We start from the raw sequence: 72089 nt of genomic DNA on the forward strand, positions 1-72089 counted from the left end.
TTTATAGTTTGAGAATCTTAGTCTTAATGTTTTACTCATTGCACTGGTATCTCAAAACCAAATTTGTGTATAGCAATTTCATTTGCCCTAGTTTATAGAACTACACTGAAGTTATCTCAAGAGATTTTTGGTGGGTTACAGACCATAGGCACCAGACCAAATTGTTCTAAGTTGCTGTTAATTTCTGATTTCAGATTCTCAGTGTTCCCTCAGACGACACAAATCTCCAATGAATGACTGTCAAAAACTAAGTCCAGATATAACAGATACCACCTGTCCAGATAATCTTTGCTGCACTGTTGGCGCCACAAATATTTTGGACGTTGAAAGATAATTATTTTGTTAACCAAGAACTAAACAATAAGTTTTGTTTCTGTCTATATTTCAAAAATTCCAAGAGGCAGACATCTTAATATATTTGTTTTGTGTTTATTACATAAAGTATCATGAGCACAATTGTAATTATACACTAATATGCATATTCACCTTCACTTAAAAAGTAATGGAAAGCTAGTAAGCAGTAACCAGAGATGCATGTTAAACAGTTAATAAATGACAAATTCATATATGTAGATTCATTTTTAAAAATAATTTTAAGTTTGATAGATTTTTAACTGCTTGAAATGTCTAAAATATGGTTACTCAAGTTGAAAAAAGATCGAACACTCTGAATACTTCTTTCTACACTATATATGTTTTTTAAACTAAAAATATGTCTGCTTAGGATGATAATCATAATATTGAGTTGTGTTAACTACAAAATAGCCGATTCAGTCAATTCGTAAGATGTATGAGCATTTTTACAGAGACTTCATCCCCCTAAAAATATACATTTTTACGATTAAGCAAATTTTTATTGATCAGAAAGCACAGAATTCTCATTTAAAAACTGACAAAATTGAGGTCCATGGATGGGATTCCAGTTTTCCATCTCCATTTTATTCTCCTTCCTGACATGTATTTCCTTATAGCATATATTTTTCCATACATGCAGATCAAAAGTATTTATTGAAAATCATTTTTGTCTAGTCCAAGATTCTAAACATATAGGGAACATCAAAATAAGCAGAGTAGTTGCCCCTTTAGAGTTTTATAGGGAAAAAAAGGTTATAAGTATTTGTAATGATAAGCTGTATTAAGCAGTATAAAGGAAAAGAATGAACTATGAGATCACAGTTTAGATTTGAAAGCTGAGTGAATAGAAGTCAAATAGAAAAATAGAGAGGAGAGAGGTGGAAAAACTTCTGGGAAAAGCCTGAAGTAGGAATGAGCATAATGCATTTGGAGGAACTAAAAGAAAATCATAATGGCTGGAAAATACAGACTAATCAGAAGAGTGGTATGAGATTATGTATAATCTTGGTCTTTTCCTAAAAGACATAAATCAACAAAGGTTTTAAAAGAGTGAAACTGTAAAATCAGATTTACATTATATCAAGTATAGGGAACAGACCTGAGATAGGGAGAAGTGGCTGTACAGGAGATGAGCTCGGGGACTATTGAATATTCTGGGGAAAAGGTGTCAGTAGGTTGTAGACCTACCAAAAGAGACAGAGGAGATATAAATAATAATAAAAAAAATCTTCTAATATGTAGGAGAGTAAATCATAGGTCTTAGTAATTAGTATTTAGGAATGAGTTGGGGGAACATATCAAAAAAGAATCCAATGGTCTCTTCTTGTGCCACCAGACAGATATTACCTTTCATACATCGAGCATCAGAACCTGGAACAATATGCTTAGTAGGGAAAAACCATAAAATTCTGTTTTTAGGAAGTTAAATTTGAGTTCTATTTGTGACATCCTAGTAGAAATATGAAAAATGCAGTTTCACATGCATGTCTACATACCAAAGGAGAAGCATCGACAAGAGATACAAATCTGGGTATCATTGACACAGTGATGCTTGAAAACATGGGAATACATGAGATCACCTAGGGGGGGAATATTGGGTAAGAGGATAATGTAAGTCCCCACATTGAACAGTTAGGAAAATGAGCAAGAATCAGCAAAGAGATTCAACAGAGTAGCCAGACAAAGTGGAAGAAAACAGAAGCGTGTCATAAAAGGTAAGTGGAATTCAGTATTTCAAAAAAGAGGAAGCGATTAACTTTGCCAAATTTTCCTAAGAGAAAAAGTAATTGAGTTTAAAAACTGTTCATCAAACTTGAAGACATGGAAGTCTAGGAAAAAGCATGAGAGTGTTTTTACAGAAAAAGTGATAGAATATTTTAAGAGGGCAGAATTGTAGTTCAGGAATAGAAATGGAGAAATGGACACATAGTGCATGCAATGCCTTTTCATTTTCAAAGAAAGATAAAGTGGTAGGTGGAGAAATGAGTTGACTGTATAAACATGTTCAATTTTGTTCTTGATTTTTAACCTGTACAAAGACTGCAGAATGCATAAATGCCAATTCAAATAACTAAGTGGAAAAATGAAGATACAGAAAAATAAAGTAATAGTTAATAGTATCAGACCCCTGACAGGTGGAAGGGATTATCAGACATCCCCGGAGACGGACAGAGCTCTAACCCTTCCTCCTCTACACAGTCTTTTCCGTCTTCTCAGCTCTCAAGCAATGTCTTTGTCTTAGAAAAGACAAAGTTATTTAAAAGACTTATTACCTCCATTAGCAGTTCTCAAACATTTTTGTTTCAGGATCCCTTTTAACTCTTAAAAATCATTGAGGACCTAAACGAGCTTTTGTTTATAGGTATTATATCTATCAATACTTACCATATTAGTATCTAAGACTGAGAAATGTTAAAAATATTATTTATGAACTTATTTATAAATAACAATATACATTGTATGTTAACGTATTTACTGTATTTTAATGAAAAATAACTACATTTTCAAAAAATCATTTAGTGACAATAGTGGCATTGTTGTACATTTTTATGAAATTCTAACCTCTGGCTTACAAAAACACAGCTGTTTTCTCATATCTAATTCTGCATTGATTTTATCAATAAGTGGTTTAGGTTAAAGTATGTGAAGGAAATCTGGCCTCACACAGGTAACTATAGATATTGTTTGATACTATACCTAACTACAAGCAGTAGTTTCTTAACAGTTAGTTGCAATGTGGAATCTTAAAGCATTTAATGAACTTTTCATTCTCTGATACCTTAAAATCCATTGCTCTGTCTTGCAATTTGCATAAACTTTTTTACCCATGCATGATTTTGTAATATCATGTACTGGTTATCTGAAAATTTTGGGTCATCAAGTTATAAAATAACTAAAAATTCTCATGTGTTAATAACACCACTGACCTCAATGAAAAATCTTCAAGTAATAAGAACCTGTCAGGTTCATGGTGGTACATACAAGGTTTCTCGTTTTAAATTTCATTTATTTATTTATTTTTCTTTATTTTTATAGCAGTTTTAGTTTTACAGAGAAATTGATCACAAAGCACTGTTAGTTCCCATACCTTCCCAACCCACATGCACAGTTTCTCCTGTTGTTGACATCAGTGTGTGGTACGGTTGTTACAATTATGAATCTATATCAATATATTATTATCAACTTAATTTTACATTAGTGTTTCCTCTTTGTATTGTCTGGTTCTATGGGTAAATTTTAATTTTTACCCAAAAGCTTGAATTTTTTTCATTTTTAAAAACCAGTTTTATATATACCAGATGATTCACCCATTTAAAGTGTACAATGCAATGGCTTTTAGCAAATTCACAGATTTGTGCAACCACCACCACAATCACTTTTAGAACATTGTCATTACCCCCAAATAGATTTTCTTTTAGTGAGAGTCTGCTGGTGACAAAATCCTTGGTTTGGTCCAAAAACATCTTGTGAGATATTTTCTCTGGGCATGACATTCTGAGTTGACAATTTTCTTTCATTGCAGTTAACATTGATACCAGAGGGTGTCATTCCAGTTAATATTAATACCAGAGTGGGCCGTTGCAGTTAACATTGATACCAAAAGTTGCCGTTCCAGTTAACATTAATTATAGTGGAAACATCTGCTACTGTGTTGCTCCTTGAAAGGAAATATGCCTTTTATCTCTAATTTTAAGATTTTTTTCTTGGTCTTCATGTTCTACAGTTGTATTACAATGTAACTAGGTATGTGACAGGTTTATAATATGTCCACAAATTATAATCCTCTCTTCAAGAGGTGGAACCTAATTATTCTCCTTTTGATTGTGAGCTGGACGTAGCGATTTGTTTCTGACAAATAGAATGGGCAGAATATCACTTACAAGACCAGGTCATAAAAAGCTCCCTCCTGCTTTCTCTCTTGAATGGCCACTGGGAAAGCCGGCTACCATGTCATGAGACCACTCAAGCAAGGTCTAGGGAGAGGTCCATGTGGCAAGGAACAGAGGCCTCCAAACAACAGTCCTCTGAGTGAGCTGTCTTGGAGGGTGATCCTCTGGCCCCAGATGGAACTTCAGATGTGTGCAGCCTCACAAGAGAACCCAAGTTAACACTACACAGATAGGCCTGACCCCCAGAAACTGTGAGATAATAAATACTGTTTTAAGTCCCTGAGTTTTGGAGCAATTTGTATGCAGCAATTGATAATTAACATGAGATATGAAAAAATTTTAAGGAAACTTGCTTATTGAGCTAGAAAAAACATACAAAAAGTGCACAAAACATATGTATACAACTCAATGAGTATTCATAAAGTAAAAATACCTAATCACCATCCAGATCAAGAAATGGGACATTTGGATGTAGATGTCTTTCTTTTTATTGCCCTGCTTGAGATTTGTTGGTTTTCTTGAATCCATGGATTGGTGATTTTCAAAAGTTCTGGAAAGTTCTCAGCCATTGTTTTTTAAATATTGCCTGTGCCCCACGTTTGCCTTTTTTTTCCTCCTGGAATTCCAATCACATGTTGTGTTGCATCTTCTCACTCTATCCTCCATGTCCCTCAGCCTCCTGTTTTATATTGTCGATGTGTTTATTTCACTGGCATACATTGTGGAAAACTTCAGATCTGGCTTCGCATTTACTAATTGTCTCTTCAGTTTTTTCTAATTCACAGATACAAGGTTTTAAATTGCTATTATAATATTTTTTATTTCTAGAACATCAGTTTGGTTCTTTTGCAAAACTACTCCTATTTTCTTATCTCTCTTTTAGTTCTTAAATTATTTTTAAACATATTTAAATTCTATGACTTATAATTCTGGTGTCTGAAGTCTTTGCAAGTCTAATTCTACCATGTTGTTTTTTATATCCTTTGATCTTGGTGCTTTGCTGCCTTGCGTATCTGGTGAAGTTTTATTTAAGCTGCTCATGTTTCTTGGAACTTAATCAGTGAGAATTCTTTGAGGACTGAGATGGATAAAAGTTCAACCAAGAAGGATCTGCACTTCCTTCTATCAAGTGTATGACAACACCACCATTCTGGGGCCACTTTAAGTTCTTGGCTGAAGTTTCTTGTGTAAACCTACATGAGGCTGGCTCAGTTCTCAAGGAAGACCTTTATTCACTCCAGTAAGTGGAAAAGTTCAATTTTCCTTGGGACACCAGGATAGCAGATTTATTATTAGTTCACAGAGAGTATCACCCTTTGGCGTTCCAGCTTTATAGAGAGCTGTCTTACTAGGCCCCTGATTTTGCATATATCTGGGTTTGTCCTGACCCCAGGGCTCAAAGACCCCAAAAACCAATGGTCAATTTCACCTGGCTTGCCAAATACCCTCAAGGCAAAGACCAGGCTTTGGCATTCTGCCATTTCTCTTATATTTTTGCTCAAGTATTCCTTCCTTTTTTTTGCGAGCTCATTGCTTCATTTAAAAGTATTTGTTGTCATTATTTATTTACCCAGTATTTTTAGCTGTTTGCAGAGGAAGGATCAGTTCAGGCAACTATTCTATCATGATGCTAGAAACAGAAGTGGTCAGTCATTCTTTCTTCAAGTACCTTCTTTCTCTGGATTTCTATTCCTGGAACTCCTGTCAGCTATAAAACATCTATCAGTATGGCCAGGTTCTCAATCTGCCCTCCATCTCACCCTCTTTAGCTCTCATTGCCACCTTCTAGAAGACCTTCTCAGCTTTATCTTCCAATTTATCAATCCATTCTTTGACTGTAGGTTATTATTTAGCTCTTCTAGTGGATTTCTTATTTTAATAACCATATTCTTTACTTTCAAGTTTTCTAACTGGTTCTTTCTTATGTTTAATCTATGTTTTCGAGTTATGGGACCAGACCCTCTTTCATCTCCCTGATGATAAAACAAATGCTCATTTTAAAGCCTCTTAGGATGTTACTGTTTTAACTTCCTTGGGTATAAACTCTCCCACTTGTTGGGTTGTTGGCCATTCTTTAAGGCATAGGATTTTCTCACGTATTGTAATTTTTATTTGAGTGTCCATCGTGCAGGGTAGTTTGGGTTTTTCTCTTTCCTTTTAGGGCAGTTTTTCTGTCAGGGCACTCAGGGTTGTAAACTCAGGAACACACCTTTCATTAGCTCTTTTGGTTCAGTTCTGTGCAATAACCCTACTCTTGTCCCAGGGCTGGTGCTGAGTAGGAGCTTAGTTGCCAGTCGCTAGGTGTCCAGGTTCTTCCGCTGCCACAGACAAGCATCCTGTTTCCAACTGCAGGAGGTGCAGGGAGTCTTTTCGTTCTTTATTCCTCAGTAAGAGTTACAGGCCTCTTGTTCACTATAGCAGCTAGGTTGTCCTCTTGGCCTTTCAGCCTCTCACAGGTCAGCTCACCAATAGCCCTCTGGGTTGGCTTTTCTAGCTTCTCCAGCTTCCCAACCAGGCTTCCATGGTGCAAGGTTGCTCAGGTTCACTTCCTCAATGACAGCTCTGGCTTGGTGGCCTCCTCTTCACTTCCTTGTCCTCTGGGACATAGTTCACACTGAGTTCCCTGAGCATCTCACTTTCCTTCTCTTCTCTCAGCTGCTTAGTCTTTGGCTCCCCGTTTTCCTGGTCCTGGCTTCTCTTAGCCAATTGCCCCCACCAAGTTTCCTCTGCAGACTCTTCCAACTCCTACTAGAGGTCTTGCAGGGTGAGCCTCAGGGCATCTGAAAGCTTGAATTCTATCACTGGCAATAAACACTGTGGGTTGTTTTCCTTGAGGTGACAGGTTCACCGTGTTCAGGTTGAGAAAACATCCTCTAAATGCCCAAATGTGAACCAAAGTCTGTCAGACATTATTTAAAGTTTAATGATTTTCCATTTAAAAAAATTGTTTTCTTCAGTTTTAAAAGAATTGCACCTGTGCTGTTCCTGCAGACCACCACTTTGCTTCGGGATGTGACAGAGTGTTTCATATATACACCTTACTTTGTTACCCAGAAAATTTTTAAAACCTATATTTAAAATATATATATATATATATATATATATATATATATATATATATATATATATATAATTTGCACTGCCTCACCAAAGCATTCCTAAGTAAGAACTGCATTTATTTTTTCCTGTGAGAGCAGAACATGACAGTGAAGAATGTGATGCCTGCTAGGTCAGTTTGGTGATATTGCCTTGATTCCTGCCAAGGAACCAACACTTTTACCCATCATCACTTTTGCCCCATCGATCCAAGTATTAACACAGAGAAGAAGGCAAGTAGCTTCTTATTTTATTAAGAAAATATTTCTGACCTCTCAGACTCTCTTAAAATTGACCCAGGACCCCTGGATCCTTGGATCACAGAATACTGCTGGTATACATCATTCATTCTGCAGTCGACCACACGATGCCTTTAGATGTATTTAAATGTTTTTTAACCACTCCTAGAAGTTTTTTAAACTAAATTAATCTTTTTGGTATAAATCTGTGTTGTTTTATTAGACTAACCCATTTTTTTATTTTAAAATGTTTCAGTTCTTTCATTATCCTTAGTTATAGCATGCTTCTACTGAAGTATTCAAGAAACCATTGACCAGACATATTTAGCAAATTTTTACATTCCAAAGCGAATCTGCATGACTACAAATTATTCAAAGCCTGATGTGCTGAATAGATACCACTTATATAAGAAATATTTGCTTCATTTAATTCCTTTCTGTCAACTTGCTTCTTTCTACATAGACAGTTCAGTTCCATTTATCTCTGTGAGAGCTCAATTGTCTTTGATGACTCAACATTAAGAAAAGTCCAAAGTGAGAAAATACATGTCATTCATTTTGGCAAATTGTAAGAAATAAAATGTAAGTGATGAAAATGAAGACCATTTCCCAGGGAGACACTTTTCAAGTTCAAAGCGTAAAACTATTGTATTGAGGAAACAGAGACGCCAGTTTGCTGCTTTGCGGGGAGGAGAGTGATTTTTTCCAAAGATGGAACCAATAAGATATTTCTCAGGAGGATTACAAGGGGGCAGTGGCCAGATCTCCTCCTCTGCTCACAACTCAGATCTGTCACTTTCCTTCCAGTATGTGCTAGAAATGGACATAAACATGCTTGCATTACACCTAAAGTAACCAAGTAAGAAAACCTATGTCCTCATTTTAAGATGTTCCATTCAAACTAAAGCAGTCTCTGTAAACTTACCCTGAAAGTTTCCTGGGCTGTTTTGAAATTCCCATTTGTACACATTTATTTAGTTCAACCAATGTTGATTCAATGCTAAATAATTTAATAGGTAGGCCGGAGATGTAAAATTTAATATGTAGTAACTGTGTCCCTCTCTGTAATGTATTTATAATTTAGTAGGAAAAATAGAAATGGTCACAATTTATGATAAATTCAGTAAGGTTTTCGAGGGAGGAAATGGATGAAGTTGACATTTTTAACTAGAGTCGCAGTGGTGGGTAGGATTTCAACAGGTGGTGAAAACTATGAAAGCGTTGCAGGTAAAAACAGCACAAAAGAAAAATAACAAGCGTAATAGTCAAGGCGTGCTTGAAAGTTGGCAACGATCTAATTTAGCTACAACCAATCTACACAGGTAGAGTAGAGTAGGAAAAACTGGATTAACATCAGAGATCTGTAAGGTTATACCACTTACGGTTGCACAAACTGGTCACGTCACTTTACCTTTCCGTGACTCAGTTCTTCCTCTATAGTGTAAGATTATGGGCCCTGCCTTTCCTACTTTACAGGGTCATCATTAGAATCAAACAATACATTCACGTGTTTGCAAGGATATGAAATAATATACTTCACATATTTTGATATAATATAATTTATTTCTATATTCATTTTTATTTGTACATTTATTATATTTTCATTGAGATACTTTATCTAAATGCTACATTTAGATAAATACATATTATATTATATTTTTATTTAAATACTTTATTTCGATATCTGGACAGATGAATAGGATGGAAATGAACATGTGCATGGACCTTATTGCTTTAAACAAAGAGGTAACAGGGGCTTTATCCAAGCAAATACCAGGAGTAACCTGAACAGAAGGCATGTACTTGTGAAGCAAGGAAATAATTTTCCTAAGAAATTACAGTACTACTGATTTGAAGTAAATAATTTAAAATTTTAGCACAATTTACAGAAAATGTAATTCAGAAGCTCTATATTTACCAGTTTTACTTGTGTCAATTTGGGCAAGTTTGTTAACTGCACCATGCAATGAATGTTATATGTCAATTAATAGATTATATCAAAAGTTATATTAACTTAAGATTAATTTTCATTACTAAATAGAACATATTCAATATTTCTATTGGGGTTACATATTATTAAGTAGTTCATAGTTTATATAATAGTTTAATTTCAAATTTACAGCAAAATACAAACAATTCTTAATGGCATTTATTTAACACGTTAAAAAGTAAGTAATAAAGGTAAGTGTTTGAATTCAATTAATTCACTTTATTTTGAGACTTTATTTTTTACATCACTGATTTGACATATAGAAATATGAACATGATTTTTAAAGCAACGTAATAAGAAACAAATAAATAGAGAGTAAATGTATTTTAACTCAAATACCAAAATTACTTAAATCAAGAGGGTTATTTTGAATGCTATTACACCAACATACGTATTTAGAGTTCAGTTTATAGTATTTTATCACATTTGAATTAAGCTGCTCCAGTGATTCTCAGCCCTGGTGGTTTACAAAATTAATTTCAAATATGCAAATAACAAAGTCATCTGGAGTGCTTTTGTATCCAATTTTTAAAATAAAAATAGCAATAATTCTATATATATATATATTTTTTTTTTTTTAAGTTTTATTTTGTCGATATACATTGTGGCTGATTATTGCTCCCCATCACCAAAACCTCCCTCCCTTCTCCCTCCGCCCCTCCCCCCCAACAATGTCCTTTCTGTTTGCTTGTCCTATCAACTTCAAGTAGTTGTGGTTGTTATATCTTCTTCCCCCCCCCCCCGGTTTTTTTTTTGTTTTTTTTTTGTGTGTGTGTGTGTGTGTGTGAATTTATATATTAATTTTTAGCTCCCACCAGTAAGTGAGAACATGCGAGATATATTTTAAATGAATAATTTCCAGGAATTTTATTGACACTTGAATTTAAAATTCCATTTGTAAACTTCATGATCCTCTAACAAGTTCTTGGATTTAATGAGTCACGCATTATGTTAAAAATTACCATTTCAGATTAATACTTGGAGTTGCAAATAACTATCATAAATGAATAAGAATAGTATTTTGGAAAAAATGAAGTTTCAAGACAACATGCAATGTATCTTGACTACATTTAAAATTATCCTCCTTCTTGTAAAAATAATTCTACTGAAAATATTTTGAAACAAATCCAGGAAGTCAATCTGGTACGATGCCAATTAAATGTTAAAATATATTTTTAAGTCAGAGTAATTAAAGAGAATGGCACTAAGGTAGGAATAGACAAAAAAGGGAGTAGAAAAAAATGGGGCATCTAGAAATAGGTTGAAATACCTACATGGGAATTTACTATTTATTAAAAGTGAAAATACAAACCAAGAGAGAAAAAAATAGATTAGCCATTACCTAGTTTAAAACAGCATTAATAAAACGTTCTGGGACGTTGAAAATATTCTATATCTATGCTGACTAATGTGGTAGCCACTTGCCATGTGTGTCTATTTAGCAACTTGAAATATGGTTACTATGACTAAGAAACTTAATACCTAACTTTTCTTAATTTTAATCAACATAAAGTTAGTTAAGTGCCACATGTGCCAACTGGCTACCATGTCAAACAGTGCAGCTTTTGAAGATGGCTAGCTATAAGAAAAATAATGAAATCAGCTACTTAACTCATTATTAACATTTCTAGTGAATCTAAGATTTCAAAATAGAGATTCTAACCACAAGCTTACTAAAAAAATAAAGTGATTATTTTAAATAGCTACTGAGCATGGCAGACCATTTTAAACATAATATTTTTAAAAATCATAAAAAGCAATGACCAATTTTACTTTTAAAAATTAAATTTTTGCATGAAAAATATAGATTACATATAATTAACAAAGATACAGAAGACAAACTGCAAAAATATTTTCAATACATAAAACAAATAGGATGCTAATTGTCTAAAATGCAATGATTTTATCATTCAATGAAAGAAATTAAAAATCTAATAAAAATTTAAAATCTAATCTCATTAGATATAGGACATAAACAGGAAAATAAATATAACTGGGCAGTAAACATATCGAAAAGGTGTTCAGCATGACATTTTAATCACACAAATGAAAACCAAAATACACAAAATAAAACTTTTTACTCTTTAGATAGATAAAAACTTACATTTTGGGGAGTGAATGCTGAAGATGCTCATGAGCGAGGACGCTTCAATATACTTGCGTAGAGCATGTATTTGTGGCCTTTTAACAAAACAATTTTGCTAATCAATTAAATTTTAAAACATATTTTTTTAATTAAGCCAGCAATTTTACTTCTAAAAGTTCATTCTACAAATGTTCTTGCACAAATACACATACAAATGTGTGTAAGATGCTCATTTAATACTGCTTATAATAGTAAAATTGGAAATGACATAAATACATACAAAAATACCATCATATATCTAGGTTATATTGTTAAGTACAGGTTGTATAAATATAAAATTTTATCACAAAAATTATTGCTGTAGCTTTATTTCAAACTTTAGTTGTCAATTTTTTTAAAGTTTGACATGAGAATACAGGCACAATTATTTTCAGCACTGTCTGCTACTAAATTGACCCTTTGTGCTATAATTTTACTCACTTTCAAATGAGATCAATAAAGGAGCAAGGATTTTTATGGGTAATTATTCTTCTATAAAACTTTCTTCTTGTCCTTAATCTCATGTTCTTTATTAAGTCTCATAAAAGGTAATTTATTATATATATTGCACATGATTTTGGAAAGTTTTCCCCCTCACCGAATCCAACATGGGAAAGTTGACATTATATTCTTAATTTGTCCTCACAATTAGTAAAGAATTCCCCAACAAAATTTTTCATTGAAGTTCTCATGGCCTAAGTAAACATTAAATTCAGTTTTTACAAGTTTAATTTGTTTAATGTTATGAAAATAGAATATCCAACAATTCTATGCAAATTTGAATTGTGAAATGACCAAAAGCTTTATTATTACGGTTGCTTAAACTCTCATTTAACATTTATAAACTTTAGCTCAAAAAGGAATGCTGTCCTAAACTTTTCTGGCTTACCCAGTGTCTCTCACTATTGTGAGCTCTCTGTCTCTCTGTCTCTGTTTCTGTCTCTGTCTCTGTCTCTCTCTCTCTCTCTCTCTCTATATATATATATATATGTATAGGTATATAAGTTTATATCTACTTATTTTCTGTCAATCTATTTTTTAGTTTAACTACTTGCAAGTTCATAACTGGTTTTGTATTTAAAATTATCAGCTTCCAATTATCACTATTTCTTGTAACATTTTGCAGTAATAACATTTTTCAATAATAAACATTTGAACTATAATTAACTGATAGAATTTCAAAATCTAAAGGTTATAGGAATATTCTCACTCCTAATTAAATCTAGAAAGTTTAAATAAAATTAAAAGTGGACAGCCCTGCAGCCACTGAGGTGAGGCAAGACCCGTGTGGCATCAGGGGCCCAGTCTAAGGCCCTGGGGGTAAGGGAACTGCCCACAGGTCCCAGCAGCCACCAAGGACAGCAGAGACCTGCACAGCACAGGGGCTCAGTCTACAGCCATGGAAGGCTGGAACAAGAGCCAACGTGGTATAATATAAACACTGCCACACCTTCTATCAGCACAAGGACAATTCATCACCACAGTAGCATTCAAGGCCACCATATAGGCAACCTGCCACTCACTTGACTACATTGATATAGGAAGAGTCACCAGTAGAGCCTACAAATAGAGGAGGAAATTTTTATCCTCATAGCCAACCCCAGAGTAATAGAAGAAGCAAGTCCTCTACCAGATGACCAAACATCAATGAAAAAATACTAGAACTACAAACAAACAAGAAGATATGACACCACCGAAGGAATACAGTAATGCTCAAATTCCAGACCCCATAGAACAGGAAATCCTTGAAAGGTCTGTAAAGGAATTCTGAGCAATCTTCTTAAGAAAACTCAAAGAAATAAAAGAAGACTCAATAAGAGAACACAAAGAAACAAAAAAATATATATCCAGAATATGAAGTAGGAAATTTACAAAGAGATTAATACCTTAAAACAGAGTGTAGCAGAACTCCTAGAAATGAAAGGTTGACTCAGTGAAATAAAAAACACAACAGAGAGCTTGAGCAGCAGGCTAGAGCAAGCAAAAGAAAGAATCTCAGATCTCGAAGATGGTCTTTTCAAAATAACACAGGCAGACAAGAAAAAGGAAAAAAAGAATTAAAAATAATGAGGAAAATCTAAAAGAGAGAGCAGACAACCTCAAGTGCTCTAACATCTGAATTGTGGGTATTCCAGATGGGGAAGAGAAAGAAAAAGGTATTGAAAACCTATTCAAGGAAATAATAATAGAAAACTTCCCAGAGATAGGGAAAGATGCAGACCCTCAGATTCAGGAAGCTCAAAGATCCCCAAGCAGACCCTCTCCAAGACACATTATAGTTAAATTTGCAAAGCTCAAAGACAAAGAGAGAATTCTAAAAGCAGCAAGAGAAAAGCTTCAAGTCATCTGTAAGGGAATCCCCTCAAACTAACAGCAGACTTCTCAACTGAAACCCTACAGGCCAGAAGAAAGTGGAATGATGTATTCAAAACACTAAAAGAAAAAAATTGCCAGCCAAGAATTCTTTACCCAGCAAGGCTCTCCTTCAGGAATGAGGGAGAAATAGTGTATTTCCCAGACAAACAAAAACTGTGGGAGTTCACCACCACACAACCAGCCCTGCAAGATATTCTCAAGGGAATCATCTGGAATCTGAATAATGATGATCACTGCCACGGATACACAAGAAAGAGCAAAACCTGCCATTAAAACAAAATGCCAGTGAGAAAGAGCAAGAAGCTAAATCATGCCACCTCAAATTTCCAACTAACATTGAAGAAGATAAATAAAAGGGGAAGTAATGATCAAAAGATATTTAAAACATCTAAACTAAAAGCAATTAAATGACAGGAATTAAACAATACCTGCCAATAACTACCTTAAATGTGAATGGATTAAACTCCCTATTCAAAAGACACAGACTGACTGATTGGATTAAAAAGCTACTCCCAAGCATGTGCTGTCTTCAAGAGACCCACCTCACCTATACAGACACACACACACTAAAAGTGAAGAGATGGAAAAAGATACACCATGTAAATGGAAACCAAAAATGAGCAGGAGTCACTATTCTTATATCAGACAAAATAGACTTTAAACCAAAATTATAAAAAGAGACAAAGTAGGCCACTATATAGTGAAAAGGGATCTATCCAGATGTAACAATCATAAATATGTATGCATGCAATACTGGAGCACCCTGATATAAAGTAAACACTCTTAGACTTAAAGAAAGAGATAGTCCCTAATACGTTAACACTGGGTGACTGAACACCTGTCTCTCAGTATGGGACAGATCTTCCAGGCAACAAATCAACAAAGAGACAGAGGATTTAAACTAAACCTTAGACCAACTGGACCTGGAAGATATATACAGAACATTTCACCCAATGACTAAAGAATATACTTTCTTCTCATCAGCACATGGAACATTCTCCAGGATAGACCACATATGAGGCTACAAATCTAGTCTCAGCAAATTTAAAGAAATTAAAATCATTACAAGTATCTTTTCAGACCACGATGGACTAAAACTGGAAATTAATAACAAGCAAAACCCTGGAAACTACACAAATACATGGAAACTAAACAATAGGCTCCTGAATGATCTGTGGATCCAAGAAGAAATTAAACAGGACATCAAAAAAATTCTTAAAACTAATAAAAATAAGGATACATCATACCAAAACCTGTGAGATGCTGCAAAAGCAGTACTAAGAGGCAGATTTATTGCAATCAATGCTTATATCAAAAGAATGGAAAGACTTCAAATAAACAAACTAACACTATGCCTCAAAGAACTTGAAAAAGGACAACAATCCAAACCTAAAGTTAGTAGATGGGAAGAAATAATTAAGATCACAGCAGAACTAAATGAAATAGAGACCCAAAACCAATAGAAAGATCAACAAAACAAAAAGGTCTCTTTTTTTGAGAAGATGAAATAGACAAACGATTAGCTAGGTTAACAAAAAAAAAAAAGAAGAAGAATAGAGAAGACCCAAATAACAAAAATCAGAAATAAACAGGGAGACATTACAACCAATACCACAGAAATATGAAGAATCATTACACACTATTATAAACAACTGTCTGACAACAAATATAAAAACCTGTAAGATATGGATAAGTTTCTGGACACATACAAATGACCTAGACTGAATCAAGAAGAGATAGGAAATCTGAGCAAGCAACAAGATTGTTGCGATCTTCCAACAAAGGAAAGCCCAGGTTCAGATGGCTTTACTGCTGAATTCTACCAAACCTTTAAAGAGGAGTTGATACCAATTCTCCTCAAATTATTCCAAAAAATTGAAACAGAAGTCATTCTCACAAACTCATTCTATGAGGCCAACATAACTCTGATACCAAAACCAGATAAAGACACAAAAAAAGAAAATTACAGGCAAATATCCTTGATGAACATAAATGCAAAAATCCTCAAAAAAAAATATTAGCAATCAGAATACAGCAACACATCAAAAAAATTATACACCATGATCAAGTAGGATTCATCCCAGGGATGCAATGGTTCAACATACAAAAATCAATAAATGTGATACACCACATCAATAAAATCAAGGACAAAACCCATATGATTATGTCAATAGACACTAAAAAAGCACTTGACAAAATTCAACATCCCTTCATGATAAAGACTCTCAACAAATTAGGTATAGAAGTAAAGTACCTCAACACAGTAAAAGCCATACATGACAAGCCCACTGCCAGTATCATTCTGAATGGGGAAAAACTGAAGGCTTTTCCATTAAGAATAGGAACAAGACAAGGATGCCCACTCTCATCACTTCTACTTAACATAGTCCTGGAGGTAGTAGCCAGAGCAATCAGGCAAGAGAAAGAAATAAATGGCATCCAGATTGGAAAAGATGAAGTCAAACTGCTCCTATTTGCAAATGACATGGTACTACATATAGAAAAACCTAAAGACTATCAAAAAACTCCTAGAGCTGGATAATAATTTCAGTAATGTTGCAGGATACAAAATAAATGCCCAAAGCCAGTTGCATTTATATTCTCCAATAATAAACTAACAGAAAGAGAAATCCAGAAAGTAAGCCCATTTACAATACTCACACAAAAAAATAAAATACCTAGGAATCAATTTAACCAAGAAGGTGAAAGATCTCTACAATGAGAACTACAAACCACTACTGAAAGAAATTAAAGAAGACACAAAAAAGATGGAAAGACATTCCATGCTCTTGGATTAGAAGAATTAACATTGTGAAAATGTCTATACTACCCAAAGCAATCTACAGACTCAATGCAATCCCTATCAAAATACCAATGACATCTTCAAAGAAATGGAAAAAATAATATCAACATTCATATCGAACAACAAAAGACGCTAAATAGCCACAGCAACCCTGAACAAAAGAAATAAAGCTGGAGGTATTACACTACCTGACTTCAAATTATACTACAAAGCTATAGTAACCCAAACAGCATGGTACTAGCATAAAAATAGACACATGGATCAGTGGAGCAGAATATAGAACCAAGAAATCACCTCTCAGGCTTACAGCAATCTGATATTTGACAAAGGTAACAAAAACATACATTGGGGAGAAGACTGCCTCTTCAATGAGTGGTGCTGGGAAAATTGTTTATCCATATGCAGAAGAATGAAACTAGACATGCACCTCTCACCAATATACTAAAATCAATTCAAAATGGATTAAAGACTTAAGTATAAGACCTGAAACTATAAAATTACTAAGGGAAAATATAGGTGAAACACTTCAGGAACAAGGTCTGGGCACAAACTTTATGAACATGAGCCTGAAAGCACAGGCAACAAAAGAAAAAATAAACAAATGGGACTATAGCAAACTAAAAAGCTTCTGCACAGCAAAGGAAAGAATCCAGAGAGTAAAATGACAACCTACAGAGTAGGAGAAGATTTTTGCTAACTATGCATCTGACAAGGGATTAATATCCATAATATACAAGGAACTCAAGCAATTACACAGTAATAAAACAAAAAACCCAATTAAAAAATAGGCAAAGGAACTGACTAGACATTTTTCAAAGGAAGACATACAAATGGCCAACAGGTACATGAAAAAATGCTCAACATCACTAGTCATCAGAGAAATGCAAATTTAAACCACATTGAGGGCCGAGCCCGTGGCGCACTTGGTAGAGTGCTGCGCTGGGAGTGCGGCAACGCTCCCGCCGCGGGTTCGGATCCTATATAGGACTGACTGGTGCACTCACTGGCTGAGTGCTGGTCACGAAAAAACGACAAAAAAAAAAAAAAAAAAAAAAAAAAAAAAAAAAACCACATTGAGATACCACTTCACTCCAGTTAGACTGGCTATAATCAAAAAGACAGAGAATAACAAATACTGGTGAGTATGTGTTTAGAAGGGAACACTCCTTCACTGTTGTTGGGACTGTAAATTAATACAACCACTATGGAAAACAGTATGGAGGTTTCTCAAACAACTACAGATAGATCTTCCATATAATCCAGGAATCCCACTTCTGGGTATATACCCAAAGGAATGGAAATCATCATGTTGAAGGGATACCTGCACTCCCATGTTCAGCACAGCCCTATTCATAATAGCCAAGATATGAAACCAACCTAAACATCCACTGATGGATGATTGGATTAGGAAAATGTGGTATATATACACCGTGGAATACTACTCTGCCATTCTTAAAAAAGAATGAAATTCTCCCATTTGCAACAACATGGATGAGCCTGGAGAAACTGATGTTGAGTGAAATAAACAAAGCACAGAGGGATAAATACCACATGTGCTCACTCATAAGTGGGAGCTAAGAGAGAAAGAAGGAAGGAAAGAAAGACCACAGCAGTGCACTGGATTTGCAGGGGGAGAGAACATCCTACGGATATAAAGTGGAGTGGGGAAAGTGGGTGGGGAGGAAGGTCAGGGATAACTGGGTGGGGAACACAGGGTATAATCACAATTTGTGGTAATAGGCCTGCTACCAGTATGGATCTGGCCATCACATCTTGGGCACAAGTGGTGACAATTAGCTTTGTACTCCATGAATATTCAGAACAAATAAAAAATTTAAAAAAATAAATCAGAATGGAAATCATCAAGTCGAAGGTATACCTGTTTCCCAATGTTCATCGCAGCCCTCTTTACAATAGCCAAGAGTTGGAACCAGCCCAAATGCCCATCATCGGATGAGTGGATACGGAAAATGTGGTACATCTACACAATGGAATACTACTCAGCTATAAAAACGAATGAAATACTGCCATTTGCAACAACATGGATGGACCTTGAGAGAATTATATTAAGTGAAACAAGTCAGGCACAGAAAGAGAAATACCACATGTTCTCACTTATTGGTGGGAGCTAAAAATTAATATATAAATTCACACACACACACACACACACAGACACACACACACACACACACACGCACACAAACCGGGGGGGGGGGAAGAAGATATAACAACCACAATTATTTGAAGTTGATATGACAAGCAAACAGAAAGGACATTGTTGGGGGGGAGGGCGGGAGGGAGAAGGGAGGGAGGTTTTGGTGATGGGGAGCAATAATCAGCCACAATGTATATCGACAAAATAAAATTTAAAAAAATAAAAATTAAAAAAATAAAAAATAAAAAATAAAGTAAACATGAAAAAAATAAATAAATAAATAAATCAAAAGTAAATATTTAGATATTAGTAGTAAGTCTGAATGGCATGCATCATTAGCATTTGATTAAGCATGATGTTAATCTATATGTTTATTGATCACCAGTAAGATACAAGTTCAAGAATGTCAATGGCACTGAAGTAGTTATTCAAATACTTGTCTTTCCAAAAGCCAAAGATAGTCCAAAGCTTAATAGCAGATTTTTGTTAAATACAAAATTGAAGCCAAATATTGTCACTTGATAACTAGACAGATATGTAGTGAAATAGATATTGGATAAACATGTGATAGCAAACTGATTAGACAGATGATACTGCATGATTAGGAAAACTCTGAATAAATATATAAAAGTATTTCAGCATGACTACAGTTAGCTATGAGGCATAACTGAGTATATGAGAGGAAAGGGTTACTGTTAATTTTCTTTTCACATCCTTCTACACTGTTTGATTTTTAAATAATAAAAATATTTTATATGCAAAGATATGGAAATATGCTATCTGGTAACTCACATTTGGTAATTTCTTTATTAAGAAAATTTTCTTTCTTAATTTTTAAGAAATAATACTTAACTTTAAGATATAATACTTACTGACTTGCAGAGACTGCCAATATGCAGTAAGGTGTATTTTAGAGAGACAAGACTGTATGTGATGATAATATAACAAGACTAAATAAGAGCAACAATCTATGCTTATGTTTAGAATAAGACTATCGAAAAAGATACTGGATCACTGCAAGCTGAGTGAGACTGTGATGATGGTTCATTTTCTTATAACTTCTAAATTGTAACTGGGAGATGATTTTGAGTCAAAGCCTTTCCTTTTTTGTCTCTTCCTTCATCTCTTGAGATGTGATATTACTGACAAAATACTTCTAAGTGATCCTCTTTTGTTACTGTAAAATGTTACTTCACTATGTTCAGACTAACCAGTCAATCTTTTTGGAACCATGATAAACTACAAAAGTCAATATATATAGTTTGGTAGAAATTTCACAATGTTGGCACAACCTCAGGGCTTAAAAATATATTTTGAATAATAGATGACTTTAAGAATTCAATAGCACTAGTATTATTTGGTATTTATTCATTTTACTAGATTATTTTCTCAATTCATAAATCAATTATAACTCAAAGAAATAACTTACAACGATGAATTTCCAGTTGATTTTTTACATGCATTATAATTGGGTTGTTTTATAAAAGAGCTTAAAGTAATGTAGAGGTGAGAAACACATATCAAAGAAAAAGTACGATGTGTTTAATCTCTGTTCTCTACCTTTTCCTGTATGTTTTTTTCCCTTTTGTTTGTTTATCATGTTCTCACTCATGTGGAAGCTACAAAAGGTGATTGCATAGAAGTAGAGAGTAGAATAGTGGTTACTAGAGATTGGTGGGGTAAAGAGGCAGACTGGGGAGAAGGTGATCAGTGGATACAAAATAGTAGAGAAATAGGAAGAATGGGCTCTAGTGTTCTACAGCAATATAGGGAGACTACAGTCAACAACAGATTTTTGTGTATCTTTGAATAGCTGGCTGAGATGAAGTCGAATGTTCCTAACACAAAGAAATGACAAATGTTTGAGGTGATAGAATACATTAAGCACCCTGATATGATCACTGCACACAGTATGAATGTACCCAAACATCATATTGTACTCCATAAATATATACAATTATCATGAGTCAATTAAGAAAAATAAAAAGAGAGAAAAATAGAATAGTGATTAGCAGAGTTCAGGAAAGGGTGAGAGGGGAGGGAGTGAAGGAAGATTGGCAGACTGTTCCAAAGCCACAAAGTTACAGTTAGATAGGAGGAATAAGTTCTGGTGCTCTAGGATGACATTAGATAATAATACTGTATAGCATATTTTAAGATAGTCAGAAAAGAAGATCATGAATGTTAAAACCACAAAGAAATGACAAATGTTTAGGGGATAGATATGCTAACTATTCCGATTAGATCATTGTACAATATATGCATGTATTGAAACAACAAACTGTACCCCGTAAACATATGCAATGTATTCAAGCTCAGAATATATGAGAGGTAATCCTAACCCAAATGAAGGATGCATCATTACTCTCACCTCTTCTTTCTTGTGCTTGCCACCTAAACCTGCTTCTGAACAACAATAAGAGTTAAAGTTAAATTATACTATCTTTTAGTAGAAACAATTTAAAGGTTACTGAATTCAACACTATGCACATTGACAGAATCATTTACTAATAGAACTAATTATTTGGGTATGTGCAATGAATGATTGATATTGCTAGGATTGTCATGTAGACCCTAATAAAAACTACAAAATTACAGGACAGAATTATTCTTCGAAGGTAGAGAGCTCCCAGCAATCCCACTACTGGGTATATCAGTATATCAAAAGGAAGTGAAATCAATGAATTAAAGAAACACCTGAATTCCCATGTTCATTGCAGCACTGTTTACAATAGCCAAGAGATGGAATTAATCTAAATGTCCCTCAATGGATAAATAGATTAAATATGTGGGATATATACATTTGCAGCAACATGACAAAACTGGAGACCATTAAGAAAGTCAAGCACAGAAGGACAAATACTACATGATCTCACTTATATGTGGAATCAGAAGAAAAAAAATTGGTTCTCATAGAAGTAGAGAAAAGAATAATGATTACCAGAGGCCAGAAAGGGAAGGCACAGGGGACGGGAAGACGTGGATTATGGAGTCAAAGTTACAGGCAGATAAGAAGAGTAAGTTCTGGAGTTCTAGGCTGACTCTAGCTAACATTATATTGTGTATTTCTAAATAGCTAGAAAAGACAGTTTTGAATGTAATCACCACAAAGCAAAGATAAATGTTTAGGTGATGCTCTCTACCCTAAGTGAATCATTGTACAAATGTATTGAAACAATGCACTGTACTCCACAAATATATATAATTTAAAATGAAATGTAGAAAGCTGCAAAGAAGTCTCTCATACCTTAATAACACAAAACAGTTGAATAAACTAAAAATATTACAACTTTTTTTGAGCCCATCAGAGGGCTATTATTTCAGGGCAACCAAGTAGCATAAACTCCAAGGAAAAGCAGGACCTGCCACACAGATGCGGCATGAGCATCGGTTCACCTGTGGCAGAAAGAAGAGATGCCATGTACCATATAAACAGGTAGGAGGAATTCAGTTAAAATTTTTGATGCACTGCTAAAGCAGGAGTGTTTAAATAATAGCATGGGAGGTTAGAACCCCTTGAGTAGTGTACACAAGAGGTTCACTCACTCACTGGCTGTTCTCCACAGACCGACTCTGAGTGAGTGTAAGGCAGATTGAGGGCAGGGTAGCTCGCTCTTAAGGCAAAGCTCAAAGGAGTGCAGCAGCAGCTCCTGGGGAAAGCTGACCCAATTCCTCTAATGAGGAGAGAGACAATAAACACTACCGCACAGGTGAAGCCCCCTGCAGCTGGGGGAAGAGTGAAAGAAGTAAAATATCTGCCCCTGGACACAGAGCAGAAAACCGTCCTATTGTTTCCAATCACAGCACATGGAAATTTTGGAAATTTCTATGCCACACAAAATCAACCAAATGCATCAGGTGTGAATATTTGGCTGCCATTGAGAACAGATTCACTGAGATTCATTGAGGGCAGTTTCACCAGATGCAGAGACCTAGAGGCAGAGGATCTGCCTAAGACAAGGCAACAGAAAACTGCCATTCCTCTAATAGGCCAGCAAGCAGCTCATAACAAACAACAGTAGTACATCACTGGAGGAGGAGCAAGACCATGGAAAGAGAACCCCTCTGAAGTGTAAGGACACAGAAAAGCCAAAGCTAAGGTTTGGAAGAAGATAAAAAAAAAAAAAAAAAAAAAAAACCTTCTAGCCAATACCTTAATCAAGAAGCGAGAGTTGGAAGCTGGGGCAATAAAGGCAACCAAAACAACAAAACCAAAACCCAGCTGAACACCTGACTATATTGACTTAAATCCCCCACACTTATGTCCTAGCAGAAAAAGTCACATGTCCATTTCAAGACATAAAAATAATAGAAAGCATGCACACAGGCACACCAACCAAGAAAAAGCAACTCACTTTCTGATGACAAAGCAATGAACAGAACCAAACTCAGGGATGACCCAGATGTTAGAACAATCTTACAGAGAATTGAAAATAATTATTATTTACATATCAAGGGTTCTGGTTAAAAAGTTAGAAAGCAGAGGTGTAAAAAAAAATTTGTGGAGATGGAAACGATAGGAGTCTGTATTATAAAATATGTAGTAACAGAGTTGAAGATTGTCTTTGACAAAAAGATCAAGCAGTTTTGAGTAAGTGGAGGAAAGAATCAGTGAACCTGAAAACTGATTAACAGAAATTAATGAAACTGAAATAAACAAAAAAAAAGTTAAAAAGAAAACATGATTTTTTTTTTTTTAGAAAAAGTACTTTTTAAAAGTATCCAAGACCTGAGAGATTATTTCAAATGTTCTACACGTGTATAGTCAGGATCTCAGAAAGAGGTGAGAAAGAGAACAGGGCAGAAGAAAAATTAAAAGGAGAATAGCTGACAACTTTATTAAGACAATGTAAGCCATCAAACCACTGACCCTAATATTAGAAAAGAAGAAAGGATCCGAATAAATGTTATAAGCACCTATCTTATAAAACCGATAAAATAAAAGCAAATTAAAACAAAAAGAAAAAAAATAATAAACATAAGGAAAACAATACAATGAAAAACAGAAAAACAACGGAGAAAAATCAATGAAAATCAAAAGCTGGTTCTCTGGAAAGGTAAATAAAATTGATTAACCTCTAACCAGAGAGAAAAAGAGAACAAATTGCCAATATCAGAACTTGCTAAATCCTGGGGACGAGTAGAGAGGAGTGACATTATATAATAGTGAAAAGATCAGTCCACAAGGAAGGCAAAATGATCCAAAATATGCATGCCACAGAGCCTCAAAATACATGAAACAAAAATTGATAGAGCTAAGGAGAGAAATAAATGAATTCGCAATCATTGCTGGGGACATAAATGCACCCCCCCCCCCCAGCAACTGGTACAATACAGTGTTTTTCCAATTGCTCATGAACCATTCACTGAGGTGGGGTTTATAAAATAGCTTAGATTCATCTAAATAATAATTTATAATAAATAATGTAGATATTTATAAAATAAACCCCCCAAATTTAAGAGAATTGAAATCAGATTCAATTCTCTTTGGTCAGTGTTTCCTCTGACCAAAATGGAACCAAACTAGAAATTAATAACAAGAAGGACAACAGAAAAAACCTTTAACAGTTGGAATTTAAACAACATATTTCTAAATAACACGTACAACAAAAAGAAAATTTCAAAGGAAGTTTTTTAAAAAAGGAAACATAAAACTAAATGAAAAAGAAAACATAATATATCAAGATATCAAAATACATAGGGTGGAACTAAAACAGTGCTAAGAGGAAAATTTATAATCCTATATTCAAGATTGTTTTAGCTAGTCTAGGATATGCCATTTCACATACATTTTTTAATAAACTTGTCTGTGTCTACCAAAAACCTTGGTGGGATTTTGATAAGAATTGAATTGTCTATCTATTTGACATCTTATGAGACTAACCCTAATAATCCACTTGCAAAAATCTGGCTTCCACATTTCTATTATTTTGTATATTTTTATATATATATATGTTTATATTTTTTAACTGAAAATATGTCACAGTGAAGTTGTGGAACAACTGATTCTCTTATACATTGCTGCCTAGAAGGAAAACTAGTAAAGCCACTTTGGAAAATATTTTGTCAGTTTCTTATACAGTTAAACAAACATATAACATATGAGCAGGCAATCCCAATCTTAGAAATTTATCCATGAGAAATGAAAACTTGTGTTTAAAACAAAAATATATATGTGAATGTTTGTAAACAGTTTTATTATTTTAAGCCACATTATGCATAATTTCCCCGAACAAGAAACAACCCAATAGTCATAAGAAGTGAAAAGATAAACAAACCTGTACATCATAAAATAGAATACTAGTCAACAATAAAAAAGAATGAACTACACATACAAGCAATGATTTAGATGAATCTAGATCCATTATAAGTAAAAAGAATCCAGAGTCAAAAGGCTACATATTCTGGTTCCATTTATATGACATTTTAGAAAAGGCAAAACTATAGGTATTAATAATAGCTTAGTGTTAGCAGGGGGTTGCAGATCCAGGAATTTGTTTATTACAGTGGCCCAGGGGGACATTTTGTGGTGATGGAAACATCTTCATTATGTTGGTGATTACAGGACTATATGTATTTGTTAAAACTCAGTACTGTACACTTGAAAGGGTTAGTGTGTGCATGTAATATACATCACATATTATTATCTATGTTATATATACGTATATAATATGTATTATATATGATTCATTATAATTACATATGTAAATTATATCTTAATAATGCTTACTTTAAAAATTCTACAAGTCAACATGAAACTATTATTAAAAATCTTCTGAGGAGGAGAAATTTAAACAATGTGAGTTATTTTCATATTTCAAAAAGCATGATGTAATGATCAGATTGAAGCCTCAAAATCAGTGGGACTTATCTTTATAAATGAAAAATATCACTTGTGGAAGGCAATCAGAACATGTACCTATCTACCTGTTCTTTCAATGAAATTAGGTTCTTCCAAACGAAAAGGGGTGGAGGATTTCAATAAGTACAGTAGTGCCTCACCCCCTAAAGAAGAAGGTGTAAAAAGAGTAAAGACAGTGTGTTCTGATAGTATTTTTTTCTTAATTATTTCATCTTTCCACAGAGAAAGATGGCATTTGCTAATTATCAATAAATTATTTTATTATGCCCATTTTAGACACTCTCAAAGAAATAAAAATATCCACAGATGGACATATGACTGATAATTGATGCAGCAATTCATTGTTGCTCCTGAAGAAAGTCTCAAGACGATATTTTTCTAGTTTTATTTATTGGTCCCCTCAGTGCACGAATGCTATTTGAAAGGTAATTGTTATTGAGAGACTCTATTTTATTACCTAAGAAAAGTGGAGATTTGGGCATAATGCAGTAGTAATATTTCACTCTATTCCTGGGCACTAAATTAATCAAACTTCTGAACTAGTCCTCTTGGGATTTAGTTTCTATAATATCATTGAACCTCTCTTGCTCCCACGCATCAGTAATTTGCATTAATGCGCATGAAGTGGTTCCAAACTTTTGGCTCCATGTAGTTCTACATTTAGCTCCTTTCTGGAAGTGCTAGGTAAGCAAAATGTTTTAGTTCAAATACCTAAGGTGAGCCAAATAAATGCAACTTTCATCCTAGTGCTTTAGACACACACACGTGCTTTGTCACTGGCACTGTTTAATAAAATTCAAACAGTTTCTTTCATACCCTTTAACAAATTCCAGCAATGCGTACATAAGTGTTTCCAAACACATCAGTTCAATTTGTGATAGAATTTTACTTCTATCACACTGATTATTGGCACTATTCAATAAAATCATATGCACTTGAAAACTATGGCACTTTCCCTGTTCCATTCGAGAGTAGCATTTTCCATTTTCATTTTTTTCCCCATTTTTAAAGACCACTGTAGTGTCTATGATTGAGAGTTCCCAGGTGTACGAAGCAGACACGGGAACCAGAAAGTGCTGGAAGTCATGGAGAGCCAGCATAAATGCCTGCTACCAAAGGCGGATTTTGTAGTTTAGGCTTCACTGCAATAACAGGAGAACTTTAGAAATTGCTATACCATTGAAATCTATGCTAGATATGCCCTTGAAAAAATAGGTAATCAAATAATGTGAAGCGTGTGCATTCAGGTTACAGTTGACCTATGTAGTAAGTGGATAATACAGGTGTCTTAGATCTGCCTCCAGTCTACAGCAACTAGAGCAAATCTAGGCACCTTAGACCATGTAGAATTCTCTTTACCCACTTGTATGAAGTACAATCACAGATCATTTGTGTTAAAATTCTCACCAGAAATTGAAACATTCATCCTTTACTCAGCAGAATTATACTGCAGGTTTTCCTAATAAGTCTCTAAAGGAAGGAAGGCAGCCACAAAGGGGAGCAGGAAGAGGAGGGACACTTGGGAATCAGACACGAGATGATACAGGAGTTGAAAATCCTGGGATGCCACTTTAGCAGCTGTGCATTTTATTTCTGGGACCAGGATATTTTCCAGGATGTCCTTCATTGCAGTAACTGTTGTGCAATCTCTTCCATTTCTTGTCTGTATTTGCTTGTATTTATAATGCTTCCTTTATTATGTCTTAGGTATTTCCCTGGCAGTGATAAAGATAAAGGTAGTCAGGAGAGAACAGAAAAATGGATGGGTTCTTTCAGCTTCCTGTGCCATCTGTCATAGAATGGCAAAGCAGAAACAGCTACAGTGAACTCCGGAAGGGAGAAATAATGTGCTACACATTTGATTCAACATAAATTGAAGTCTAACTGACATAGCTCCATGTGTGGAACATACAACTTCTATCTTCACTCAATCCACATGAGAATGGCTGGAAAAGCTTACAGATTTGCAAAAGGTATGTAATGAAATATAGTGCTTCTTTCCCAAACACAACCGCATTTTGTTTTATTTTGCAAAAGGATGTTCTGTGATCCACACAGCTTTCTCCTCTGAAAAGTTATTTGCCAAACCGTCTCAATGGTTCTAAATGAGTCTTTTTAGATTTAAGAAATAATTGTTTAATTTTTTTTCTTTTTGAATAAACATTTGCCCAACTATCATCATTGAAAAGCTATTTTTTACCTCACTCTGTAGAGAACCCCAATTCTAAGATATGAATATAAAATTTAAATTGTAGTGAACTAAAGGTGATGTCTTAAGAAGCATTTGTGAGCCCAGGTATCAGCTTCTCACCTTCTCCTGCAACATTTTTCCCAGCTTCCTGGTAGTCCTTCAGTCCTTTTCCTTTCTAAACTGATTTTTCTCTCTGCACTCAGACTCTACATTCCTCTTTTGTAACAATTCAGAAAACATCCCCTCATGTGCTATTGTTTCCTTTTTTACTGTTAGACTTCACATATTTAAACATATGAAATATCACATTTAAAAACCACAATTATACATCTGCCCTATCCCCAAACCTTTTTCTCCTCCTCAAATGTGGAGAGTTAATGATGTTCAAGATTTACCTTCTTAAATATCATAAGATAATTTTAAAATTCATGATTTACCTGCATTTCCCTTTCAGTATCCAGTCCAGCTTAATCAGTGTAAGAAGGGACAGGAAGAAAAGGGGGGGGGGAAGATATGAGGGGTCTTCAAAAAGTTCATGGAAAGATTCGTTTTATCTTTTAATTACGTATTTCCAAGAACATTTTGAAGTACCCTCAAACACGGAAGTCATACATCTTCTCACTTTATCCTCTTTACAGTCCAGGAATCTTTCCTTGTCTGAGTCCATTAAATGAGAATTCTCACCTCCTGCAAGCCTCCTCTCCCGTTTAAGCCTCTTACCCTTTTGAATACTGCCTGCTTCTGTCCTATTTCTGTGTGTTTGTGTGAGTGTGTGTGTGTGTGTGTGTGTGTGTGTGTGTGTGTGTGTGTGTGAGAGAGAGAGAGAGAGAGAGAGAGAGAGAGAGAGAGAAAAGCAGGGGGAGGAGGATAAAGAGGAAAAGAGAAAAAAAAAATGCCCATAAGTGAATTTAACCAATCAGGCAGTTTTCCCACCATAGGCAATAGCTGAAACAAAGTGATAAGAGCATAGAGCATGCAGAAGAATTCCTTCCTCTTTGGCCTGGTGACTTGCAGTTTTGGCCCAAGCACTGATGTTATTGCATACAGCTGCAAGGAGAGATGTGCCTGAGTGGTCCCCGGTGGGATTTGCACACTCCCTACTGGCAGAGCAGGATCATGACACTCAAAACAAGAAATACAGTCTAAGGATTTGGTAGTGATGTCATATGTCTTTTCCAGCTGAAAAGTTAATTATCTTTAGCAGCCAAAATTTCTTTTCCTGTAGCATTGGAGGATACAAGAGTCTGTAATAGTTCCTAATTAGCTCTGTATAGAAACCGGTGGTCCGTATGCTGATAGAGGTCATGTGTGTCTCCTCGATAATAGTTTTTCTTGCTCTAACAAATGACCTAGGGAGGGTAAACTGGACTGCTTACTGCAACATTTAAAATCTCCTGGTTGTTCAATTATATTAGCTGCAACACTGACAAGCTTTTTTTTTTTTTTGCCTCTATTATTCATGACAGGAACTACACCAAATATTTTACTAAAATAATTTTGTTCTTCTAGAATTCACAATTATTTTCATAAGTCAAAAATTATTGCATGCTGGTGGATGCATAGTGCTACAATAGGCAACTTAGATATTTATGATTACTAATGAAACGCAGCCCTTGCCTTTTAAAAGCTACCTACTATTTACTAATACACTGTGCTATGTTTGAGTACAGGTGTGTTCCAGGACTACTAAGATATATATATATATATACACACACACACACACACACACACATACATACATAAATACATATACATACTTTTTAATAGTAGAATAACCTCTGTCTTCTTCCAATTTTTCTTCCTAGTTATTCAAGTAACAGTGGAAGAATGAGTCACGATACTATTTCCCTTGCCTTTTCTCTGACCTTTGGAATTATCCCTGGGATGCTAACTAAGCTATCAGTAAGATGCCAGCAGACAGAGGTGAACTTAGCACTTGTGTGTCCTTTCTTTCTTCCAGCAGTCAAGTACAGTTCTTTCTGAAATTGCAGAAGCCTCTCAAGCATATAATTTGTGGCTTCCAATGAGTTTGAACTTCATGCTTGAAGTGATGCACAAGTAAGTGATTTAATTCATGCACCTGTATCTGGACTTTTTCCAGACATAATGAAATGAGTAACTACTTCAGAATTTCCCTGATAAGTGTTGCAGCAAGATATCAGAAAGGCACTGATTGGCATATTTGGGCAAGAAAAGGAACAACCCACTTTCGATAGAGCTGTGATAGGTGTCTGGGTGCAGCCCTTGAAACAAAAACTGAGCACTTCTCAGCTCCCAAGTCCAAGCCCTTTGACTTTAATGATGTACAATTTTCTCATTACAAATACTGTTGTACTCAAAGGAATTCCTGTCAGCTTTCTAATTATTTTCTCAGTTTGAAATAAGACCTTCTCTTTAATAAGAAAGAGGCTTTGTCTTGTGATTGTTTTCTGCATTGACCCAACAGTATAGAGGGGGAGCACACAGGGAAACAACAGGACACAAGAGAAAGAAAAGCAGTTTTGGAAAATAAATGCAAATCATTCCCTCCTGGTGCTTACCAAAACCCAAATAATTATGCTGCAGTCAAGTTCTGTAGTCTTTAACTAGAGAAATTTAAAGGGTAAAAACAAAACAAAACATTGCTTTAGCTCTCTGTCTTTAATGATATTTTCATAGTTACTATTGATGAGGTCACACAATCTCTAGTCAAAATGCTTTGGATTTGAGATCCATAGCCAAAGTATGTATATAATCCAGTTTCTATATAACCTACAGTTTCCATATATTCATAGTCAATATGGTGAATCAACAAATGAATAGCAGACAATGGCTCCATCTGTAAGTGTTTTTCTTTTTAGTGTTCTCTTCTAACCAGTATTTTAACAATGATTTAAGTGTGCTTAGAAAACTTTTTGTTTTGCATTCTGCTGTATTAACGATTATATTTTGTTCACATTTTTTCTTCTCTCAAATGAAGATTATCAGTGGAGTTAATTAAGTCTAGTAATCCTTAAAAAGGACCCAAACTGAAAATAAGATGCCAATAAATAGAAGTTAGAAGGGCATGCTAACATCATCTGAAATATTTAGTTTAACATAGAATTCGTTGCGTAAGTAAATCCAAAAGATAGAAAACATTGAAAATTCTGGAAGTAAAACAAGAAATCCTATGAGCATCTTTATGTTTCTCCCACCACATCCATTCAGAAGTCATGAAACTCCAAGACTACCATTTCCTTCTCAGGAGCAGAGGCAAAAAGAGAAGTTGTCACGTGGCTCCATCAGGTAATAGCATATAACCATGGGGAAATCAGCTGAGCAATCTAGAAAATGAATACTATGACCCAGCAAATTTCTAAGATACATCTCCATCATGTTTTCACTGAACAAAGCAGACTTGCCATCACGGCCAACTATTGAACACTTTTTTAAATAAGTTTTCAAAAATTATGAGAAAGATAAATAGAGAGCATAGAGGAGCATGTGACAAGGAGACCTAACCTAACCAGGGATGTGATCAGGAGAGATCTCCTTGAGAAACTGTCATCTAGGTTGAGACCCGAAGGATGAGTGGGAGCTAGAGGGTGTAGGGGGTAGAGTCTGGGTAAGGGAACAGACTCTTTGAATGCCTTGAGGTGGAAAGGAATATGGTGCTCAAGAGAAACTGGAAGAAAGTGAACATGGGTAAGTGTGACTGTCCTTGAAGGTGATGCTAAGGTTTTGGTTTTTATTGTAGGAGCAATAGGAATCCATTGAAAGGTCTCAAGTCAAAAAAAGAGTGGTGTGATCAAACTGATTTTTTAAAAATAACTTTGGATGAAGTATGGAGAAAGATTGGAAGAGATCAAAAGTAGAAGCTGAAAATCAATTATGCGTCACTGCAATATTTTAAGATTGACACGACTCAGTGATTGCCTAGGCATGGGCATGAGGACAGGACAGTCTGGGTGGAAAGACTGAGGGTAAAACAGTGACTTGAAAGGCACATTTTGAAAACCTTGTAAATAGGAGCAAGAATTAAAGTTGAAACATAACAGGAAGGGCAGAAGAAGGGTAAACTCAGAGCCCCAACAGGATACTACCATGTAATTCAATTCAGTTCCAGTTGCCATTTATTAGGACTTGCTCTTGGCATAGCATAATCCTGAACTTCTTAACAGAACAATGACAACTACTGAAAACAAAGGAAAGAGAGAAGCCAATATCCCTGAGGTTCAAGAGCAATAAGCATATGTTACTTTCCGTTGGACCTAGAATAATCCTGACAAATATAAACCTGAATGTGAACATTAGCCCCCAAAACTCAAGCAACAAAATGCAATGCTATTAAAACACTATTGTAAATTCTGCTTAGTTAATATTTTATAATTAGATACAGTTAGAATTTTTCTTACTAGATAATTCTAGTTCAAGAATGCAGTCTAAAATTATTCAACAAAGTTAAGTAAAGCTTAGAAAAAGCTTCTCCTTCACTTTACACCTGTCCTGGCCCTATTTAAGCTTTCTCTTTCTCTTTTCTTTTTTCTTTTTTTTTTAAGTTAATTCTATTTTTTATCACAGAAATTTAAGACAATTGCATTTTAAAGCTTTGTTTTAACAAAATCATCACTAGATATAACAAACCCACGTACTAAATATTCTAGAAACCAAAAGGAAAGAATATGACATTTTTCTGTCATATCCCCTGAGAACCAAAATATTTAAAACCAATAGCCATCATGAATGTTTTCAAGCACACTCCTAAGTGAATGTCACAAAACTTTTTATTGGTCTATGTATTTTTAATTTCTTCCTTGTTTTCAACCTGATTAATGATGACGAGCATGCTAATAAAATCACTAGCCTGAAGAAATACAGCAATAATTTTGTAAGCTTCAGTGTCAGTATGTATATAATGCAGTGACTTCAGCATGACTTCAGCTTGGGTCACAATCCCACCAGGCCATGATGAAAGGTTTTCTCTTCTGTAAGGACTCTGCTGAGTATGACATTCTGAGCTCAGATCAAAACTACAGCACAAGTATCATGTTAATCCACTTCTTACCTAGGCAAATTTTATAATGGGTATGAAGCTTTCATTGGGAAAAAATGTCTTCACTAATCACAAACATTTTTGGAACCATGCCCACATTTAATTTTTCTAATTAATTATAAACTGATTATTACTCTTTGTAAATTTCCTCATAATTACCACATCCACAGTGTCTTTGTTCGATAATACTTCTCAGTTGGCTGTTTTGGCAAATTAACTCAGAGCTTTCCCATGAAATTTCTTGCTTTAGTAGGTCAGTAATGTTTAATTTGCAAGTTTTTCTCCCTTTTTCTATGAAAATACTGCCCTTCCGTAATGTTTGCCTCCAGAATGTTATGGTAAATTCCTTGTAGGGTTGCAAGATTTAGTGAATAAAAATATTACAAGGAACATACATATACTAAAAAAATTGTTAGTTGTTTATCTGAAATTCAAGCTTAACTAGACATGTGTGTTTTATCTGTCAACCCTAATTATTTTATAATTGTTATGAACAATGTGTTTAGACTTTGATCTTATGACTTCTTAGTGATTTTCATCTAGAATTGCCAAATTATAAACACTGTGCCTTTAAGTTCCTGGGACTTCCCCTGGAAGAGTTACACTGGAGAGATCTCACACATAGAAACCTGAGTAGAAGATTTCTTCATTTTTCAAAGTGGAACAAGTCACATTTTTTTCCTCTAACTTCTCTGTTGAGAGGAGATCTCTTTCTCAAAAATTTGATTGGTTACTTTTCCCCAGTCTTAACAAAAGGGCATCCACTTATTTCTCATGATCTGTAAATATCCTTGAAGATTCCTTATCAAGCTCTCATTCAAATATTCCTTATCAAGCTCTCACATCAGATTTATATAGTTCTACCACATGTCCATTTTCTGCAGACTTCTTTTGAGATCACTCAAGTCAATCCTATTCTTTTGGGGTAGGCGGGTGGGACAGGAAAATCTACGAATGTCTCTACCAAAAAGAGTAAAATTGTAGAGAGAGAGAGAGAAGCAACATAAAATAAATTCTAATAACCTTCACTTTCTAGAAGTACATTTGAAAATATGACGGGTCTTCAAAACGTTCATGGAAATATTATCTTTTAATTCTATTATCTTTTAATTATCTTTTAATTCTATTTTTGTCCATGAACTTTTGAACTTGTATACCCATAGGGAACAAAAGAAAAAGCATGAGAATAAAGGTAGCCAACCCATTAATAATTTATTTAATTATGCTTAGGCAGTGAACATACATAGAACATATATCCATTACTATATAATACATATGCCCATCCAATATCATGTATGTCCATAGCTGTGCACGTGTGTGTGTATTCATTGAACCTACCTGTGGTATATAAATGCTGCCCAAATATGGTGTATAAATGAATAAATATATACACACATACATATATATGCATACATACCTAGATAGCCTCTTTAAAATCCTACTATAATTATTTGTACTGTGAAATTTAATGATTATTTACACATTATTTATACTTTTTAAATTGACTGATGTAAGGCAATTTGAATGCTGAACTCCTTAGTAGTTTTTGTCATAGTCACATGGAAGAATGAGACAACTAAGACTGTCATGGGCCAGCTGGGGACTGGACACCAAAAAAGACTTGGCAGGGTAGGTAGAAGAATCAGTTGCTTGTGACAAACTATGCATGTAAGACTCATGTACAACAATAATAGATGTCAAATGCAAATAGAGGCAAGGGATAGACTGAAAGTTTATGAACAAGTGCGACATCAGCACCAGTCAGAACTACAAAATGATGAGACAGGATGGAGGTAGGAACGTAGTTGATAGACACTGACTCGTGTGAATGGTCACTAATTATCATGGACAAAATCAGAAGGTTTAGTGTCCTGCTTCTGGGAACATTTCCATCAGTTTTAAAGACATACTCTGCACAGCAAATTACTTCTTTAGATTCTACTGCCCCACGCACAATGTTAGTGCATTATGTAAATATTAGCTACAGATAAATTCATGTTGATGTTTGTATTCTCACTATATGCTGTTTCTGTCTTCGATAACTACTACAATTCATATTGCAACAATTTTTCATGTAAAAACTTTAATGGATCATCTCTGGGCTTTGTCTACAATACAAAGGCTAGTTGAAAAATAAGTATATAAAAAACCATGTAAAACGAGCATATATCCATAAGTAATAATAAATTCAAAATAACATATTTTCTTATCTAGTTTGTCTCATCTCTGCATATTAACCTGATAATTGCTGACATAACATGGAAAAAGAAAAAATTACAACCCTCTGTAATGTGTTAAGGGGCAGATAAAAACATCTGTTTACCTAGGCAAAATATAATGTGCATTGAGTAGTTCGGCTATTTTACAGACCTGGGAAAAACAAATAATGTTCATAAATATTCCATTTTATTCAATAAAACTGATGTAATGCTCTCCAGCCTGGAATATATTTCAGCTTGATAATAATGTTCTTGCTGTTTTTAATTTGATGCTGGTTTTTAATTATTGGTTACATTTCAAAACATAAAAATGATGAAATTAGAAGAACTTTGAGGCACTCAGAATTGGTTATTTGACATCCACAGGAAACCTGGTTTAATTTGGCAGCATAATGCCATCAACTGCACACTAAATTTTGATGGCCCTCACGAGTCCCGTACAACACTCCCCATTAGAAGAGGAAGCATCTGCCCACTTTAGCAGGCAGGAAAGTTTTGGAGCTTTTCCATATACCTATCTATATCTATGTAGATATGTTTGTAGATGTATTTATACGCCCTGGTAGGGCAAGTTTGGTTACATGTTCCATTTTGGAGGTAAAGTTTAGACTAATGGTAAAAGTTTTCTTCTAGATAAGGGATACATCACCCTTTATAAGAACCATGGGTTGAATAATTTTAGATTCTAATCTGTAATGATCAAGTTACAGTATCATTTTTCATTTCAAAACAGTGCTGTGCAATAGCATTTTGGTAAAAATCAAAGTTGAAGGTCAGTGTGGGAAGAGTCATCAATTACATCGTACACGAAAAACATCTCTGGGAAACTAATGCAAATAGTGCTACTGAACATTATTTAGGGCTCACCACATGTCATAGGTGAGTTTATCTAAACCTCAAACAGCCGTATGAAACGGGCATCAGTATCTTCATTGTGCACATGGGAAAAGCGAGGTTTTGAGAGATTAGCTGGCTTGCTTTCTGTCACGTACTGGTAAGAAGTAAAGCCCGAACCAAGCCCAGGTCAGAGACTCCATAAGCCAGTGTCCTTGAGCATCAAATGGTTGTCTTCTTATCACATTGGCTATGGATCACTTGCAGGGGCTATCGCTTCATTTTATTTTTTCTTTCCGTGTGCCCAGTGTGCCCACTCTCATAAACAACCAAAAAAATGTTTAAAGACTGAGTCATTTCACCCACTTCTGGATTCGATGAGAAAAGTAGCAGCGCCCATTTGTCACTCATACAATTTTTCTCTAAAATCACTTGTGATGCAGGGTAATAATCCCCAGATGGAAGTCATTAAAGTCTAATTTGTATGCATATGTGACACTTGCTTTTCAAAATCTTTTTGACTTTACTCTTTTCATTACTGAAACTAATTGATATATACGAGAAATAACTAATTAAAATGAGCATAAAACAGTTTTCTAAAATATAAAACATGCTATAAAATGCTAATAAAACTATAAAAATATATGAAAAAAATCTGCCAGTTACAAAATTAACTTCAGATGGGGAAGCAAATATCATTTATCCTTTACAATGTTCAAATAAATGACTTGTTTGGCGTCTAAATGCGTTTTTGCTTAGTATTAGTAAAATCTCAAGAATAATAGTTGTCTTTTTCTCATAATGTTAACCAGAATAAAATTTTGAAAATGATTATTGTTGTTCTAAATTAAATTTTTAAAAAAGGAAACTCTAAATAGCTTGCTGGGTACACATCTTGGTTATGATTAAATGAATTTAAATCACTGCTTAGCAAATCATCAGAATGGAAGTTTCTTTCTTGTCTTCATGATCGACAAATGGATGGGTGATAAGGAAGAGAAAGACATGTGTGTGGAAAAGAGACCCCTTTATCAGTGGAGGCAGGAGGCAGTGAGTAAATCCAGGCGGGACTTAGGCTGTCAGATGGCCCTGGCTATGAAGAATCAGAGGAGACAGGCTCAGGGAGGCGGTGGTGCTCTTAACAGGGAAGGCCCAGAGGTAACATTTATGTGTAGACACAAAAGAACGAAGAAATGGTTTGCTTGTTTCTGTACTTCCCCTAAAAGAAAGATTTTAAAAGGCAGCCCTCAAATGTATCAGTATGTTTTTAAACAGAATTGATTTGAACTCTTTGCTGTATTTCTGAGCTTTCTTATATAGATATATATATATTTTTTTTTTTTTTAATTAAGAGCATTTCTTGAATTGAAGTCTACCTAGGTATATTTCTTTGTTCTTTTTAACTCATTTTATTCATTTTTTCAACAGTATCTATTGAATGTATACTGTATGTTAAACAAATAATATTTTTAGTATCCCCTGAAGATAAACTATATTTTCTGTGATACCTGCTTTTATGGAGTTCACCTTTGAAATTATAGTATTTTACATATAAGTTTTTAAATAATGATTTTAATATAATTTTGTCTAGTTCAAGAGTTGGGTGCTGTACAACTCTAAATGGAAACCCTGATACAACCTGAAAATACCTTTCAATAAGTGCAAGACTCAGAAGTCAAGAAGGGGCTTAAGTCTTGCAGTGTGTGGTACTCAAGAGAGCTTCTACCCAATCTTTTTTTTTTTCTTTAATTTTTTGGCGGCTGGCCAAAATGGGGATCTGAACCCTTAATCTTGGTGTTATCAGCACCATGCTCTCCCAAGTGAGCTAACCAGCCAGCCCCCAAGGGAGCTACTAAATCACAGAGAATGCAATTTAGGAAAGAAAATTTTCCAAGTGACTCTAAGGACATTGGAGAATTAAGTGTGACTACAGGTTCTTCAAGCTTCGTTGTTCTCTAGATAAGATTCCTAGCTGGAAGAAAATAAAATTTGATACAAAAAATCATGTCCAAGAAACAACGGGACAGAATGGGACACAGGAAAACAAAAAGTAAAATTTCTGAGTAGAATCTGATCAGAACCATCAGAGTCAATTAAGTTTCCCTCCTCACTTAGAAGACCAGGAGATCAGGAGAGAGATGCGGCCAACACAGAGGCACTTTGCAGTAGCTATCGCAGAATTTTAAAACATGGCATCAGCATCTGCAAGCTACCAACTGGGATCCCTCTGAAAAGAATTTTATTAATACTGAGATCAGTAGCCAACTCCCTTTGTAAGACAGAAGTTATTTTGTATTGCTTTGTAAAACCACTACAGCCATTTGTTTTTCAGATCCACATCAAATCCAAGACTGTGCTACAAAATTCAAAATCCTGAAATTGCTTCACCAAAATATCTGGTTTCCTATTTTATGCATAAACACACACATTTAAGGAGAGTACAACCAGTATAAATCTTCTGCAGCCTTGTTTGTTGGGAACCAATGAATCCAGACAATTGGGAGACCTGGGATAGAAGGAGATATAAATAATTCAAAGATAAAAATTCGGCGCCATCTAGCTTGCCTTGTGGCTGTTTAGCATCATGACCACAAATGGTTCATCATTTGTATTTGCTTCATGTCAGCAGCCAAAGAAGGAGAGAACATGTAGATGTAGGGTTATGAGTAGAATCCATTAGACAGCTATTATTAATAAAGCCCTTGCTTTTCATTAAGACTTGATCTAATAAAAACCAAAGAGAAAGATTGAAGACAAAAGAAAATATTGAAATATAAAAAATTCTATCGCTTTAGTGATCAGTAAATGAGAAAGTCCACTTTAAATTTTTCTGAGCTTCAGAAAGAGAAGCAAAGCTAATTTTCCCAAGATTTTCTTAATTATTTTCATATGTAGTAAATATTTTCTGTACCAACTTGGGAGTATCTTCTGGCACACGACCCCAGTATCTGCTGCCAATGCAACAGCAGCTATGCACCTCCCACCTACCCCCAACCTCCTCCTGATCCACCTGGACATGGAGCCCCTTCTAACTTCCAAGATTCAAACAAAGAGATACAAGAACTTCCCAGCTTCAAAGAAGCAAGTGCTCATTTTCCTCATATCCCACAGTGGCCATCTTCAAAAGAAATTTGCTGTGTGCTTCCTAGCCTTCGAAGCTCTCCAAAACTGAATTCAGAAGCATCGGGGAACTCTTTGTGTAAATTCAGCTTTATCTCAGTTCCTTTCCTCCACAAACAAGATGTCTTGAAGGGATTCTGCTTTGAGCACCAAAGGATATCAATGCATTCAAGTTTTAGTGTCTTCTTTTCCTCCATCAAATGGGCTACAAATTCTTATCATAATACAGAGATAGGTAGGTACCTGGGGTTAGTTTTTAAGTGTCTAACCAAAGTTAGGTGTTGATCTGCATTTTCTCCTCCCCGGCTGACATATTCTGTAAGACGGTTAATTTTTGGTATCAATCTGACTGGCTAAGGGATGCCAAGATAGCTGGTAAAACATTAGTTCTGAGTGTTTCTATGGTAGTGTTTGCGGAAGATATCAGCCTCTAAATCAGACTGAGTGGAGGAGATTCTGCTCGGCAATGTGGGTGAGCATCATTCAATCCAGTGAAGGCCCGAATAGAACAAAAAGACAGAGGAAGGGGGGATTTGATCTCTCTGCTTCAGCTGGGACATCCATCTTCTCGTGCCTTGGACATTGGGGCTACTGGTTTTCCAGCCTTTGGACTCAGACATTCCTCCTTCCCCGACCCCAACCCCCACCTTCTCAGGCCTTTAGATTCAGACTTACAATACCCCCAGCTTTCCTGGTTCTCCAGCTTACACACTAGATTGTGCAACTTTTCAGCTTCCATAAATAGCATAAGCCAATTCCTATAGTATACTCTAGACCAAGGGAAATGGGTTTATTATAAACAAACCTTGTCCCCATGTTTATAGGCTGCCATCGTGGAAGCAGGAGTCATATGCAAAAATCCCTTCCCCAAATCCTAATTCCTCTTTAATAAAACAAATATTTACTATCCGTTTCCCATACATGAGGCTTTGTACAACAAAAAATAACAATATGCTCTCAAAGAATTTACATTATAATGATAATAAAAATATTTCTTGATTGTATATCATTGAGGTGGCTACTTTATTTTCCCTATTCTGAAAAGGGAACTAGAAAGGTAATGAGAGGTTGCACATTTCAAAGATTTAAGATGATATAAATTTTAAGTTGCATCATTCATTTTATATATCAATAAGGAAAAAAAGTCCACTATTAAACCATGAAACACCCACCTATTATTTCACACATCCTAATTAAAAATGTAATAAATCTGAAAAATGTTTATCTTATAATCATTGAAACAAAATAACTTATTCAAGGGGAGTAAGACTGTAGAAGTCTCTCGTGGAAAGTTATGTAGGATTAGGGCAGAACAAAACTGAAGATGGTGAGCTGCCTTCCGAAGAAGATACCCAGAAAAGTCATTTATCTTCCAGAATTTACCACAGTTCAAGTACTACCATCTGCCTTAACAATTCACGCATTTTATTTTATTGGTGTCCCAGGGTTGATTGGCAAGTAGATGCTGATTTTTGTAACCAAAGCTCATAAGAAACTTTTCTAGAAGGTCAATTCATTAATTTGTCATGAGAAATGTATCTGCCAAGGCTTTCTAATTGAGTGAGCCTGACTGATGTATTCCTCCTCATAAGCGAGTTTTATAGGAAGACAAATTTTCAGAAAGTTGCTTGGTGAGCAAGCGTTATGGGCAGAATTGGGTCCCTTCAAAATTCATATGCTGAAGCTCTAACCTCCAGCACCTCAGAATGCGGTGGTGTTTGAAGGCAGGGACTTTAAAAATTTAATTAAGTTAAAATGAGGGCTTTGGCATGGACCCTGATTTAATCTGACTGGTGCTCTTATAAGAAGATGAAATTAGGACACAGAGAGAGATACCAGAGATGTACATGCACAGAGAAAAGACCATGTGAGCAAAACAAACCTGCCAACCCCTTGATCTTGGACTTCTAGCTTCCAGAACTATAAGAAAAATATATTTCTTCTGTTTAAATCACCCGGTCTGTGGTATTTTGTTACAACAGCCCTAGCAAACTGATACAGCAAGGAAAACATAATTAGATATATGAACCAAAATTTTAATGGACCCAAGATCTGCAAGTTGGAGTCATCTGTTTCTCCAAGAGGTTGTATAACTGACCCTCAGGCCTATCTCATTGGAAAGGCAGAGTATTTATTCTTTTAGAAGGTAACTGAAAGGGACTTCAAGAATAATTCCTTTTATTTATTTTTTTTTTATTTTATTTATTTTTTTTTAACATTTGTAGTATTTATTGATCTGTCAACAGCTTTTGAGTCAATTGGCAAAATAAACAAGCAAACAAACAAAAAACACATGTACAAAAGTGTTTCTTATGATACCTTCTATATCCTTATCATACTATCACATAATAGATAGATGCTGTGAATGGAACCCCAAAAGAGAAAACTCTTAAGTTTATATGTTCTAAAGTAGAATAAAGTTGATTTTCACTTAAATATGAATAACTCTTCAGAAATTTATGATGAGTAGGAAAAAGGCAGGCACTACATTATTTTGGGCACGTGGATAGATAAGAACAAAACCAGTCATTAGGTGACTTGTAGGTATTTGGATAATTGAATTTGCTTCTCAATACCTAGAATAATACAGTTCTGAGTTTTTTAAAAAAACAAAAACTCAAGTTCATACCTTTCAAGCTTTATGGTGAAGAACCTGGGCACTTCAAAAAAGAATATGCTTAAGCATTTGAGCAGACTGTGATGTTTCTTGAGAAAGACTTGATCCTGCCTATAGAAATACTTATAGCCTACTCCAACACAGAAGTATACGGGAGACCAATAGATTTCAGACCCTTTGAATTCTAAAACAAAATGTCAAGCTTTCCATCTACATTCTTTTTTTTTTTTTTTAATTAATTAATTTATTTATTTATTTATTTTATTATTTTTTTTTAAATTTTATTTTGTCGATATACATCGTGGCTGATTATTGCTCCCCATCACCAAAACCTCCCTCCCTTCTCCCTCCCCTCCTACCCCCCAACAATGTCCTTTCTGTTTGCTTGTCATATCAACTTCAAATAATTGTGGTTGTTATATCTTCTTCCCCCCCCCCCGGTTTGTGTGCGTGTGTGTCTGTGTGTGTGTCTGTGTGTGTGTGTGTGTGTGTGTGAATTTATATATTAACTTTTAGCTCCCACCAATAAGTGAGAACACGTGGTATTTCTCTTTCTGTGCCTGACTTGTTTCACTTAATATAATTCTCTCAAGGTCCATCCATGTTGTTGCAAATGGCAGTATTTCATTCGTTTTTATAGCTGAGTAGTATTCCATTGTGTAGATGTACCACATTTTCCGTATCCACTCATCCGATGATGGGCATTTGGGCTGGTTCCAACTCTTGGCTATTGTAAAGAGTGCTGCGATGAACATTGGGGAACAGGTATACCTTCGACTTGATGATTTCCATTCTTCTGGGTATATTCCCAACAGTGGGATAGCTGGGTCGTATGGTAGATCTATGTGCAATTGTTTGAGGAACCTCCATACCATTTTCCATAGAGGCTGCACCATTTTGCAGTCCCACCAACAATGTATGAGAGTTCCTTTTTCTCCGCAGCCTCGCCAGCATTTATCGTTCATAGTCTTTTGGATTTTAGCCATCCTAACTGGGGTTAGATGGTATCTCAGTGTGGTTTTGATTTGCATTTCCCGGATGCTGAGTGATGTTGAGCATTTTTTCATATGTCTGTTGGCCATTTGGATATCTTCCTTAGAGAAATGCCTACTTAGCTCTTTTGCCCATTTTTTAATTGGGTTGCTTGTTTTCTTCTTGTACAGTTGTTTGAGTTCCTTATATATTCTGGATATTAATCCTTTGTCAGATGTATATTTTGCAAATATTTTCTCCCACTCTGTTGGTTGTCTTTTAACTCTTTTAATTGTTTCTTTTGCTGTGCAGAAGCTTTTTAGTTTGATATAATCCCATTTGTTTATTTTTCCTTTGGTTGCCCGTGCTTCTGGGGTCGTATTCATGAAGTCTGTGCCCAGTCCTATTTCAAGTCTCAATAAATTCAAAAAAATTGGAATTATCCCATGTATCTTCTCAGACCACAATGGATTAAAACTAGAAATTAATAACAAACGAACCTCTGGAAACTATACAAACACATGGAAATTAAACAGCATTCTACTTAATGACATATGGGTCCAAGAAGAAATCAAGCAGGAAATCAAAAAATTTATTGAAACTAATGAAAACAATGATACATCATACCAAAACCTGTGGGATACTGCAAAAGCAGTATTGAGGGGAAAATTTATTGCATTAAACGCTCACTTCAGAAGAATAGAAAGATGGCAAGTGAACAACCTAACACTTCACCTTAAAGAACTAGAAAAACAAGAACAATCCAATCCTAAAGTTAGCAGACGGAAAGAAATCATTAAGATCAGAGCAGAACTGAATGAAATTGAAAACCAAAAAACAATTCAAAAGATCAACGAATCAAAAAGTTGGTTTTTTGAAAAGATAAATAAAATTGACAAACCATTAGCATGGCTAACAAAAAAAAAAGAAGAGAGAAGACTCAAATAACAAAAATTAGAAATGAAAAAGGCAATATTACAACTGATTCATCTGAAATACAAGGAATCATTCGAGACTACTACAAACAACTATATGCCAACAAATTTGAAAATCTGGAGGAAATGGATAAATTTCTGGACACACACAAGCTCCCAAAACTGAACCATGAAGACGTAGAAAATTTGAACAGACCAATAACAATAAAGGAGATTGAAGCTGTTATCAGAAGGCTCCCAACAAAGAAAAGCCCAGGACCAGATGGATTCACAGCAGAATTTTACCAAACATTCAAACAGGAATTGACACCGATTCTTTACAAACTATTCCAAAAGATTGAAACGGACGCAAATCTCCCAAACTCATTCTATGAAGCAAACATCATCCTGATACCAAAACCAGGTAAAGATATAACCAAAAAAGAAAACTACAGGCCAATATCCCTGATGAATATAGATGCAAAAATCCTCACTAAATTACTAGCAAACAGAATACAGCAACACATACGAAAAATTATTCATCACGATCAAGTGGGATTCATCCCAGGGATGCAAGGTTGGTTCAACATACGCAAATCAATAAATGTGATACACCATATTAATAAACTCAAACACAAGGACCGTATGATCATCTCTATAGATGCTGAAAAAGCATTTGATAAAGTTCAGCACTCATTCATGACAAAGACCCTCTATAAGTTAGGTATAGAGGGAAAGTATCTCAACATAATTAAAGCCATATATGCCAAACCCACTGCCAATATCATCCTGAATGGGGAAAAGCTGAAAGCTTTTCCTTTAAGAACAGGAACTAGACAAGGATGCCCACTCTCACCACTCCTATTCAACATAGTGTTGGAAGTACTAGCCAGAGCAATCAGAGAAGAGAAGGAAATAAAGGGCATCCAGATTGGAAAAGATGAAGTCAAACTGTCCCTGTTTGCAGATGACATGATCCTATATATCGAACAGCCTAAAACCTCTACAAAAAAACTGCTAGAATTGATAAATGATTTCAGCACAGTAGCAGGATACAAAATCAACACACAAAAATCAGTAGCATTTCTTTTCTCCAATAGTGAACATGCAGAAAGAGAAATCAAGAAAGCCTGCCCATTTACAATAGCCACCAAAAAAATAAAATACTTAGGAATTGAGTTAACCAAGGAGGTGAAAAATCTCTATAATGAGAACTACAAACCACTGCTGAGAGAAATTAGAGAGGATACAAGAAGATGGAAAGATATCCCATGCTCTTGGATTGGAAGAATCAACATAGTGAAAATGTCCATACTACCCAAAGTGATATACAAATTCAATGCAATCCCCATCAAAATTCCAAAGACATTTTTCTCAGAAATGGAAAAAACTATCCAGACATTTATATGGAACAATAAAAGACCACGCATAGCCAAAGCAATGCTGAGCAAAAAAAATAAAGCTGGAGGCATAACACTACCTGACTTTAAGCTATATACAAAGCTATAATAACCAAAACAGTATGGTACTGGCATAAAAACAGACACACTGACCAATGGAATAGAATAGAGAATCCAGAAATCAACCCACACACTTACTGTCAGCTGATCTTTGACAAAGGCATCAAGCCTATTCAGTGGCGAAGGGACTGCCTCTTCAGCAAATGGTGCTGGGACAACTGGATATCCATATGCAAGAGAATGAAACTAGATCCATACCTCTCGCCGTATACTAAAATCAACTCAAAATGGATTAAGGATTTAAATATACACCCTGAAACAATAAAACTTCTTAAAGAAAACATAGGAGAAAGAATAATTCCTTTTAAAAAGAGACATCAGAAATTGTGTTTGCAGAAGGCTAAACTGCATACTCTGCATATTCTGCAGCTATATTCACTCCGCGTTGTGAAAACACTTAGGAAACGGTAGTTAAAGGGATTCTTGCATATTTCTAGTAATTTACTAAGTCCTGATTTCTAATATCTACTCTCAGACACCATTTTCACTTTTATGATTCATCTCTTATGTTCATGTACAATCTATAAGACAAGGATAACTATAAATCAACAAAAGATAAATATCATAAAATCTAAATGGTATATAAAGCTTTCAGAGACAAACCTCACTCAAAAAAAATCCTAAAAAATTCTCCTGGAAAATGGTCTTGAAGAATGGTAAGATTTTAATAGGTGGACGCTTAGGGGCAAGTTGTTTTAAACTAGAAGAAACTACATAAACAAAATGATAAAGAAAAGGAAAGTATTGGACATAATTAAATAACTGAACACAACATACCTGAACTAAATTTTAAAGTAATAGAGTAGAGAGAACAAGACCTGAGGGGGAGACTATTAAGGCCCTTTAACAGCAGGGGGGAAATGAATGTATTTTAGAAGATAATAAAGCAAATGGTGGTACATCTAGACAGTGAAATACTGCTTGGCCCTAAAAAGAAAGAAACTACTGATACATGCAATGATGTGGTTGAATCTCAAAGACACTACACCCAGGAAAAGAAGCCAGTCTCAATTACATCCCATATGATTCCATTCTAAAGAAGACGAAACTATAGGAACAAAGAACAGATCAGTGGTTCTCCAGGATTCGAAATGGTGGGGTGGGTGCAATGATCAAGAGGTAGCATAAGGGAGTTTCTTGGGGTGATGGAACAGTTCCAATGATGATATTAACATAAAATTATACATGTGCTAAATGTGTAGAACTGTACACCAAAAGGAAAAAAGTCTATTGTATGATATTTTAACAAATAAAATTTTAGAAAAGTATGAAATAGGATGATAATTTTCATAAAGGAAAGAAAAATGGATGCGCATACAGTATTAAAAAAGAATTTACTGGATTAAGTTAATAGTTTAGCATAAGGGAAAAGGGAGAAAAAAGGAAATCAAAGATGATTCAGAGGTTTACTTCTGGACAGGCAGATATTTCTTGTAATGGTAACACGAAAAATAGTAAATGCAGAGAGAGGATTTCATTGGGCACAAGAATAAGGATAATCTATATAGGATCCGAACCCACGGCGGGAGCGTCGCAGCGCTCCCAGCGCCGCACTCTACCAAGTGCGCCACGGGCTCGGCAGAATAAGGATAATCTAGATTGAACATTTTTGCATACCAGAAAATGCTCTGGACCTCATCACTAACCAGTTGGTGCTATGGATTGAATTGTCCCCTCCAAAATTCCATGTATTAGAAACCTAATTCCCACTGTGACAGTGTAAAGAGGAAGGGAAATCCTATTATGGTAAAATTGAAAGGTGGGGCCTTTAAGAGGTGAGATTACATTGTGAGGACCGTGCCCTAATAAACGGATTAATCTATTAATGGCTTAATGACGGCTATGGTCATGGTTTTGATGGCTTTAAAAGGAGAGTGCATGAGAAGCTCACTCTCTCTTGCTTCTGCCATATCTGCCATGTGACACCATGTGTTGCTGTGAAGAGTCACCACCTACCAACAAGGTCTTCATCAGATGCATTCCCTGGATTTTGGACTTCCCAGCCTCTGAAACTGTAAGCAATAAATATTGTTTCCTTACCAATTATGCAGTTTCAGGTATTTCTGTTATGAGCAACAGAAATAAACTAAAACAGTTGGAAACAGTGATCTCAAATGTAAAAGCGAATTTTAAAAGATAAGTCAAGTTAAAGACATAGAGTTCTGAGTCCACCTCCTTAGAAATTCTAATTGCAACTATAGTCATAGAAAAGACTACTCAACAGGGACCACAGATAAACACAATGATGAAATCTTAGAGGTGCCAATTTTATAGGCGAAAAGAATCACTAATGAATCCTTTTCTGAAAGCACCAGCTTAGTACATGCTTTTCTCAAATCTCTTACGATATTCATTTGAAATTAAATATTGTCATAGATTGGACTCCACCCCCCCACCCCCCCCCACCCCCGACCACATTGAAGCTTAAATCCCCACAGTAACTGTTGAGGTTGGTAAATCCTATTATGGTAATTGAAAGGTGGAACCTTGAAAAGGTGATTACATTGCAGGACCATGTCGTAGTCAATGGATTAATAATGGTGGTCATGAACGTGGTTCTGAGGGCCTTAAAAGGAGAGTGCTTGAGGAATTATTTCTCTCTCTGCTCCACCATTTTCTGCCATATGTGACCCCTGGGTCACTATTGCCACCACCAAGGCCTTCACCAAATGTTTCCCTGGACTTTGTACTTCACAGCCTTCAAGACGATAAGCAGTAAATTTCGTTTGTTTGGTGTTTTAGTCCATTTTGTGTTGCTGTAACAGAATACCTGAGACTGGGTAATTTATAAAGGAAAGAGGTTTACTTGGCTTATGATTCTGGGACAGCTGCATCTGGCATGGGCCTCAGACTGCTTCTGCTCATGGTGGAAAGTGGCAGGCAGTCAGCGGGTATAAGCAGATCACATGACAAGAGGAAGCAAGAGAGAGAGAGTAGGTGCCAGGGTCTTTTAAAGCACCGAGATCTCACGGGAACTAATAGAGCAAGAACTCACTCATTAATCCCGCCACCCCCAGGGAGAGCATTAATCCATTCATGAGGGGTCCACCCCCATGATCCAATCAGTTTCCAACACTGACACACTGGGCATCAAATTTCCACATGAGTTTTGGGAGGGGACAACACATCCAAACTCCATCATTTGGTTTTTTTATAGATTATCCAGTTCCAGGTATTTTGTTACAAGCAACAGAAATGGACTAATACAATTGTCAACTGAATATTTTTTAAGACCAGTATCACTCACCTTAACACATTGTATACAAATTTGAGTATTTAATAAATACCTATCTGTGTACATAGCACACCTACAATGTACAAGATAGTGCTAAGTGATATAATGTTACTATTCCTTGGAGACAACTGGGTTTTTATTAAATCCAGGTGTCTAAATGGAACAAATTGTCCAGGCTTTTGAGGTACCTGCTCATTCCTGCACTGAACACAGGTTTATAAATTGAAGTACCAAATGTGGGTGTGAAAGATGCAGAGTGTAATGTTTCATAGATTGGATTTTAGGCAGATGAAACTATAGACTCCTTTACTATAATACAATATTTTCTCAGAAAATATGCCCTAAACTTCACTAACATTTATTACTTTTGTTCTAAATAATCTCTAAAAGCTCCTCTGTTCTCATAATATGATTCTTTACCTGAAGCCTGCATCTTATTTTCTTATTTCTCCATTGCTGCAGTACTTTATAATGCAAAGCACATTGGTAATACCTAAAATTTTAACAGCCTCTTTTTTGAGAAAAATAAAATTAAAAAGGCAAAATTAATTTGAACATGTTTCATTTAACTAAAATAGAAACACTTCAAAATATAATCTAAAATGTAATTCAAAATATAATGAGTGATGGTGACTACCAAGTCAGGGTGAATTATCATTTAGACCAATGCAACTGCCAAGAATGCGTGAGTGTCATAAACCATGTAAACCTTTTTGAAAGGGTTCACATTTCATACCAATGCCTTTTTGTGTAGGAATCCTAAGAGGCAATTGAGGACAGCCTTTCTAGTAGGCTTGGGAGTTGTGATGACAGCCCCAGAATTTGTATGTTGGAAATAACTTTAAGACAGAGTAAGTTACAGGAAACAATTTTAGAGATATGCTTTTGTGTTCCTGCTTACAAAAACACAATCCACTTTATGAATTAGGGCTTTGGTTAATTACAAATGTTCCAAAGTAGAAGGAAAATAAACTTGCAGAGTTTTTTTAAAGTTACATATACTAAAGTATTTGTAGGATGACAGAAAGGAGATGCACAGATTCCCATAGCAATTGTCCTTTCCTTTTTGGAAAAAGAACTACTGGATACCACAGATTGGTTTATGCAACCGGCACCTAACCTTCCTTCTAACTGCGGAGTTTGGAAATCAAAGTAAACAAATTTTAAAAAGAACACATTTCCCAGATTCCTTTGAAACAAGGGTTCTGGAGGCAAATTTGATCTGCCAATCACATGCATGGGCATGCAATTTGGAAAGCAAAAGCGAAGCAGAAGCCATCTTCCTATCACATTTTGTTTGCTTCTGCTTAGAAGTCTGTGGAGGAAAGGACGATTTCTCTGTAGCAGGAGAACAGCATCCTTTCCTATCTCTGTGCTGCCCAGGTATGCAGTCACTAGCCCACACAGCAGATGGTGAAGTCTCAGCACCAAAGTATTCCACTAATTTTTATATGGATTATATTTTGAAGTGTTTCTATTTTTGTTAAATAAAACATATTCAAATTAATTTTGTCTGTTTCATTTTACCTTTTTTTTTTAAAAAAAGAGGCTATTAAAATTTTTGAAATTACAAATGTGCCTCAGATTATTTTGCTACTAGACAGCACTGCTCCTGCTCGCTTGTATAGAGAGGAGGGGTGACACAGTTATGTGGCTTCCCTTCCGTCTTCCTAGTGCTGGGAGAGCTGCTGTGGGCTCGGTTCTCTAACTCCTTGCCGTGCGGAGGCTGTGGGAGTGGGTTCCACAGCCTTGCTTGGCTTCAGCGGCTCCCACAGATGTAGCAGCTCTCCTGATGGGGTGTTCTAGGAGTCATCACTACGGGTCCTACTTAGAGACCTTTCTTTGGCCTTTCTCCCTATTTTGTAAACTCCCACTTCTCTTTTATATATACTCCTTCTGGTTTAAAATTCTTCATGTGTTTTCTGTTGCTTGCATTGAATCTCAACTTCTACAAAAAGAAACATCTCAAATAAAGGAGCAATTTCTGGAATGGAACTCCTGTGGTTTAGTGGGGGTGGGGTGGTTTGTTTTCTTTTTAAGTTTGTAATGGAAAAAAAAAACCCTATTCTAATGACAAGCCTTCTGAAGCTTTGGGAATGTGCCTACTATGTGACATTAGTTGTGTGTGTCCATTCTTCTTGCGTGAATAAAGCACTTACAACAACTGTATTTGCATATTCCAAACAAGGAAGCAGCTTTGAAAACCCCACACATAAATTTTAGAAATATACCTCTGCAAGTAACTCTATTTTTCAAAAGGGAAGTTTAAAGAGAAGACTGCATTCCCTGGTCAAATCTGATTTCCATGATAAAGGTCTGCAAAATTACTTGCTGTTTTTCTCATTTTCAGCACATCTTGAGGGCATCAAAATTGTGACCTCCCTTCCTGTGTTCCTGTGTTTCCATTGTAAAAGTGATTTATGAATCTGCCTGGTTATCACTGGGATCATTCTAGTTTATGTAGACATTGTTGCCTATTTCCCATTCGGACATCTCCATGCAGGACTCCTGGGCATTTGGCAATGATATACAGCATCGGAAAATTGCCACCCTCACTGGTGTATCTCTGCAGGTTGCTTTTGCAGCCATAGGAAATGCATCCCCAGCTGTGCCAAGTTTTAGATATAAATTAATAAAACACCAGCCTCCACCTGTCACAGCAGGGAGGTACACAAGCTTCTCACAGCCACAGCCAGTACCTCATCATTTGCACGCACACAGTGTATTCATTTCTTCAAGACAAGTTCATTTTTCACCTCCCCTATTATGTGTTTGACAGGGCACTAAACATTTTTTTAAACAGTATTTGGGAGAAAAGGGCTGGGAATTGCTCAATAAGATTTTTTGTTTTTCTGTGCTTCTTTTCAATCTCACATTTTAGAGTTAATTAACCTAGTCTTTAACTGTTTACATTTTTTGGCATGGCTTAAAGTGCAATAATGTTAGAATAACAGCTAATAGACTGCATAAGCTTAGACAAAATATAGACAGCTATGACACAGTTGAGGGTAACAGGGTTGCAGGCTGCTGTGGACTTTCAGGCTACTGTTTGGCTGAGAAGCTCTCAAGTTATCTGATAGGTCTACAGGTGTATGAATTGTTGTATTTGATAGTTTATAGAAATCCAATGATAGACCTGAAATAAAGGCATAGACTTGCTTACAGTATAGAAGAGAAAAAGAAAAAACACAGAGGAAGAGAGAAAGGGAGAAAATATGAAACATAGAAAAATGACAGGGAAATAATAAGAAAGGAAGGAAGACCTAACAGAGGAAATAAAAGGGGAAACAGGAAAGGGCAACGGGAAAGAAGAGAAAGCAGAGTGAAGACAGACTGTGGCAGAAAATTTGTGAAGAATTATTTTTTATCGAACTAATAATTTAAGTTTTGTGTTCTTTTCCTCTGTGACTACCTGCTGTGGTTTGAATGTGTCTCCCAGAATCTATGTGTTGGAAATTTAATCCCCAATGCGACAGTGTGGGGAGGTGGGGCCTAATGGGAGATGTTGGCGTCATGAGGGCTCCACCCTCATGGATAGATTAATGACATTATAAAAAGGGCCTGTGGGAGTGGTTCATTCTCCTGTGTGCTCTGCCCTCTGCCTGCCCCCCATATGGTAACACATCAAGAAGGTCCTCACCAGATGCCTGACGTGGGCTTCCTGGCCTCTGGAACTGTGAGCCAATAAATTTCTGTTTATTGTAAATTACTCAGTCTATGGTATTCTGACCTGATACTACACACATGGATCAGTAAAAAAAAAGTTATCCAATTATTGAAGTGGGATACCCCTGTAAGAGGGGACTACAAAAAGTTCATGAAAAATGGAACTAAGAGATAAAACTAAAAAATATAAACTTTATTTCTCAATATAAGCTCTGTCAAGATCAAGACACTTTTGTAAGCAATGATAGCAGCCGAGAAGTCCATCCATGAAAAGCTGAGGGCCTTGGGAATTTTACCAAGTCAATGCAGTCTTTTTTTACATTATTAAATAAAGAAAAATGGGTGCCCTTTAAAGTTTTTTTTTTTTAAGATTAGTAAACAAAAAGCAGTCTGAAGGGGCCACACAAACTCTCACAAAATTGCCCTTGTTTGATAAGAGAAATATGTAGAGCATTGTCATGGTGGAGAATGATTCTCTGGTGAAGTTTTTCTGCTAAAGCTTTGGCTAACTTTCAAAACACTCCTAGTAAGCAGATGCTATCATTCTTTGGCCCTCCAGAAAGTCAACAAACAAAATGACTTGAGCATCCAAAAAAGCTGGTGCCGTGACCTTTGCTCTTGACTGGTCCACTTTGGCTTTCACTGGACCACTTCCACCTCTTGGTAGCCATTGCTTTGATTGTGCTTTATCTTCAGGATTGTATTGGTAAAGCCATGTTTTATTTCCTGTTATAGTTCTTCAAAGAAATGCTTTAGGATCTTGTTCCCACTTGTTTAAAATTTCCATTGAAAGCTCTGCTCTTGTCTGCAGCTGGTCTGGGTGCAACAGTTTTGGCACCCACTGAGCAGAAATTTTGCTCAACATTAATTTTTCAGTCAGAATTGTTTAAGCTGAATCACATGAGGTGTTGGCTATCGTGTCTGTTATTAACAGTCAGTCCTCCTTAATTAGGGCATGAACAAGGTTAATTATTTCCTCATAAATTAAATGTGGATGGTCTGCCACTGTGGAGTTCATATCCAACATCGTCTTGCCCCTTCTAAAAATGATTTATCCATTTGTAAACTGCTGATTTCTTTGGGGCATTGTCCCTATGAACTTTTCATAAAGCATCATTGATTTCACCATTCTTCCACCCAACCTTCACCATCAGTGTGATGTCTGTTCTTGCTTCAGTTTTAGCAGAATTCTTCTTGCTCTGAAAGAGGCTCTTTTCAAACTGATGTCTTATCCTTCTCAGTGCCTCAGACTAGATCCTATCCAGACATGTTACAAGTTAGTAGGAGTTTATTTGTGTGCAAAAAAGTTTTGAAATTCATGTATAGTTTTTTCATAATATGCATTTTCCATGAACTTTTTGAAGACTCCTCATGTGAAGAATGGAATATTTACAAGAAATTATGACAGAATAGAATCCATTTATATCCCACCTGCCCCCACACCTCATCCTGAACTAGATAGAAAATATGGAGTTGAAGGAAGGAAAATCAAGAAATTGAAAAGTAAGAAGCAGAACTCTGATGTCTGCTACCTGGGAACGCAGCCTGGGATGAAGAGGAAACACAGTGAAAATCTTATGCATTTCAAGGCTTACGAGTACAGACATTTTTTCTATTGCCCTGGAGGAAAGTTTTTGGAATGCTGCAGGTCTACTACTACTCCCCATACAAATGGGCATGAATAGAGTTATTAAAAACAAATAGAAACAAAAAACATAAAGCAATGTAATGCATGTAGACCACAGAGGACCAAAGTCTTCACTGATCCACTTTGTGTTTGCCACTGCAAACTTGCAGCCTAGAAGACATTTGTGAGTTGTGAGTTAACAGAATTAAAGGGGGAAGAGAGAGATTGTGCTTATAGCATTGTACTTATATAATTGTATTTATAGCAGATTAATTTCTGCAATGTGGGGGATTTGTATCAGGAGGGACTTTTGGCTGATTCATAAAGGTGACAGATGAAGAGGCTGCATCACAGTTCTTCACCAAATTCAAGAAGAAGGAAGAAAGAATGTAATCAATTGTTACAACACTTATTATGTACACTCATGTTGAATTCCCACAATAGGTCTGCAATTTAAAGTATTACCACTCCAATTTTATGGTGAGAAAACCTAGATTTACCCAAGATAACTCAGCTGGTGTTTGTTATAGCCAGAATTTAAGCACAGGTGTACTGAGTATATGCTGTATGCCTTTCATAACACTTCACGCTGCCCCAGCCTCTGCTATTATTCACTACACATTCATTCAAAAGTATTTATTGCGTCTCTATCGTGTGTTAATATCTAATAGATACAAAGATAGACATCATTTTAAAGCATGAATCTTGTGATCTAAGGGGGTAGACAGATATTAAATAAACGCTAGTATTGCATGTTGAGAGAATGTGTAAGAAAACCTAAACTAGTCTGAACTAAGGAGAAGGTAACATCTATGTTAAAATTTGAAAGGTGAGGAATTAGATAAACTAAGGAGTAGGGTTGCTTATAAAATACAAGTAGACCAAATATTCTATGGGACATACTTATATTAAAAACTAGTTGCATTTACCTGATGCTCAAATTTAACTAAGCACCTATCTATTTTTTTTCTAAATCTGGCAGCCTCACTAAAGAGGAACAGAGAGTGTGTTCCAAGAATAAAGAAAAGCATGTATGGAAATCCTGAGTACTGACACATACATGCCCATGCACGCACACATGCACACACATGCACACACATGCACACATGCACAACAATTTTGAGAGAGTAAGAGAAGACCAGTGCAGCTGGAGCACAGAATGTAATGGGCAGAGTAGATTAGATGATGATTCTGCAGTATATTACACAGTGCTTTGTAAGCCACTTAAGATTTTGCATTTTATCCTAAGAGCAATAGAAAGCTATTTTGTGGTTTCAATCAGGAAAATAAAATGATCAAATTTTAACTTTAAACTATCACATTATGGCTGAAGTGTGAGTAGTATTGGATGAGCAAAAGGCTAATTGAATTTGATCTGTTGGGGAAAAAAAGGTATTTTGAATTAGGTTGCAAGCACTGTAATACAGAGATTTTATAAATGTTTTGGAAGTGGAATGGACAAGACTTGGCAAGTGTATGAGGGTTTCCATTGCAGGATGACCCTGGGGTCATGGCTTGAATACAGGCATGCAAGATAGTACCATTTACCAGGATAGGCCAAATGGAGGAAAAAATGTTGGGGTGGGGGGAGTAGTGAAGGAGGTAGATTATTAGATCACTTTAAGACCATGTTGAGAACAGTAGTTCTATTCCACCATCAGCTCAGGGATGGCTTATCACGTGTCACAACTCTTTTCCTCAGACCCCACTGGAAATCTAGCCTCTCTAGGAATCACTGCTATCTCTAGCTTTGACATAATCCCCCATCCCTTTCCCTGTTCTCAATTCTCCTCTTTTCTAGAAATTTTTCTATCTGATTAGCAAACTTCACTCCATCGTCAACCTTTTCCCGGAAGTATCCTTTACCTTCTTGCTTCAAGTGAGATGCACCCATTCCTGGAGGTGTTCACAAGTGGAACTATTTCAGAAATTCTGCACAGCTGTTTTCAGCCATTATTCCTCTTCCCCTTAGCAAACTGTGCTCGCCCTTTGAAATTCACTCCTTTCTTATATAACACCATCTGTCCTGGTCACTCCTCATCATCCCTTTGTCACTGTATCTGTGAGAGGCCAGTCTCTCAACTTGACCTCTACAGTCCATCCGCTCTTTCCTCTCCTATGTCATTATCTCTTTTACACCGGATCACTCCCATCAGCATAGAAACATTCTTTAATGCCTCCTATTTTTAGCAAAAACGAGTTAAAATTTTCATTTGATTCCACATTCCCTTCCTTACACCAACCTGCTTCCCTTCTTGCAAAATTCTTGAAAGAGTTAACTGCCTAGCCAACCCCACTTTTTCACCTAAATCCATGCTCATCTGACCTCTGGAACTACTATACCAGAAATGATCTCGTCAAAGTCACCTCCAGCCTCTGTCTTGCTAGTTGTTATGTATAGATTCTGTTCTTGCTCATCCTGTCGGCAGTATTCAACTGTGTATTCTTTCTTTCTTTTGAAATAATATGCAATTTTTAGCTTCCATGACACCTTAATTTCAGAGTATTCTATCTCAGATTTTTTTTTTTCCTGTTTTCTGCTCGACTACATAATCTCTAAATGTTGATGTTCTTCAAGGCCCTGCCTCGGTCTGCTTTCTTCTCCAACAATCATTTTTCCTTTGGAGGTACTTTCCATGGCAATGGCTTTAAATATGTGTATAGCAGTAACTGAATACTGACTGCACATTAAAAGTACCCGAGACTTTTAAAAATATACGACTAAGCCTCTTCACCCTATAGCAAGTAAATCAAAAGATCTAGGGATGGGTTCTGGGAATCTGTGTGTGCACCGGGGAGGATGTTGCTTTTTAGTCGTGTTTTTTATTGTCATCATTTGTATTTTTCTCTGTTATTTCAAATGTGCAGTCAGGGTTCAGAAACAATGGTCTATGCTATAGGGCACCTCTCAAATTTGTGTCCCCAGTTCACACTTCTCCTCTGCACTGCTCATGTTTTTGTTTTTTTGTTTGTTTGTTTTTCCTTCACACCCTATATCCAATCCATTATCCATTGTATTTAATTCTCTCTCACAAATGTGTATCTCAGATATGTCTACAGGACTTCATCCTTTACTACCACCAGTCCTGGGCATGCACCAGGATTTCTTGTTTCAGCTAGTGCCACGGCCGCCTAACTGCCCCATCCCTTCTGCCCGTACCTCTCTTCTTAGATATTTCCCACCTCGACTTTGATGAAATCTGGAGTCATGATTATTTACATTCTGCAATATTTCTCACTTTCTAATCATGTGATGCGACTCATAAATGTCTTAAATTATAATGATTCTTCCATTATCAATTCTGATTATTTTCCCAGGTAATCAAACCATAACCTATTGTGCAAGTTTTGAGATATAATACAGCTAAAGGCCATGTTCAAGAGTTACAGCAGAGACTGGAGAAAAAAATCAGGTTTCAACTTTTTCAATGCTTTTTATAATGGAGACGTATAGTATCAACAATGAGCTTTGAACATTTATTACATTTGTGTGTGTGTGTAGTGGTATCTCTGTATTTTTAAGTTACGATTTTCTGATGACTGGTGTTACCGAGAAACTGAACATATTATTGGCATTTGTTTATCCCCTTTTGTGAAAATCTATTTGTCGATTTTTCTATAGGGTTTCTTGTTTATTTTGGTTTTGTTTGTAGGAGTTCTTTGTAGTCAACATATAAGACTTTTGATATATGAATCTTAAACATCTCTCACTCTGTGACTTACATTTTCTGTCTCTTAATGATGTCTTCTAGTGAACACAAGTTGGTACCTTTACATAAAGCAATTAATCAATTATTAACTTTTTGGTTAGAATATTTTCTTTCCTGTTTCAGATATATTGCTTTTAATTAATTTCTTCTCCAACTTCATTAAGTTATTCTCATACGTTTTGTTCTGTAAGTTTTATTATGTTAATTCTCACATTTAGATCAACAAGCCATCTGGAATTATTTTGCTTATGATGTAAAAATGGGTCAATATTTTTTTCTGTATTAATATACAATTGATCAGAACAATTAATTTATTGAAAAGACCATTTTCCAACTGACTAAAGAGTCACCTTTATTGTAAATCAAGTGATGCAATATATATGGGTCATCTACTCTATTCCATTGGCCTTTTTGCTTATTCTTGCACTATTTGTACACTTTCTTAACTTTTATAGTTGTATGTCTTAATATATGGTGGTCTAAGTCTTCCAACTTTGTTATTATCCTTCAAAATACCCTTGGTTATTCCTGGTGTTTTTCATTCCAATAAAACTTTTAGAATAGAATGTACAGTTTTTTAAAATCCAGCTAGAATTTTTATTGAGAATGCATTGATTCTCTAGGTTAATGTGGAGAGAATTGACATCAACAAAAGATTGAATTTTCTATTCATGAAATTATGTATCACACCATTATTTAGGCTTTCTGTAATGTCTGTTAATAATTTGTATTTGTTTTATTTTGTTTTCTCTTTCCTTTGCATAAATCTTTCTTATCCTTAGGTAATTGATATTTTTGGTGTTATTAAAAATGACATCTTTTAAAAATTTTCTTTTGCAGGGGCTGATTGCTGTTATATGGAAAAGTAGTTGATGATGTTGTGTCCAGCTACCTTAATAAGTTAAATTACAAATTTTAATTGCTGTTTGTATATTCTTTTGAGTTTTTTATATACATAAACACATTATCTACAAATAGTGATAATTTTGAGATTTTCCTTATCATCTTTTGATCCTTTTTTTCCTACTTTACTGATTGAAAAGGACTACTAATAAAATGATTAGAGTGGTAACAGGCATTGCTTTCACCTTTACTTCAAAGGGAAATAGGCAATTATTTTAAAAATAAGTATGATGTTTGCTGTAGATTTTTTGCATATATTTTATAATAACAAATATGTAATTGCTTGGTATAGTCATAACTCATTTAGATTTACCTACAAATTGGTTCTTCATTTATTCCTGTATTTTTTTCTCTCTCTTTGGAATTATTGTTCTTTGCCTTAGAAATTCCTATAACTTCCTTTTATGTGCAGGTCTGAAATAACAAATTCTCTGAGATTTTTGTTTGTTTGATCGTTTGTTTGGAAGTGAGTTTATATAGCCTTAATTTTGAAGGATGTTTTCTCTAAATATGGGATTCTACATTGATATTGCTTGACTGGTTTCTCCAGTATTTTACAGGTAACCTTTCATTTTCTCTTGGCTCTTGAGAACTAAGCCTTTCTTATGAATGATTCTTACTGAAAGCATTCCATCTCTTTTCCCTAACCTCTTTTGAGAATTTTTTTTTTTTTTTTGCTTTTTCATTTTGTTTTTTAGATTTTTATTATGATGCATTTCTCCTACTTATGGTTTTTTGTACTTCTTGCTTCTATCACTTCATTTACTCTCTTTCTTACTGGACATTTTAAAATATTTTTCCATAATCAGGTTCACTAATTTACTTTTTCTGCCTTCAATATGCTCTTAATCCTATCAATTAAGTGCAGTTAACGTATTATTGCATTTAGAATTGGCATTTGATTCTTTACTATATTTTCCTGTTCCTGTTCTCTGATGAGACTCTTATCGTGTCATTTCTTCTTTTGAGCATATTAACCACAGTTCTGTTAATGTCTGAGTTTCATGACTACAATACCTTGGTCACCTGTGGGTCCCTTCTATTGTCTGATTCTGCTATTGGTCTTATTTCTTGGTATGTGTGGTGATTTTTTTATTGACCATTGGATAGCATGTATAAAAATTTCTAGAAGTTCTGGATGACATTTTCCTCACCCAGAACTGACTCATCTCATCCTCTGGTAGGAAGCTAGACTGGTGTCTGATTATCTTAATCAAATAAAGACCTGAACTGACTCTAACCTGGGTTGGTATTTTCTAGTTCTTAGTTTACCTCTGGTTGGCCCTTGCTCTGAGGATCTTAACTTCTAGTGGTCCTAACTGAGAGTCTAATATATTTACTTTGTCTCCACATAGTTGGTGTATCCTAAACTCTAAATTTTGCTCTCTTCAGTACTATGAGATTACTAAAACTTCTATTTTCCTTTCCAAAAGTTTTTTAGCGGCTCCAGTCTTCTTGCCCTTGTCAATACAAGTAGACAGCACATGCACAGAGAGATAAAACTTCAGATCAAGGTTCACATTTCTGTGCCACACTTGCCTCTATACTTTTGTTCACTCGAGCCTTATTCTATTTGACAATCATGAACTTGGATTTTTGTCTTCCCAGACACATGACATTGCAAAAGTGCTACCAGATCTTTTGCTTCTTAGCAGCAGCCTTCTTCCAGGATTCTCAGCCTCTTTCCCCACTCTGAAAATCAACCAGTGCCCCAAAGGGTGAAGAAGTCTCCCGAATACTATGCCACCTCTCTGCAGTTCCTTCTTTCCAGGGGCTCTTTGCCCCACAATGCCTGGCTGCCTTAGCCCTTCGATGCTTTCTAACAGATGTATTTTGGATTTTTATTTGGCCTTCCTATTCATTCTTTATTGATCACCATCATCACTGAAAGATGACATCCTCCATAGAACTCAAATTGTAACTGGACAAAAAGCCAGAAACCAGCATTTATTATTAATTTGAAAATTTAAGAACCGACCTCCATAAAATTCTTTGATCTGTGTTCAGTTTTGCTGTTTTCTTCTCTTTATTGGATATATTTCTCAAGCTAATCACAATGAAGATGCATGTAAGCATGAGAAATGAGATGAAATAAAATCTTGAAAATATATAATTTCTTAAAAATAGAAAAGTACAATAAGAACGTTTTCTTACCTGAATTTTTTGCACCATCACAATCAGAAAATAATAAAATATTCTGTATTATTTACTTTTCTTAGTAGTTAAATATTTTACCTTGTAATTTAATATTTGACCTTTATTTTTTTCTGCAGGTCGGAGAGTTATTTTTAGCAGAAATTACATTTGGGAGTAGTGGTCCACATTTCCCCTTTATTTATGAAAGCAAGTCCTGTAAATTTTTTTAAAAGAGGTTTGAGGAATTGTTCATAAAAATTTGAGAGAAAACTATGAAACAACATGTTGATATGGCATTTAACCATTGAAAAAGAAAGAGATTCTTGTTCTAAATTATGTGCTTACTCTTTTTTTTCTGGCTGGTATGGGGATCCAAACCCTTGACCTTGGTATTATCAACACTGCACTCTAATCAACTGAGCTAACTGGTCAGCCCCCTGACTTATTGTTTACTTGACTAAAGTCACTGTCAATTGACCTGTTTCATTTAATTTTTTGAAAACTAGTTTTTGTAAGTAAGCCATCTACAAATTTATTTTGTTAAAATTCTTTTCAAAGCCAGTTCAGAAAATTAACACTAGAATTGATTGTGCTTAGGTTCAGTTCATTTAGGGGGGGTGTATTAGTCCATTTTGTGTTGCTATAACAGAAATACCTGAAACTGGGTAATTTATAAGGAAAAGAGGTTTATTTGGCTTACGATTCTGGGACAGCTGCATCTGGCATGGGCCTCAGGCTGCTTCTACTCATGGTGGAAAGTGGCAGGCAGCCAGTGGGTACAGGCAGATCACATGGCGAGAGGAGGCAAGAGAGAGAGAGAGGAGGTGCCAGGGTCTTTTAAACAACCAGCTCTCATGGGAACTAATAGAGTGAGAACTCACTCATTAATCCCTCCACCTAGGGACAGCATTAATCCATTCATGAGGGATCCGCCCCCATGACTCAATCAGTTTCCAACACTGCCACGTTGGAGATCAAATTTCCACATGAGTTTTGGAGGGGACAACACATCCAAACTCCATCAGGGGGAAAAAGTTCATTGAAATCAGTTAACTTTCTTTTCACTTTTCAAAAGACAATTTTGATTTTATGCGGACATAACTTCAAATGCAGCACTGAGAAATTAAATTGAAAAAAATCAGCTTTACTAATGAAGCCTCATCTGTTTAAAATAAGTCAGTATGATGCACGTACTAAATATGGTTCTTGCTGACAATGTGCTGTGAAAATATACAAATATTTTTATATGAAATAAGAAGACTGATTACAAAGAGACTATCACTTATATTTGCCTTCTTAGAAAAGGAAAAATTTCCATACCACCTGCTTCTTCAATCCCTGTTTGCTACACTTTTCACTCTGTGGATAAATTGCTCACTAATGCTCATGCCTTGATCCCACAGCCAGCTCACTAGTGTTCTTCCCGACTGTCTGTGTCTGCACATGTAATTCCCCCATCCTCTGCTTGTTTTGTTAGTGCTCTTTTGGTTTCTTAAGTTCTTTTCCAGACATGGTATTTCCCTTCAAGGGAAGGCATGCCTTTTTTTTACTAATGATTACATTTCCAGCACACTCCCCAACACTTCCTACTGACTTTATTCTCATTCCAGATCTTTCTCTCCCTGGTTACCTATTTTCAACTCAGAGGATGTCATCATCCACATTAAAGACTCTTGTAAGTTCATATTCCTAAATGTTCTTTGCATGATATTTATTTCTACTTTATTCTGCCACCCTACAATGTGGTAATTATCTTGCACCCAGTGATTACAAAAAACATCCTTCTCTTATAACTGATCAAAATCACCTTACATTCTCTTTCTTTGGCCTTGATTGTCATTGTGTTTTCTCTCATCTTTGCTTTACTGGCTCTGGTTGGTGCATCCCATTACGGACCCAAGCTCATTTCCAATGTCATCTTGCTAACACTCTAGAATGAATCCACCTTCCAAAGTGCATAACTGGTCAACATAAGCCAATCCCTTGTTTTCATTCTCTTTATTTGCTACAACTGAGCTTTGGGAAAGTCCTACAATTGTGTCAGTTGATGAATTCATTCTATCTTTTATATCTTTTCTGTTGTTCAACATTTTGTCTGTCTAGTTGTCTATTTCTAACATTTTCACCCAATTTTCAGCAGTCCTTCTCTCTGAACTGAAATTCTAGATAGTCGTAGAGGAGAAGCACATTTATTCCAATTTCAGAATTGATAAGGATAAAACTAAATTGTCATTAACAAAGCCCAAGATAAGATCTATCCTCACATCTGTCTAAGTAATTACCTCCTGTCCTAGCCTCAGTAGCACAACTGTAGTGGTCTTTTAAAAATGTGTTTATTCATCCAGCTCAACCAAGTTATCAGGCACATTTAATCATTTATTTTAGCATTGAAATATATTTAGTAATATTTTATGTAGTTGCTGTTTTTGTTGTTTCAACCCTTCATTCCCCTGCCAAACATCTCAGTTTCACTCACTTCTACCTAAAATTAACTACCCTCTTGCTCAAAAGCATATCTTATCTCTTTTATATCTCCTGGATAGTTGGAAAGTTTGTACAGAGAGAAAAGGTTTATGTCATCTTGGACACAGAGACTGGTGAAAGTGGCTTATGTACAGTGTAAACTGAGGCTTTCTAACTAAAACAGAAACCTAGGATTCCTGAATGACAAAAGACTCTGCAGTATTAACCACAGCACCATCATATTTAGTGATAAAAAATCAACCTGTTAAATATAAGCTGCCTAAAACTTCTCACCTCTACATTGTTGATATTTAGAAGATAAAGGATATAAACATATGAAGAGGGTTGCTACATTAAGAATAAATTGGTAATAAAGGAAGTAGTTAATATACAACTAAACTTTTGAACATTCTTTCTTTTTAAAAGTTAGGGGATAAAGTTTTTGTGTATTTTCCAGGACAAAATAGGGGATGCTTCTATAACACATTAACTACAAAATCTCAGAGGTTTAAAACCACAAAGCCTTATTTCTCTTTCTATGACACGTACGTTAAATGTTGGCTGATGGAACTAGGTGGTAAGGAGTGAGCTATGCTTCACCTAACCATTCAAAGACCTCTGCTGACAGATGTTCGATCAATCGTGATGCTGACAATACTATATAAGGTCTCTAGGTTACCAGAATGAGAGAAGAGTGTCCACAGCCCAAGGCCCAGAACCAACTCAAATCTAACTACATAAACCTTGAAAACATGTACCAATATATTTAAATGTACCTACCTTTAAATTATTGCTAATTAATAAGCTAAGCACTTAAGAAAATAGGGGGAGAAAATAACAGACCAACACCACCCTCCTCTCCCCCACAAAATATAAAAAATAAAAAGAAGTTATTAATGAAATATAAAAATAAATGAATAGAGATTACAGCAAAATTAAATCTGAAAGACTAAACAAATTAATATACCTATCTCACATTTAATCAAGAGGAATAATATAATAAAGAAACAAATATTTAGAATGAAAGCCATGTCATAGCTAAAGACAGAGAAGAAATTTTAAAAGTTATGAACTATACTAGAATAGCTCTGTATTAGTCTGTTTTTGATGCTTATAACAAAATATGTGGAACTGGGTAATTTATAAAGAAAACGAAATTTGTCACTTACAGTTTCTGAGACTGGGAAGTCCAAATCCATCTGGTGGTGGTGACAGTGACCCAAGGGTCTCACATTGCAAGATGGTGGAAGCAGAGAGAGCAGAGAGAGAGAGAGAGAGACAGACAGACTCTCCTCTTCTTTTAAAGCCCTCAGAACCATGCCCCTGACCACCATTTTTAATCCATTCACTACTGCATGGTCCTACAATCCAATCACCTCTTTAAGGCTCCATCTTTCAATTACCATAGTAGGGTTTCCCACCGTCTTAACAGTCAGAGTGGGGGCTAAGTTTCTAATACATAAAACTTGAGGGGCATAATTCAAGCTTTGGGGAGTTTTGGGGGGACATAATTCAATCCACTACAAGTTCTTAATTCAGTAATTCTTGACATGCATAGGATGAATATTCATGATGCAGAGCAGAAACAATTTCTGAGGAAAGAACAATTATGAGAGAGAGCTATAAACTGAATAATTTCTGGAGTCCACACAAGACTACAAAACATTCAAGTTTACATTATGGAGAATGGAGAAAACCTTAACATTGGATGTTTGTTAGTAATTTTTTAGTAGTAGGCTAAATTAGTATGAAGGTATAAGCTACTTTGGACCCACGCCTTAAAGAGCTTAAAAACAAGTCTTGAAACAATGACAATACTCACGAAACTTACCTGCCTGACCAGATAAAATCCAATGCTTTTTAAAATTTAAAAAAAAAAAAAATCAAGCTCTCAATTATAGTAAAATCAGAATGACTGACATCCATTCAAAAATCTCTGAGCTGGCAAAGAAGCAGAAAAATCTGATTCACAGATGGGAGAAAAATCAGCCAATAGAAATAGACCCAGAAATGACAGACATGATAAGATGATGAGTACTTAAAACAGCTATCATAAATATGCTGAATGTGCTCAAAGATTTAAACAAAAACATAAATATGGTGAGAGAAACAGATGACATAAGAAACACTTGAATAGAACTTACAGAGATCAAAAATACAGTGTCTAAAATGAAAATTTCACTGAACAGGATTACTAACAGATTAGACACAACACAGGAAAAGATTAGTGAACTTGAAGACAAACTAGTAGAAACTATCCAAAATGAAATCAATTGTACAAAAAAAAACACTAAATGATAACTCATGAGATAAAAACGTTCAAACTTTATGAAAATGAAAAGTCCACAGATCAAAGGAGCTAAAGAAAACCAATGATAGATCAACATATCCAAAAACCCAAGATACATAAACAAAATGCTTATAAAAAATAAAAATAAGGGCCGAGCCCATGGCGCACTCGGGAGAGTGCGGCACTGGGAGCGCAGCAACGCTCCTGCCGCAGGTTCAGATCCTATATAGGAATGGCCGGTGCACTCACTGGCTGAGTGCCAGTCACGAAAAAGACAAAAAATAAAATAAAATAAAATAAAATAAAATAAAATAAAAATAAAAACACTGACATACAGTTAAAAAAAATCTGCAGTCAGTGAAAAAAAAGAAGGCATATTCTATATTGGAGAACAAAGCAAAGTGAAAGAATGCTCATTAAAATTTTTACAAGCCGGAATGATATCCTAAAATGCTGAAAAAGGAAACAAGCAAAACTCTCAAACTCAAAATCTACAACTAGTTAAAAACATCTTTCAAAACTCAAGGCAAAATAGAGACTACTTTGAAAAAAAAAATCTGATATAATTTTAACTAGAAAATCTACAAGAAATTTTAAAGGAAGTTCTTCAGAAAGAAGGAAAACAAAACTGGATAAAAACTTGAATATACACAAAGGAATCAGGAATTTCAGAAATGGTAAATATATAGGCAAGTTAAAGCATTTTTAAATCATAGTTCTCAAATTTTATATTTTTAAAAAGATAATTATTTAAAGCAGAATGAATAACAATATATTGTTATTGTGAGGTTTGTAACATGTTAAAACTTGTGATAGCAACAGCAGAAAAGACAGAAATAGTAAAATGAAAATATAATGCTAAATTGTTGCTGCATTACAATCAAAGCAACAATATTAATTAAAAGAAAACTAAGTTAATAGTGTACATTGAAACACTTTAACAATCCTTAAAAACTAAATAAGACAAAGGAATATGGATATTAGGTCAATAGTGGGATAAATATGGAATATAAAAATAAGGTCATTTAATCCAAAAGAAATGGGAGAAACTGGGAAAAAAAAAGGAATAATAATTAGATTGGACAAACAGAAACATGTAACATAATGGTAGATTAAAACTCAATTACATCTAAATGTTCTAAGTATAGATTATCTAAATAATCCAACTTAAAATCATAGATTATCTGATTTGATTTTTAAAATCTATGTATTCCACAAAGCAGTCACTTAAGATGTCCACATAATTAATTATAAAGCAATTAAAATGACTGAATTACAGCCACACAAATCAACATGGATGAGTCTTAGATTATAAATGTTGCAGAGTAGAGTGTGATACCACGTCTATAAGTAAAATAAACTAAATAATGCTTTATTTAAGGAGATATCCACATGGGGGAAACCATAAACTAAAACAAAATGATGAACACAAAATTCAACATGAGGGTTACCTCTGGGGAGGAAAGGGTAGGTGGTCTTTGTCGGATGCCAGAGGGAACATCAAACATCCTTATCTGATAAATCTCAGCAGCAGTTTCACAAATGTCAATTTTATTGTTTTGTTTTAAGGTGTGCTCTATTCATTTATATAAATAAATATGTAAATCCATTTATATATATAATCATATAATTATTACCATATTATAAAAGATGTTTTTTAGAAAGCCAAGACAAAATAAAACAAAAGATTGCACTGTAGATGCTTGAGACAGCCTTACTAAAACAATGTCTTTATCTTTCTTTTTTCTGAAAGGACTCACAAAAACTTTACACTTGTGTAATAAAGCAGAGATTACATTTAAACTTAGTTGGAAACTTATTTCAAATAGGTTAATCAACCAGGCAAATTCCTTTGTTTACAGATTTCTTATAAAGGCAGAGATTTCATGCAGGAACTTTACTAGGACTAATAGTGAGACTTTTCAGATTGTACCAACTGTAACATATCTGGGTTCTCAGAAAAATTTCTTCATTTTTGTGCAAGGCTTTTGTCTGTTCCTGTCTTTTAATCATAGTTCAGGATAATTGGGAGAAAACACTGTATTTAATTTTTATTTTACCCTTTTTGTAACAAAATGAAGACACACTTTCTTGTTCCTCAACCCTCCTTGGTTGATTTTCAACACTGCCCTTCTTCAGAGTTAAATCTATAGGAGGTAAAAAATTTCTTTCTATTTTGACCGTCTTTTCAACTATCTTTTCACGTACGTTATGTGCTACTTATCCAGACTCTGAGTGAGATAAGCCTCTTTGCATTTTATTAACCCTGTAACTTAAGCAGCAACAGCTTTGCCGACACTTACATGCCAGTGTGCTCCCAATCCATGATTATAGTTCTAATCCATGATCTTATGTATTTTAAGATGTTTATTTTTAATGACTAACACCATCATATTATCTGGAACGTATGTGTAGCATTTTTTTCCCTCATGAGAGTAGACATCCATTTTTCCTGATCAGAATAAAATCAAGAATTAATTACTTCTGTAAAACCATAGTTCTGTTAGGTAAATTTACATTGTAAAATGTAATGAAGTACTGATTGAATTAATATGAACTGTCTCTGAAATGTTAGCCAAAAATCTAATTTCTAAAATGAATTGGATCAGTTTATATGATGGGAAAAATTATAATTACAAACTGATCAAACACAGCTCTGCCATGCAGGTTGTGTTCCATTGCATTAGGAACAACCATGGAGAAATACTGGTATCCTGGAGATTTCACATTTAGGGCTTTGAAGTTTATGAGAGCAAGCAACATTTAGAAACATTTAAGTATTCTGGGTTCTTTCAAGGAAACAGATTCTAAGGCAGAGATTTCATGCAGGAACTTTACTGGGAGTGCAGTCAGGTGGTGAATAAAACAGAATTGAGCAAAGCGCAAAGTTGAGGTATTATGCAGTTACCAGACTTTCATCAGCTGAGAATGATTTCCTGTATCCTTCAAGGGACATGAGTTTGACCCACCACAGGATTCACCGATGTGGAAGACACCCAAATTTTCACAGGGTTTATTTCCAACCTCCGGAGTGAGTGCATGTATCTTCACACAGCCTCCAACGTACTTGTCACTTCCTGCTCATTCAGGATCAATGGATGCCATTGATAAACTGGACTAATAAGATGGTGCACAGAAAGTTTTGATGGGCCAGGTCCTTTCTGTCTGTATTATGAAAGAGAGCAAGATAATCAGCATAATCCTGAGCAAGACGACAAATGTGTGATGTCATCATAGTATGCAAAATTCCTCCAATCTTTCTTCCTGACAGAGAAGGAAAAAGCTCTGCCAGATTACTGGTTGCATACCATACACTCAAGGTTAGGTTATCCAGTCTAACAAAGATACCACATCTGCCACCGCAGCTACAAATGGGGCTTCTACTTGTTTAAGTTTGTAGTAGTCCACGGTCATCACCCAAAATCTGGGAGCCAGACTGGTGAATTAAATGGGGCTAGAATGAGGACAGTCATCCCTGCATAATTTAGATCATTAAAGGGAAGAGCACTAATAGGAGGGCACTTACAAAAGTTCACGGTAAAATAAAATTAAAAGATAATGTGAATCTTTCCATGAAATTTTTAAAGTACCCTTTTATCTGCCATTCTGCCTGGAATGCAATACTGATTTTGATTTGCTGGTTAGACCAGACCTACGATACCACTACAACAGCTCTTACTCCACAGGCCAAAAAATAGTTGTGATGTTCCACCAAGTACATAATATGTCTATTCCTGTCATACATTTGGAACAGAGAAATGGCCACTTCATGGGCACATGGACCCAATGTTTCCACTGTGAACCAGACCTTGGCCAGGCAGGATTCCATTTATTATCTGGCTCCTATAAAGCCCCTCTTTAACAGGGAGGCTATGATGGTGCTTTGGTTTCCCCATATAACAACTCATACCTTGTATCTAAAAGTCTTTGAAATATTTGGGTGTTCTCCTTTTCCCAACATGTAGTTACCCAAGTTAACATTGTATTTCCTTTGGGGTTGAATTGGGGAAATCATTTCAGTGTGTACATTTGCTCTGGTGTTCCAAGATCCTTCCTGAAGGCATAGGTTCTGTTTCTAAGAATTAGCTCAGGTCCAAAAACTAAGCAATGAATTCTGACTTTTTACTGGGACAGTGGCCTTAAGCTTCCTGACCTCGATTTACTTTGTATCCTTGATTTTTTTATTTCATTTTATTTTATTTATTTGTTTGTTTGTTTTTACTGTGCATATTAAGCAATTCTTTCATTGTTTGTCCATCTCTCTTGCTGCTAGGAACACCATGATCTGATCCTATTGGCAGAATTTCTTGCAGGTCAAGCCTTCTGGATTACGACCCTGACACTCATATGAAATTTGTGTCCACCTCACTACTTACAGTTAAGAATGACTGCGTAGTCTAATGACAGATTCTCTTTATCATTTCAGATTCTACAACTGTCTAGACTTTATCATTTTCATGTTCTATCTTCTATTACAGTTCTGAAATAGGATCTCCTACTGCCAGTTCTGGTCTAAAAAAGATAGCCACCACTGAGCTTCTTCACAATCCTGGTACCCCTCTTACCAGATTATAACTTAAAATTTGGGAAATTGTGGTAATTGTAAGTTTTTCTGCTCCTTCATGGGGAATATAGTTAACTGGTAGATTTTCCAGTTTTATGTAGTATGTCCCATTCTAGTCTGCCAATTGCTCTGGAATTTTTGTGTCGTGCTCCACCCTCTACCATTGTATGACTTGCATTTCTATTTTTTCAAGTGGGTGTCATTGTTTTTTCTGAGCTTCTAAGCGCCATCCTAACAACATGCTATTACTCTCTCAAAGAGAAAGGTCCTTACCAAGATATTAAATATTGTGTTTCAGTAGAATGTTTTCATATGAATAAACTCTTCCTTATCCAACTTTGGACTGAATCTTCCTTAACCTAGTGCCTCGTATTCCAATACCATACATACTTTCCCAACTCCTGCTGATACATGCTGGCTAGGTCCTACAACTCTTTTAGTAATATAATTTCTTTCTTCTCTTAGCCAGTCCATCACTTCCTCACCTGGGTAATGCTATGACTCAATCTTCAGTATCATTCTGGTGGCCAGGAGGGAAGCTGAGGGTACACTCTGGGGTGGGACACAATGTGCTTCAAGACAGAGGCTTCTGCATTGTTTTCAAGAAGAATAGTGTCAGCCTTAAATACGAAAAAGTTTTTCAAGTGCTTGATCTGAATGTCCCAATTCTAATTTCGGTTTTCTGCATCCAAATTAGGGCCTTGGATTGCTAAGGTAGAGAACTGAATCTTCTCTAGAGATGGCTACCTTTAAAAATCAAGCCCTGGGCCTGATTCTAAGCTGTTTCTGCCCTCTAGCTACAAAAGATCAGATTATTTTTGTACACTGCCAACAGGCCCTCTGATTTTCACACTTAAATTGGTAATTAATCATACTCAGCTTTTCATTGTCTTTTTCCAATGCATTGATTTTGCTTGCCAACAGCCGTCTGATTCCTTAGCCCTTACGATTATTTCTTCCCCCATAATTCTCAAACAATTGAAAGGAAGTGCATTCTATTTCAGTGGTGTCCCATCCAGTAAACAATGAGTGAAAAAGTGTTTACAATTTCACACTGTAGCATACCACAGAAGACCAAACATCAGGTCTTTATTGCCATCCAATCAGCAGGTGATCCATTTTACAAAATCTCATTTTTATGTCTGCTTCCTAGGACAACATCTGGTATCTTAGATAAGGTTTCCTGGGAAGAGATTCTGATATGAGATTTATCTGCAAGGAGTTAGTCTGTAAGTGCATTCAGGAACAGCATATATGAGACAGCAATGATAGTAGAATGAGGAAAACAGAGATTCTGAACCATGCTGTAATTACAACACAGGCCTTAGAATATCCCATGGGGAAATTTGGATCTGCAATGAACCTTTCAATTATGACAATATCTTTGCACGTCTGAATCTACCAGTCATTGGATGTAGACTGTCCCAGGGAAAAGGGCACAAACTGAAATGATAGAAATAATGAAATACGATTGGCATGCTTCTTCACTCTAGAGTCAGAATCAAATAGTAAGGCCAGAGGTTTCAGCCACTATTGCTGGTTATTTACTTTGATACACCGAAGACCCTCAATTGTATTATTTGGTAATGCTTTTTCCCTAACAGAGTTGATTTCTAGCATAATTATCCTGTCTTTTTGCTATAAAATATGATATGAAAGGGCAGATAAATACTTTTCTGACATAGTTCTTACTCATACAATCACAAAATATTCAAGAAAGGCAGTGTACCCAGAACAGTGAGGGTGGGAAAAGCAGTGGGAAATGAGGCAAGAGGTAATGGAGAGTATGCAAACCACGAAAACAAAGCAAAACATTAAATTTGCCAGCACCAGCAAATGCCTTTGGCCAAAAGTGGCTTCTGTGCTTGCTACAACTCTGAGTTCTCGTTTTCCCTTCAATTCCTCTGATAATGCCATTCAAGTTTGTCAGGTCTCATTCAAAGATTTTAGGTGTTTTCAGCAGGATGTTTCATCTGAATAACCCATGTGGCTGTTCTCATGAATGGAAGTCACAACAGTTCATTTTTCACAGTCACAACTTGTCATTTCACTGTCCCAGCTGATTCTGGCTGATGCATGTAGTGAAAGTGTGGTCAACTCTCTAAGGTGCGACAGACTTCTTTTGTAAATTGACCTTTTCACTGAGTGCGTATGGGGATCCCAAACACTTCTCTGACAGCGACCGTGTTAGCCTCTGCTCCTGA

Source organism: Cynocephalus volans, chromosome 13 (genome assembly GCF_027409185.1).
Source record: "Cynocephalus volans isolate mCynVol1 chromosome 13, mCynVol1.pri, whole genome shotgun sequence".
In the NCBI taxonomy this organism is placed as follows: domain Eukaryota; kingdom Metazoa; phylum Chordata; class Mammalia; order Dermoptera; family Cynocephalidae; genus Cynocephalus; species Cynocephalus volans.